The sequence below is a fragment of the Vigna unguiculata genome, chromosome 11 (assembly GCF_004118075.2).
Source record: "Vigna unguiculata cultivar IT97K-499-35 chromosome 11, ASM411807v1, whole genome shotgun sequence".
Taxonomy (NCBI): Eukaryota; Viridiplantae; Streptophyta; class Magnoliopsida; order Fabales; family Fabaceae; genus Vigna; species Vigna unguiculata.
In genome coordinates this window covers 40,991,239-41,063,327 of record NC_040289.1, presented here as the reverse complement: position 1 = coordinate 41,063,327, position 72,089 = coordinate 40,991,239, and the positions used below count along the sequence as shown (strand labels likewise).

The following is a 72,089-nucleotide window of genomic DNA, read 5'->3' as shown; positions in this document are numbered from 1 at the left end:
TTGAATGTACAAACTTTAAGTTGATCTCGTCATAGCAATAAGCATTAGCAAGCTCAGTTGCTTTAGCCAATTTTTCTATATTGCTCCCTCCAATTTGAAGCACAATGGGATGTTGGTCTGGAGAATATGCCAAGAATCTGTCCTGAGCAAAATACACAAAATAAAAAGAATAATAGGTTTTTCAATACCAAATTATCCAGAAACCATGGTGTTGAATAAGCAGCGTTATTTTGAGCTCTTGGGCACTGGCGTATGCACACTAAAATGAGATAAACAATTGGTTTTAATTGAATGATAACCAACCAATACAAATTACAATTTACTGTGTGAGGTATAGTAACACAGAAAACACTACAAAACTGCAATCATGATCTTAGTTATTCACACTTGCAGAATTATATATCTACCAGATTGTCCTTTTGATGAACAATTGTTTCAGCTGCAACCATCTCCGTGTATAGCCAAGCATGTTTTGATATGAGGCGTGCTAGAGTCCTATAGTGATTGTCCGTCCATTCCATCATTGGAGCAACACTAAAATTCAACCAGTAAAAAACAATATCAAATGACTGATATAATCAGCATACTTTATAACGCATACTAACAGATGACACAAAAAAAAAAAGTGCACAGATACCATTTCCAAGCACACACCTAAACCAAGGAGGAAGATAATATCTGGAACCCACTCCAGGCTTATCATGTAATTGTGCTTTCAGAGCACGAGTAGAAAATAACCCATAGCTGAACTTATTCCTACGAGATATAACTACTGGGAATCTGCCATTGTTTTTAAGGATATTGGAACCTGTGGGAGCAAATGAAACGGCCAGGGAATATCCTGCAAGCTTCGTCATCTCATCCCTCTTCAGCAAACAATGACCTATCCATCAAAAGAAACAAAACTTTCATGCTGTGACACTGATACACAACAACATGAGTTGTGTGCTGCCGATGTATGCGACCAATTACATGGAATGAGAATTTTCAATTGAAGGAAACAATTTGTAAAGTGAGCAAAATCATTTAAAAACAGGAGCAAATAATTCAGGGTGGCAGAGACAGAGAAGCATTTTATCGAGCAGAATATATGCAGAGTGATAAAATGGCCGACAGAATGTAACGTTTTGGTGAGCAGAGAAACTTATACCGGCGCCGGATTCTGGAATGGATTCGGTTGGTGAGGTTGGTCAGTGCGCGGCTTATCCAGATTCCAGACAAACAGTGGAAATGGTTCCAGCTTACTTGGTTTGGCTACATGACCATGAAGAACAAGAAGACTTAGCATATAAAATTACCAAACAAAAAATAAATATCGGAAAGTATGTATTCAATTGAAATTTCAAAATGTAACCAAAAAAATTATATATATATATATATATATATATATATATATATATATATATATAATTGATTATGGTCATCTATGTTTCTTCTTTAATATCAATTTAATCTTTATTTTATAAAAAACTAATGTAATTTGATTATTTTTCTTAAATCTTTTAAAATTATAAAGATTTTTCATTAATATTGATGGACTTAAATATGTTAATTATATTAACAAAATAAACAATATATATGTTAATATCTAATATTAGTTTCATACATTGCATCAAATTTTCATAAAATATAAAAAATTTTAACAACAATAATTAAGTTAAATTAGTTTTACACGAGTCGGATTAAATTGAAATTAAAAATACTAAAAGACATTATATTTTTAAATAAAAACAGAGACAAAATAATTAACTAAACCACTGATTAAATTATACAAATAAGTATTAATATTCGATCACAAATTTTTAAAAGGTTAACAGAATTCAGTAATATTGAATTAAATTTTCTTCCAATTCATAGAAACCTAATATTTAAAATTATTTTAATTTTAATTAATTGCTTTTTTAGGATCATTTTAATAGATTTTGCCTCACACGCAAATATCATGTTTTTTTTTTTAAATCTTCGATCGAGACTTTCCTAGATATTGGTATAAAATATATAGATTATATATTTAACACTTGATACTTTTCTTACAGATAGTTTTGTTATGAGCTTTCAATTAGGCAATCATGTTAATTAATTAGAAGTTTTGAGGGTAGCAGTGGAAAAACAAAAACAAAATAAAAATCAATTAACCACTAAAAATTGGAAAATAATTTATCTATTTTCTATTGTTTTATTCTTATTTTTTTCACCGACTCTTGTAAATTCAACATAGATTGGAAATTTATGAAATTATTTCGAATCTTATAGTTTTATAATACATTTAAAAAAATTTAACTAGAGATGGCAAATAAACCCGTGCCCGTGGGTATCACCCGAACCCGTCCCCGTTTTGACGGGGAATCCCCGCTTTGACTGGGTATGGGTATGGATATGGGTAATATCCGAAATTTTCAACTGGGGATGGAGATGGGGATATATATATACCCGCCCAAATACCCGTCCCCGCTTAAATTACTAAACTATTTATAGTTTATTAAATAATCTAAAAAATATATATAAATAAATAATATATTTACACATAAAATATAATATAATATAATATAATATAATATAGTATATATACATATAAATAAAATATACTTATATATATATATATATATATATATATATATATATATATATATATATATATATTTACACATATACATGTAATATAATATAATATAATATAATATACATATAATATATATACATAATAATATAATATAATATATATAATATATACGTATAAAACAAATTAATCATTTAACTAGTGAGATCTTTTATAAACAAATTTATAACATTACAAATTTATAAAAATTTAAAAGAAATATATATATATATATATATATATATATATATAAACATAAAATATCTACGCATATACATATAATATATATACATAATAATATAATATATATTATTATATTTATATTATTATATAATATAATATAATATATACTTAAAATAAATATATATATATATATATATATATATATATATATATATATATATAAACATAAGATATCCACACATATAATATATATACATAGTAATAATAATATAATATATAATATAATATAATATATATAAATAATTATATATATATATATATAAACATAAGATATCCACACATATAATATATATATACATAGTAATATAATATATAATATAATATAATATAATATATATATATATATATATATATATATATATATATAACATATTTCTCATTCTTTTTGTTTTTTGTTATATAACATATTCTAACAAGATGGACATGTTAGAATATTATTTTTATAAATTGTATGGTAATGATTTTGATCTGAAACTTAGTAGGATTCGTCAAATGTGCTATGATTTGGTTTTGGAATATCAATCAAAAAAAAATGAAACTTCTTCTTATAGAGCTACATCATTGGAGTTGGGAAAGGATGTTGATAATGATGCGAATGAATTTTTAGAGTTTATGGCAAAAAAGAAAAAATCTAGAACTACAGTTATGAAAACGGAGTTGGATTATTACTTGGAAGAAGATAATTTGCCGGTTACACAAGAATTTGATATCCTATCATGGTGAAAAACAAATGGGTTAAAGTTTCCAACCCTTCAAACAATTGCAAGGGATGTTTTAGCTATTCCAATAACAATTGTAGCTTCTGAATCTGCTTTTAGTACTGGTGGTCAGATATTAACTTCTCACCGTAGTCGACTTCATCATATTACTATAGAGGCTTTGATGTGTACAAGAAGTTGGATATGGAACTCAAACCATCTAGGTAAGTTACTCAAATTTATTAATATTTTTTGTTAGTATTTTTTGTGAATTCTCATCTAATATTCTACATTTGGTGTTTGTAGGTGTTAAAAAATTAAAAGGAAAAGATGTTCTCATGAGTGAAAATGAATCTGATGAAGAAGGTACATTATATTCTAGTAATTAAAATTTTCAATTTCAATTATTATATCATATCTAATTTTTCATTTTTTTTCTATGTGTAGGTGGATCGAATGCAAATGAAACCACTGATCATTTGTAAAATTAATAAATATTTTGGTTATTATAAAATTTTAGTAATGTGTAATTTTTTAGCTTTTATATAATTATTTGAATTTTATTTAGTTGTTATTTGATACTTTAATTTGAGATTTATACTATTATAATATTTTTCTTAATATTTGACATCATGAAAATCAAAAAGAGTATGTTATTTTAATATTGAATATTTTGATAGTATCATGATTCCGTTGGTGTGATTTTTAAATTTTTTTTATAAAAAATATTTAATTGATATATGGAACAATCAAAAAATGGGTATGAGTATGGGTATAAGAAAATACCCGTTACCCGATGGGGATGGGAATGGGTCAAAAGTTGTATACCCGTTGGGTTTGGGGATGGGGATGGAGATGAATTTTTATTATGGGGATGGGGATGGGATCATGATACCCGTACCCGCCCCGCCCCGTTGCCATCCCTAAACTTAACCATGAAAATCTTAAACAAAACTAATAATATTTCTAAAAAATCGTTTACTTTTTTTAACTTTGGCAATTCATGATAGACATGCGAAGACTAATTCTCTTTCTCATTTTCTACCTCTGTAATTTAAGTTAAATTACTTTAATTCTTCCATGCGGTTTTTATCAGAAAAATAAATACTTTTATAACTCAATTAAGACTATAATACTACTAATCTTGTCATGTCATATAAACAATCTTAAAGAGCATATAAATAATATGATATACATATACATAATGTGTATATAGCTATTCTTAGCATATATTTTTTTCAAAAAATGAAAAAAAGTTTAAAACTAATCACATCAAATATTCGTATATATTATTACGCACGTGGATGAATTTAAGAAAAATCCTAAGATTCTTCTCCGCTCGTAAATGAATAAATTAGGAGAAAAAATAAGTCATCACGTACGATTTTATACTTTTACCCATAATTGTTACAAAAGTGACTCCTAATTCATTTTTAAATATATTAATAATAATAATAGTAATATTAATGATAAATACTAATGTTAATTTAAAAATTAAAATTGTTAAAAAAAATTGTTATTATTATTATTATTATTATTATTATTATTATTATATTTTGCGGATAATTAATAATGATAATGACAATAATAACATTACTAATAATTATTATTATTAATTATTATTATTATTATTGTGATCATATTTATAATAATGATAACAATAATGTTAAAACTAATAATAATAACATTCATAATGATAATAACATTAACAATTTCATTTGATTTTATAATAATTTTAAATATAAGAATAAAATTGTAGTTTGAAATTTTTTGTTTATTAAAATATTTTGTATTTATCGCATTCATTAAATTATTCACAAATTTTATTGATATTATCTTAAAATCTTTTAATTTTCTTCGTATTCCTAATATTTTTCATTTCAATCTCTTAAAATAAGTAATTTCCTTTTCGTCTTTCTGTTCCTTTAAATTCATCTACTCATTCGTTCTCAAAATCATCCTTGAAAACAAATTATTTAAACACATTTCACCATTCGTTAAGACATTGATAAAAACATATTATAGTACAATTTTACAAGAGGCTCATGTCCATCTAAAATTCCCCTTTTACGCCTTCATTCAATTTTTTAAGTCACAATAATACTTTATATTGAACTCGCATATTAGGAAATCCTTCGACTCTCACCGCATAAATTTTATTCTTTATGACTTAAGAGTTTAACAAAATTATGATGACTTCATAATCAGGATTTTCACTAAATACATACACTAATATTTAACAAATAACAACATTCCTTTAAATTAGTCATGTTTCATGCATAGAATAAATAGTTCAACCCAATAGTTTCATTGTATCAACCCAATATCTACTTTGTTTAGCACTCACTTAACATTCCTGAGTCGATGCTCAATGATTTATCACGTTGTCCCTCAATCGAGACAAGGGGAGTTGTCGTCCCTACGGTAAGTGCCAATGTTCTGACTGGATCAAAGTTCGTCCGACAACATCGTTAGGAACAACGCGAGAGTAGAGGGAGGAACGAGTATTTAAATTGCGGTTGAGCTCAACTCTTAAACAATGTAAGACTTATTAGGTATACAAAAACATCACTCATATAACTAAGTAATCAAACATACAAAGTTACTCGACTCGATTAACAATATTATACTATTTAAGTCAAAATACACATATAACACAATTAGGAATTAACATTCTTATATGATGTAGGTCAACTCTTGACCCTAATACTCTTCTCAAATATCAAATATGTATCAGTTAAAGTTTACGACTAAAAGTATATATAATCCTTAAATTTTTATTATATAAGATAGAAACCTAATAAAAAGACATCAATAAAGAAAAAAAATGCTACTAAATAGTTTTTTATTTTGTGATTTCAAACATTGAAAAATGGAACAAAAATAGGATATTTAATGTATCATATATTTTCTAACTTTTAATTTAATTACTTAATTCAATAAAAATATTTTAATAAATAATTTAAGAAAAATACCAAAAAATTTATCCAATTATCCTATGAACATTAGATCAAGATTTGATAAAATTAATTATTTTTGACTGTCTCACTTAACAAAACCTAAATATAAAGAAGAAAAAAAAGAAACAAAAGAAAGAGCATAGGAGAACTGAAAAGAGGCAACGCCGTCGTTAGGGGTGGAACTGGTGCTAGCATACCCTTAATCGCATCATCCTCCACTAATAAATACAAAGCGCATACGCATTATACTTTCTTTCTTCCGTTCGCACCGCTCGCGCTCACGCAATCTTTGTCCCTGTGCTCTACCTACCCGACCCTTCCTTTTTCAAGTGACTCCTTCTTCCGTTTTCACTTTCATCTATCAAATAGCACGATCTCCTATAACTGTTTTTGTGCATTTTTTGGTTTCCGCGACAGGTTTCAGCTCCGTGGGGTTTTCATTTCCGAATCCAATCGACTTGCTAGAAATAATTCGGGTACGGAATATTTACCCAACGAAGGCTTCTAGGTTTTATTTATTTAATTGAATTCTTAGTTTAGAGCAGAATCTTGATGACCTTCCCCCTTGCGCTGGATTATGTATTATCTGCTTCCCAATCTCGTTTGCGTTCTTAATAATTTGCTAGATTCAACGCATACTGGATTAGTTTCGCTGTTTTTGTCAATATGCTAATGCATTGTACCGATTCCCTTTGCTTATCCTTTTACGTGTTTATCTGAATGTCTAACCATGTTTTTTCTTCATCTGTGATGTTTAACAGTGATAATAACGCCTTTTTTTTTGTTTTAACACACTCTCGCCCCCATTTCCTTCTGTGCATTGTTTGAAAAACTTGAAGAGTGTGGTGGAAGCTAAGAAGCATTTCTGAACAGTAGCAGTGTTGTGTAGTAATCTGCCACTTATCCGTGTTGAACATTGCGTGAACGGACACTTGGAATGTTTTTAGCTGTAATTTTATCGTTGTTTACTATATCTTTTTGAACTTTTATAGCCTACAGATTTGACGATTATAATAGACTCATACATTTTGCCATTTCGTGACACGAATTATAGTTTCATGATTTATAAGTTATATTTTATATTATTTTTAACTAGCTTTATAAACGTTGTATTTTAAGTGTGTCTAGTCCTCCTGTTTAACGTCATATCTCCATTTTTATGTCATATTGCATCCTTGCCTTGTGTTGTATCCATACTTCTTAAGTTGGAAGTATTAAAACACTGTATAACTATGTTTAGGTTTTATGCGGGCCTAGAGCTGAAGCCGTGAATATAGGTTAGCATGGGATTTGATAATGAGTGCATAGTGAACATTCAATCTCTTGCTGGAGAGTACTTCTGTCCTGTGTGTCGGCTGCTTGTATTTCCAAATGAAGCTTTGCAGTCACAATGTACTCATTTATACTGCAAGCCATGTTTGACATACGTTGTGAGCACTACAAAGGCTTGCCCATATGATGGTTACTTGGTCACTGAGGCAGATTCCAAGGTTCTTTTCCTATTCATTCCAAAGTGCTCAAGTTCAATAAATTTCTTCCTGTGCAAATATGAATGTGTATTTGTTTGCCTTAATTGCAGCCTCTGACAGAGTCAAATAAGACACTTGCTGAAACTATTGGAAAAATCACGGTTCACTGCCTTTACCATAGAAGTGGATGCACATGGCAGGGAAGTTTGTCTGAATGCACATCCCATTGTTCTGGATGTGCTTTTGGCAATTCCCCCGTAGTTTGCAATAGGTGTGGGATCCAAATAGTGCATCGCCAAGTACAAGAACATGCACAAAATTGCCCTGTATGTTCCATTTATTTACACTACAATAATTATTTCCGCTGTTTATTTCTGGCAGTATGGTGCTTATATTTGTTGATTGGCAGGGTGTGCAAGGTCAGGCACAACAGGTGACCACTACCCAGGATCCTTCAACTACTAGTGTCGTTGCTTCTACTGATCAGAACCAGAATGCTGCTCCTGTTGCAGCAACTGCTGCACAAGCTGCTGTTTCAACTACCATTCCTGGGCAGGTTTCTAATCAGCAACCCAATCTTACGCCCCAAACACAAGCTTTAGTTCAAACTACTGGGCAGCCAACGGCGGAGCAGTGGTATCAGCAGCAACAGTATCAACAATACTACCAACAATACCCTGGACAAGATCCATACCAACAGCAGTATCAACATTACTATCCCTATCAACAGTCCATGGTTCCACAGTACCAGCAGGCCTATAGTCAACCCCAACCTCAGTCTCAATCACAGCCCCAGGCCCAGCTTCAACCTCAGCCCCAGCCACAGGCCCAACACCAATCACAGCAGCCTCAACTCCAACAACAACCTCAGGCTCAATCTCAACCACTTTCACATATTCAGGCTCCGGTTGTCCCACCATCTCAGAATCAGATGCAAGTTCAACAACAACCCCAGCAACTTCAACCTGCTGTGCAGCCTCATGGACAGACGAGTCATGCACCTGGTCATTCCCTCCCTCAATCTCAGACTCAGCCCTATCCATATCCACAAGTTCAGCCTCATTCCGTCCAACCTCCACCTCAACCTCAACAGCCTATGCAAATTCCTCCATATCAGCAGCCTCTTCCTCAAATGCAGCATTCACAACCTCAAATTCAGCAACCAGTTCAGAAGTATCCTGTTCCTCAATCTCAAGCTCACGCACAACTGCAACCTAATGCTCCAGTTCAACATCCCTCTCAGCTCCCAATGCCTCCTCACCATCCTGTGACACCTAATGTCCAGCCTCAAGTGCAAAATGCAGCAACACCTTCAGTGACAGGACATCACTCTTATCCACAACCTCCGCCTCACCCAAATATGCAACCAGGAGTTCCTCAACATCCTATGCACGGGCATCCTCAAAGTGGGCACCAACCCCATGCTCAACACCCTGTCCAGATGCAAAATCAGTTTCCTCCACAAATTCCAACCATGCGTCCTAATCAATCTCATGCTATGTTTCCTAACCAGCAATCATCTGTTCAGGGACAAACTACCCCTCCTTTGCAACAACAGCCTGTGTATTCCCACAATCAACAACCTGGACAAATCAACCAACGTCCTACTCTGCAACCGGTTCAACAGATACCTCAACAGCAACCATTTGCACAGCACCAAATGCCTATGCCATCACATTTACGGCCACCGGGTCCAGCACATTCATTTCCCAAACAGGTGTATTCACAGCCACAGGGTAATATTGCACCATCAAATAGCATTCAGCAGAATCAATCTCAAAATACTGGAGGAAGGCCTTTAGTGCCTAACCATGCAGGACATCTACAGCCATTTGCTCAATCTGCCAATACTATTCCAGTTAGACATGGGCAAAATGGTGCTGGCTACTTGCTTGAAAATCAGAAATTGTTGGCTGGTACCAATAATCAAGTACAGTTGCCTTCTGAATTGCAGTCTAGGGCACCAGAAACAATTGAAAGACATGGTGATGTTGTCGAACAAACTGACTCTGCTGCTGCTAAACTGGGTAAAAATTTTAAAGATTTGGACACAGTGTCTGGATCAACAAATGAGTTGAAATCTGAAAAATTCGAAGCAAGTTTGAAACCAGTAGAGGTTGGGAACATGCAAAACAATGAAGATCCACACTCTATTAAGACTTCAGTCCCAAATGCCAATGCAGTGGAAAATGGTGATTCTGTGAATAAGAATCTTGGGATGGGGGCAGCTGCTGAAAGCAATTGGAAGCCTTCAGTTAGTACTAAATCTGGTGGTGCAATGCACGGGGTTCAAAATGACAGTAATGAGCATTCTGTCCAAGGCAATGAGTTTCAAGAAGGACATCCACTGAAGACAGAGACAAAACTAGCTGAGTCAGAAACTGATAAATTACAGAATGATGACAATTCTGCACCATCTAACTCTCAGAGCAACGGGGGGTTTGCTCAGCTGTCTCACTCGACCACTTTCACGGATCAAAGTAAGCATCAACAACAAATGACTAATTATGGGCCTTCTGTCCAGCAGAGATCTTCTGCAATATTAGGTTCACAATTGCCACATCCGACAATTCCAAACCAGTCACTCTCTTCATTGCACTCTTCAGCCCTTGTCAGGAATCATGGATCTGCCCATGATCCTCATACGGGACAGCCCTTAGCAGAGAGTTTTCCACCAACCATGTTTAAGCAACCACAAGATTCTGACATCACCCCTGGAAGGAGCTTTCAACCTCAGTCTCTTGGACCCCCGCAACCATTTAACCAAGTCCATGAGCCTCCTTTCCGCGCTGGAACTTCCAATTTGTCACGTCTTGGAGGGCCTCAATTTGGTGCACCACTTCCTGGAGATATGCATGGTCGAATGGCAGGCAACATACCACCACATGGTCCTGAAGGGTTTGGTTTGCATGATGATAGGTTCAAACCTTTCCTTGTTTCAAGTCAACAAAATATTGATAGAAGAGAGTATGATGACGATCTTAAGAAATTCTCTAGGTTGCCTTTGGATGCTGAGTCAATTTCTAAATTTGGAAATTACTCACTAAGTGCACATGAGTCTGGAAAGAGATCAGTTGGTATTCATGATGATGTCATTAAGAAATCAGGTTCTACGCTTCATCCTGGTTATCTTGGACCAGGTCCTGGATATGGGAGACATCATATGGATGGTATAACTCCTAGAAGTCCTGTTGGTGAATATGCTGAGATGTCTTCCCGGAGATTGGGGGCACACTCTGGTAGTCTTATTGGTAAGTCAGGTATAGATGATTTTGATGGCAGAGTTTCTCGTCATTTTGGTGGTGAGTTCCGTGATAGTCGGTTTCCTCATTTGCCTAGCCATTTGCATAGAGATGAATTTGATGGTTTTGGTAATTTCCGAATGGGTGAACATCCAAGAAGTGGTGATTTTATTGGTCAAGATGAGTTTGCTGGCCATTTTCGAAGGGGTGAACCTTTGGGTCCTCATAATTTTCCTAGACATTTGCAGCTTGGGGAGCCTGTTGGTTTTGGTGCCCATCCTGGTCATATGAGAGCAGTTGAACATGGCAGTTTTCGTAGTTTTGAATCTTTTGCTAAAGGCAACCGGCCAGGTCATCCCCAACTTGGTGAGCCTGGGTTCAGGAGCAGCTTTTCTCTTCCTGGATTTCCTAATGATGCTGGATTTTTAACAGTTAAGTTTTAATTACTTATATTCATTTTTTGTATTTATAATTATTATCATGCAACTGTTAAAAAATGAAAGTTGAGTAGGTAGAATGGAAAGTTTTGGGGGCAGTTGGCTTCAATATTCTATAAATTGTTTATTTTTTAATATTTTTGTTTTATTTATGTTACTGTTGTCTTCTCTTTTCAGGGAGATATCAGGTCGTTTGATAATTTGAGGAGAAGGAAGACTTCCAGCATGGGGTGGTGCCGGATATGTAAAGTTGACTGTGAAACAGTAGAAGGTCTGGACTTGCATTCACAAACAAAGGAGCACCAGAAGATGGCTATGGATATGGTTAAGACAATCAAGCAAAATGCGAAGAAACAGAAGTTGTAGGCTATTCTTTGGTTTGTTATTAATTCTGTTATGTATATCTGAAAAAAAAATTAACTTCCATATGGAAGATAAACCCTCTATTACTTTATGATGCAAGTTTCTTTTGTTTTTGTAGAATACCCAGTGAACAACCCACAGTTGATGACGGAAACAAGACACACAATACTGGTTTTGAGGGTCGTGGAAATAAGCATTGAGTAGTCGCAGTTTTGCTGTGATTTGATATTCTACCATGCATCAAAAAGATGTTACTATGGTATTGTTGCATCTAGCAATGTTTATCATTTAATTTAATGTCCTTTCCTATTTTAAAGGTTATTCATTATACTCATGTTATTTCAGGTTGTGCTGCCTTCATGGTTATGGGAATGATTTACAGAACTGGAGTACTGTGGCAGTTAAGTTTGTTGGCTTTTGAATTTGAAATCGATAATTACATAACTGGAATAGCTCTCAACCTTGGTGCTTTGTTAGCATTTTCTATCATTTCTTGTTGTTTATGTTTACATGTTATTGATAATTACAATTTCTCCGGATTGCAATCTTTTGACCATAGTTACTAATCCTAGATAGTGACTGACCCCGAAGTCGCTATAGTAGGATGTGTGCTATTTTATTTTTCTATACAGATATATAATCCATCTCTACTATATACATATTTAAATATATAATGCTAAAAAAATTTCAAAATTTTCTCTATTCATACTTTTCAATAAAAAGTAGGATGTCCTACGCAAAACATATGGTAAAAAATTACAAAAATGAAGGAAACAGTAACAGACTGAAAATGGTCTGAGAAGAGAGATGGCTGCAATGTTGCAGTTGCCAGAAAATGGCCGGAGAGGTGGTCATTGTCACCAGTCAAGGTCGGTACAAGAGAAGAGAACGGTGAGGGCTGTGTGTTTGGCTCCTTGCGGACATTGTTTCTGCTGAAAATTTAGATGGGAGGGGGAATGTGGTTTTTCAAATTGCCTGTGATTGAGCCTTGACTGCCATAACCTTGAAAATATCTTGTAAGAGATGCTCTATAGCTGCCAACTGCTACCATAGCTCTACAGCACTATAGCACACTAACAGTAGCCGTTTTGGGACTCATCATAGAAACCTCCTATTGATTTCTGTGGATTAGTGGTAGTTGAATATCCTGGGCCAGTTTGGTCTTTCTGTTTTTTATGTCTTGATTAACACTCAAATTTCCGTTAAACAAGCTTTTAAGCATATCTTAAGGAAGCTAATTGTTTGCTTTGTAGCTTAAAAAGGGATCAGAGTATCAAACTAACCCTTACCATTTATACTTTATGGAATTTATATTTTAATTATTTTTAATATTATATTTTAGAAGCCAAATTACATTTAGTTTTTATATTTAGAAAAATAGAAAAAGATCCTTGGCTACAAAACTATATTTTCTCCATACACAACCCTAGTGCCATAAGTATTACATATTGGTTCTGGTGTCCAAATGCCTTGAATCTTGGCCATCACTTGAAATGTTCAGGAGTTGTGCTGCTTTTGTGATTCCGATTCTTACTATTGAGCCAAAAAACTTGGTTGCAACTTACCTGGCCTGTTTGGGCATGGCATGAAATGAAAGATTGCTCAGGCCCTCCTATTTCCGCAGTTAGAAAAAATAGAAATAATGTAAACATGAAATAGCTCTTCTAAATCATTCCAGTGAAATCAGCATTAGTTACTCCCGTACCTATATAATTTAAGCTTGAAACGTATCAACATCCTTAGCCGTAGATCTTGATTAAGTCATTTTTTTTTGAGGAAAGAATCCAATGAGTTCATTGGGAAAATGGTCAAAAGGTTATGGAGAGAGATTAAATTTAGTGAGAATGATAAGAACGCTGTCTTTAGAAAAGAAAGAATAGAAATATGTAAATTAAAATAGAAAATAACTGATAAAGAAATAAGCTGTAGCAAAAAGAGATAGTGCATCATAAAAACTTGGAAAATTAATTTTGAAAATATATTCATTACCTTGCTGCCGCTATTTGGGTTGCCACATCCTTTTCTGATTGCTGAACTGAATGTACTTGTGACCTTTTGCTAAACTCCATCTCAAAATTTAACATTTTGTATAAAAAAATTAAGTAATTAATCACGTTAACTTTGAGGATCTGATGACTTTCAGCTTTCACTTCCTTGACCTTGATTGGGTTCTTGATTTCTTATATCAAAGGTATGTAATGTATAGCATATCTTTTATCTTTTATTCTTTAATTCCAACATAATTGTAAATTTTCACTGGGGTTATGTCTGCACTTCACTTGAACTTTCCCTATATAGGAATGCTGGGAGAATTACTTTAACGATATTTTCATCCGTATCCATACATATACTAAGATTCTTTTGTACTAGGTGGGATGATGTGGTTTGTTCTGTTAGATTGGAGTAACTAGTACATTGTAGTTTAATATGATGTACAGGAGCTACTTAGCTTTGTTTTCAGTCAACTGTCAATGTAGGGTAAATAATCAAAGAAAATGTGACTGACAATCCATTAAAACTTGCCCGCCTGACTTCTGTATATGAAGTAGAAAAGGATGTGTAGCATAGTTTTGGCATTACCTCTCACACTTGAGCACGAGTTTATGAGCTATATGTTCTTTATCACTTAATACATTTATACATCTATACAGTTCATCCTTGTGATGAGGATGTCATCATTTAGTTTAAGGCTTTTGATTTATTAGCACATACCCTTGTCATTAGTACACCAAATCCTTGTCGTGCTTCATGTCCTCGATTAATTATTGATTGGGAGTTGTAATTTTGTTGAGAGAAATTATGACTGGCATATCATTGCTGTAAATAATAGTAAAACTGGTAGAATTGGTAGGTAAAATTGGTGGACCAAGATTATTTTATACATCTTTTACTTCAAAATGACTAATAACTCTTGTATCATTGATCGATCCGTGTGACACACAACATCATTTAGGTCGGCTCTTGACCGAGAAAATTATTTAAAAGAGGAAATATAGTAGTATAATATTGTAGCTTCAACTCCTAAACCCATTCATGATGATTATGAGACCTAGTGAGGGATCAAAGACTAGGATTACATTAGGGTTAGGGTAAATATCCAAGAATTTGCCACCCCACTGACTTTATTGACTAACCTGCAGTCTATTTATTGGATTTAGATAATATGTAGTGGTAATAGTGACAATAATTTAAAAATTTTCTAATCTAGAGGTTGTTGGATTTTTTTATCATTTTCCTAGAACCGCTTCAACCTAGTTAAAGATTATACCATGTCTCTATTGGGAGCGCTCATTGAGGTGGGTGATAGACTTCTTGATGGGCGATTCTGGGCTTCCATCTCTACTTATCATTTGTCTTTTCAGGTTTGTGATTTCAGATCTTAATAATTTGTGATTTCAGATCTTAATAATTTATGTTAACACATTCCTTTTTCACCAAAAACAGTCTGCCCCTTAGGCGGACTGTTTTAAGGTATTTATCGAAGGGATAATATGTCTTTTTATTGATTTTTTCTTTTTGGTAAAATATTACTAGTTATTTTAATTTTCATAATGATACAGATATTTTATGATCTAGGACGACTAACCCCGTGTTATTTTACACAAATGTGAAATGTGAGAGGGTGAGTTTTGCTACAATAGTGGCATGGTGGACACATTAGGTGATTGCAATAATGATAATGCCTCACTTTGCTGATTGTATATACTTCCTTAATATATAGACAGACCGCATGGGAACCTAGTTGATTGTAATGGGAACAAAAACTTTAATTGGGAATTAAATACTTTGAAAAGAAGTTGAACGATGATAGTAGTTAACAAATAAGTTGAGGTTGGTAAGGGTTGTGACTTTAGAGAATTGCTGGGTCTAAATGGGGTTGAAACAATCGGTGAAAAACTCCAGACGTTGTAAAATACATTAGTGGTTGCAACGAGTTGCCATTGGGAAATAGTTGTGGAGAGAAAGTCATGGTTTTCCTCGCTTCTTTGAAGCTAACCATACAGTCATGAGTTGCCCAGGTTGGGGAAATATTTGTTCCTTGAAATATAAGTTATTCATAAAATAAGATGGATATCTTTGACTGTTTTGAATATGAAAAGTTATGATTTATATTTTATTTTTCAACAACTGTAATTCACTGTTGAAATAATTTAAGATTTACTCTCACCGAACACACCGAGTAAAAGACCATTAATATATCTGAAATCTGGTTTTCGTCATGCTGGTACAATAAAACTTCAGACTACATATAATATAAAATTTGTGTAGTTACGTAGTATCTATTTACTCTATATACAGGCATAATTTTATGTTTAATCCCTGTTTAGTCCCTGTATATAGACTAAATGGCTAATTAAATCTTTCAAATATATCAACCTGCATAGATTGCATTATGAAAATGATTATATAGATGAATAAGAAATAAGTCTACCATAATATGCAATAATATATAATGCGAAGTAGTAATTGTCAAAGATATTTACTTTACCAACTCATTGTTGAGTCAAGTTGGGGATCGTCTAGTCATTTTAGCTGGTTGATGGCTTTGTTTGATTCATCAACTTCATTATCTCCTTCTAGCAATGAAGTAAAAAAATGTGGGTCTTCTACCCCAGTTATCACTCATCACATACCTCGGGTGGGATAACATTTGATGATGAGCGAGGCATCTCCTACTTGTATCCAAACTCCAAAGTCCGTAACACCCTTTTAATAGCTGTGTAATTGAGGGACTAACTCTGAGGCAGTAAGAGAAAAAAATCATGTAAGGATGTTTGGGAGCTAAGGTAGAATGAATATAGATGTACCTATTAGTAACTTTATGGTGTGAACTCTCTAGTGGACTCTACAACCTCCAATTATTATTCATGGCAATCTTTTATACCTAAAGATTCATCAACATGCTAGTAGGATTAATAAAATTTTAGCAAAGTCCCACCATCACAAGCACAATATAAGCTGGACAAATACTAATTTTTGTCTTAAAAAAGTTCCTATACTAAACATCTAATTTAACCAAATGCCAAAAAATGAAGAATTGGAATAATGACTCCAAATAAGCAAAGATAAGATCAAAGTTATTTAAATTCACAGAAAATAAAACAACATAGAGGTAAAATAATCTCAAGGTAACTGATATTGGTCAATTACTATTACTGTTTTGGAGTTAGAATTCTCGATGATTACTTCAACTGAATAAATCTTTGTTATAGAGCAATGGAATCAGAATTTATGGGTTGATTATTTCATTAACTATTTCTATATTTTCTACTTTGGATACATATTATCTTGAAGAATCCAATAGTTGGCCTAAACCAGAGAAAAGTTTAATGCTCATGTTTATGTTGTATCACAAACAGAAAAGTATGCTTGAAATTCATCTGGTGATGCAGCTCTCGTGGCTACGAGGTTGGATGAAAATAGGTAATAAAAGTGAAAATATAAGAGAAATAAAGCAAAACTTAAATGTGTTTAGTTGAGGATAAATATAAGAGACAAAGGGAGGTAGAGATATTAGTAGAGATAAGAGATAAATAGTATACCAAAATTCACTATTTTTTTTTTTAAGTTATTCTCCTCTGTCTCTACCATCAAAGCGAAATATGTTGGTAGTAATATATATTTTTATTTAAATAAGTTTTTTAGAAAAAAAAAATAATTTTTTCTATAAACTAAATTAATGTATAATTAAGTTAAATATGGAATTTAGAAAAAGAAAATGAGAGAGAATTTATTCTCATGAATTTATGCATTAATTAATTTTAATTTATGAAAAGTTTATTTTCATTTGTGTTCTTTTTATTCAATTTTTTTAAATTATCTATGAAAAAATGGAAAAACATACATGAAATGTATCAACTTCACAGACTTTGGAAAAGAGGGTGAGAAGTAGAGAGCATAAATTATAAAAGAGAGATGAGAGAGGAGAATTTTGGCTTGGAGATGGAAAAGTTTAGGAATTTTGAATGTTTTTAAAAAAAAAGGGTGTGATAGAGTTAGAAAAAAGGGGCGTGGAGTGTTACAAGTGGCTGCAACTAATGAGGTTTTATGGTGAGCCTATGAACCTCTGAACCATTAAGAAGCAGTGGAAGTTCCAAGAGAAGACAACTACATCTTTATATGATTGTTCTCTGTTACTTGGTTATCCAGTTTTATATTTAGTGAACAAGAATTACATAAATAATTTGTGTATATGTAAATTCTAATGAATATTATCAAAGTGACTGCATATTTTAGTTTGTAAGAAAAGTTTAATGATATTATCAAGTCACGTGTAATCTTGTAAAGTTATTGAAATAAAATATTGTACACCAAATATCAGAGTCAAACATTAAATAATATAAACAGTAGAAGGAATTAAAAAATAGATATGCAAGTACTAATCTGTTTTGACTTATTATTCCTTAACTGCTTTCAGCTGTCTGCATTTTTTATTATACATCAAACAACTTGTTAACTTGTTGCATGATTTAATATTGGATTGTTTTTAATGGTCTTTACTCAATTTTTATTACAATGTACCAACTATTTCACTAATTCCTTAATTTTTATAAAATTAAAACTTATAATTAAATTATAAAAATAAATAATCTTTATAAGTTTATTTGTATATATTATTTTCTGTGTTATCCTTTTGAATTTAAAATTGGAAGAATTTATATATACTGAAAAAAAAAGAGTTAAAAAAGATATTCTTTTTATTAATATTGTAGATAATCTTATTCATTTAATTAAAGATTCAAACTACCATATGCAATATTTTATTGGACTGGATATGTAAACTAAGATAGCCAAAACAAACAAATTCAGTATTGTTTAAATTTATTCAATATTATTCAATTTTAAGGCGTGACGCCAAGTTCTAGTAGGAAATAAATGAAAAATGCTTTATGTTATTTTTCACAAGGTTGAATGTTTTCAAAGCTAAATAATATTGTGTTTAACTCTTTAGACTCACTACAGTAATTATTAACTTGCTGTATATTTAAATACTATTCTTATTTGAAAATAAATAAAAATTAAACGCGTATTACCTAAAAATTAGTTAAGATCATGTAATAAATTGTAATTCTGAGAATCTAATAAACTTATTTATATAAAAGGCAATGTTCATTGTAAGGAAAATAAAATAATTCTAAAAACATTTTCTATGTTGATTGTAATCACAATTATATATCAATTATAATTACGATGAAATTATAATCATCATAAAAGAAATTTATAACAATTATAATCACAACTGACATAAGAAAACTTGTTAAGATTGTATTTTTTTTCTTTTACTCTAAATGATGATTTGGATGAACCCAGACAGAAAATACAGAAAAAGTCTTTTTTAGAATTAAAGAAAACTCATTTCTCAAATAACTTAAACATGCATGTAAATTATTAGAAAAAAATAAATAAAGAAGTAAGAAGCTTAGTGGATGTTTTCAAATTCTAAAATTGTCATGATTATGTTGTTGTTATCCTCTGATTAATAAAATTATAAAGAATTGAGAATGAACAGAAGTTGACATTGTGAAAGAGGTGGAACAAGAGATTGAAAATAATATTTTTATTTAGTGGTTTCAAATAAGAGAAAAGGAGAAAGTGGATTTTATTTTCTTTCTAAAGTCACTTTTTATATGCTACTTCTATTACATAAAATACAATTTTGTTAATTGATTACTCAGTTATAGAAGAATTTTCACTCTAGTTAGTCTCTTTTACAATTTTTTCAGAACAAATGGAAGAACATTAAATATAATCAAACTTTTGAAATTTACTAACATAATGGTTTGGTTTGAAAAGTTCAAACTTTTATAGGATAATCAATACTTTTATTGTAAAAATAACTTTATATAAATAGACTCATTTGTCTCAAATTTTATATTATAAATAGTTTATCCATATTTTAAAACTTAACAATATTTATAATAACGCTTCTTAGTATCAATTTTGGAAATTTGTATATAATACATGTTTTTTAATATAGAAATACATAACTATTCAGTAGTTGTAAAGATTAGATAAGAAAATCTTGAATAAAGAACATTAAAATTAAAACACATATAGTTATTAGAAAATACATAACTATTCAGTAGTTGTAAAGATTAGATAAGAAAATCTTGAATAAAGAACATTAAAATTAAAACACATAGTTATAAGAAAATCTTGAATAAAGAACAAACACCTACTATTAATTATACTATTCTAAAAGTTATTAGAATTAATATATGAATTTTAATATAATATATGAAATGTATTTACAGATTAAAATGATAACAAAGTAATGAACTATAAAATTAAATTTTTTTAAAGGAATGTTATTTAGAAATGTGTTTCGCTAGGAAAATACATTTATTTGTAGTAAAACACATAGTTAACAATATATATATATATATATATATAAAGTAAGACTAGTTGTTAAATGATACATGAAAAATTATATAACGTAGTTTATCACTAAACTTTTTCATTAATTGTAAAAATTAAATTCATTTTGGAGTTTTATGTCCATGATAATAAATCAAAAATAATTTTTTTAGGATATTTATTGTTTCTGAAAAAATATTTGAGGATGTGTTTTCTTTTTTTTTTCTTTTTGCTGATTTGTAACAATTTGAGAGAGGAGAAAATGAAGAGAGTCGTTGTGAATACTACTTCTCTCAATATAAAAAACAAAAATTGGATAGAAAGTCAATTGTTAATATATGTAATTACTTTTCTATCCTTGTTTTAACTTGGATATTTTTTCACCATGAATTTTTTTTTTCATAACTTATTTCATTTTTTTGAAGCATACTCAAAATTTTATGCCCTGCTCTTTTGATTTATATTTGTAATACAAATATTAATCACAATAAAAATTAATTTATAATTTTTTATTTTATTACAATGTAATATTTAATTAAAATTGTTTTCAAACAATCATATATTAAATTCTTTTAATAATTTATTATACTAATTAATTTTTTAAAATTTAAAAATAATCACAAATTTTATTTTCACTAATTTTAACTAAATATGTTCTGTACGATGTTCATTTAATAATAAAGGCAACATTTTAATTTTATATTTTAATTTAAAATATTTTTTTTATATATCACCTTCATCAAATTATTCAAAGGTAATTATAAATTTTATTTTCAAATCTCTTCATTTTCATGTTCAAATCCATTAAAAGGAACAACATTAATTTATTCTCTATTCGTCCTCAATTTCATTTACTCATTTCTCTCTCATAAGGAACAAGTTCAAAACAAGATATTATCTTCTCACATTTAAAGTGAGTATTATACCTTTTAATAAAACCCATATAAGTATACTTGTAAATTTGCTTTTTTTTTTTTTTTTGAATCAAGTATCATTGATGCTATTTGTGGTTGGTTGATATATTTTGAAATTATTTAATATGATTTGATAGAGATATTTAGAGACGACTACAAAGGTAAGAGAAAAAAAATACTTGTACATTAATAATAAAAATAGTTAAAATGTGTTTGAAAACAATTCCAACTTAAATTTATTCCATTCCGATTTATTTGGTAAATATTTCACATTTTAATTAGAAACTTAGATTGTGCTATATTACTTGTGTAGTGTAGTAACTCTATAGGTAGTAGTGTCTTCTTTGTTGCACTTCAACTTTCATTTTATTAAGACTTGTTTAAGTTTTTCTTTTTTATTATTATTTTCATGCAACTTGTGTGGGTCTAACTATATTTTTGTTTCAAAGTGTGTACTTTTCACATAGATGGACAAGTCCTAGTCAATTCTCTCCTGATCAAAATATATTTTGGTGGTCAGAATTGGTTATCTTGATAATCAAAATATATTTTGAAGCAAAATCGCCTACTATAAATGAATTGTGTGATTCATTTATGACTTTGTAGTGTTGTTTTGAACATATGGATTGAATTTTGGTGAAAATTCTTGATTGAATTGTTATTGTGTTATATGTGACTTGGTGAAGGAATTTTCTAGTTTGGTGGTGTAGTGGTTTATACATGGTTGAGGTTACCTCATTCATGATCATTAACAAGCAAGTGTCAAATGCATATGTTATCCATGATCAAGGTGTTCATTAATTAGTGAAAAATTCAATTGATTATGTTTTAGTAAAAATCAAACATGAAACAATTAATAACTAGTTATGTTTTTAAAAAATATAAATAATGACACTTCAAATTAATTAAGTATAAGAGGTTAATATTTATAAATACTTCAACTTGGGTCACGTATCCATGTCTGACACGTGTATGTGTTTGATACTTGATGATACTTTAACGATACTTATCAGTGAAATAGCGAAGTGTCTAATTTATAAAGTTATAGTATAATACAATAAAATCTTTTAGTAATGACAAATTTTAGTGACAAAAAGTAATTAATAATTATGTAGTGACCAATTTAAATACCAATTTAAAAACTAAAAATTATTTGCAACTAAAATAGTTCAAAGAAATTATAATTGGTGTTTAAATTAATAATTAAAATAGTTTTTATTATGAATTAGTTTTTAAATTGGTCACTAACATTAATTACCAAAGTTTTTAACTACTAAAATAATTGGTCTTTAATTACGAAATTGGTTTCTAACATATTTTTTATTACTAAAATTAGTCTTATAGTAGTACTTTTATAATAAAAATAATTTATATTTTTATATTGACAAATTTAGTATATATAGTTTTAATTTTGGATTTACACAATAACAATCATATATTTATTATGTTTTTAAGAATTATTGTATATTTTTTAATATTCATATATCATGTATCTATCATATATCATATCCTATTATTTTCAAAATAAACACAATAAAGACGTAATAAAACAACTCAATCTCTTACGACTTAGGTATTATTCTATTCGATGTCATCTAATAACGACGAAACAAACTCAACACAGTTGTACTGTCATAAGTGTAAATATTCTGTAAATATTCTGAGCCAAAGGAGAAGAAGTTGCAATGCACATAGCAGGAAGGTGCCACGCTACTCACATTATGCACGGAGCCATGGTTGACGAGTTAATGCAAAAATTAAACCAGACCCTTCAACCCAACTCTTTATAAATTCTTCATTATTGCATTCACTTTTTATACTATACGCGACAATAAAGACAAATACGGTGCTTTCAAAGAAACCAATAATCAATCCGCAGCAGAAGAAGAGTAAGAGGAAAAAAGGGCGCAATCACAGCTAAAGAAGCTAAGAAGAAATGTGGAGGAAGAAGATGTGGTTGGGTTTGTGCAGTCTTTTGAAAGACTTGAAATTGGTTCGAGTGTTGGAGCTCGCACCAAAGAGCTGTGGAAAGATACCTTCTAACATCGGAAACTTGATGCACTTAAGGTACTTGAGAATAGACTCACAACATATAACGTTTGTTACGAGATGGTTGTTTAGGATCCGGTGAGAAGTACAAACCATCTCTCCCCTTGTACTCAATAAGCAAGCAACATCTCTGATAGAGAAAGGAACAAGTTAGTTATGATACAACCATAACAATGCATGAGGGTGTGGAAAGGAAGAACGGTTGCAAGCCGCAAGAACTTTTTCATCATGTTTACAAAATCAGGATCTCTCTATGTAACTCATTCAGACTATTAGGATAATATTTTAGTAGGAGCTAACTTTACATCGATTGTCTCAAAATTCAAGAAATAGTTTATTTAATTAATATGCAGGATATTAAATATATTAATATAAAATTAAAATATTGACGGTAATGAAAACTATTTCTTTCATATTAAAATATTTTTTAACTAGTTAACACAATAAAAATAGTATCCTCTTAAACATATGATATTTTTATTTTATTTTAAATTTGTTTGAAAATATTTTACAATATTACATCATATAAATAATGGAGTACATAATATAAAAAGTATAATTAAAATGATTCATCAATAAATAAAAATGATAAACAATGAAGTTCACGTTGTTACGGGGCATTATCCACCTTGGGATGATGAGAATGATTGGGGTATTTTAAATATTTACTTAGAAATTTGAGATCTATTGGTGTTTTATAAATAGTTAGTATTCATCTATTGAATATGATAACATATAATAATTTTAATTATGATTATTACTATTGTACTTATAAAATTTATTCTCTGAATTAATATTAAATATAATTAAAAAGTTATTAAATGTAATTAAAAAAAATACCAATTTGATTCAAGCAGAGGTTGGAGTGTTGCATTTACAATTTTAATTGGTTGGTCTTAGTAATCAAATATGTGTGTTAAAATTCATGTTTTCATTTTAGAATTTTGTATCTTGTGAAGTACAAGCAAGGTACATAAATAACCCGTGGAAGAGGAAAAACAGAGCATAATTAACAAAAATCAGTTACATAACCGTTACAACCAAGTTAAGTTTCCAAAGAAAATCTAATAAGAAAATAAATGCTAACTAAATTCAATTTTCAAAAATATGCTAACAGTTGGAAGGATGAAATTGATGTATAACATGTGACTACATAGATTATTCTATTGATGTATAACATTAACTAGTCACAAAATGTGGAAAAATAAATCAATATTACATATATATTATTCTATTGCATCTAATAACACGAGGCAACAAAGTGAACACGGTATCTTAAATATAAATATTCTAAGCCAAATGGGTACAAAGTGTAGTGCGTCTGAGCAATCTAAATGTTATACCGTGATAAATATTTCAATGATAACGAGAGGAAGATGCGATTATGAACTTACGGGGAAGGTTCAGTTGAACCCTGTTCATGGTTGATGCCAAGTCTTTGTAAATTCTTGATTGCAACCACTTTCCATAATATATATTATGATATTCTTTGGTACGTACTGCATTGGTTTTTCTGGTGCCTTAGTAAGTAACTCCCTCTTACTCTTCTTCCATCACCAACCACAAACACATAATCCAAGAACAGATCACTTAGCTCGCTGTAATGGCAGACAGTGTAGTTTCCTTTGTTTTGGATCATTTAGCCCAGCTTGTGGCACGCGAAGCTAACTTGTTGTATGGCGTGGAGGACAGGGTCCAGTCCCTCCAGTACGAACTTCAGAGGATGAAAGAGCTGCTCAGTAGCACAAAGAGCAAGAAGGGAATGGAACATACAGTGTTGAACCAAATCAGAGATGTGTCCCACTTAGCTGAGGATGTCATCGACACATTCGTGGCCAAAGTTTCCATTCACAAGAGGAGAACCATTATGGGGAGGATGCTCCTTGGCTTTGGCCAAGCAAAGTTGCTTCGCGATGTAGCAGAAAAAATAGACAAGATCAAAGCCACTCTCAAGGAAATACGCGACAACAAAAGCAAATATGATGCTTTCAAAGAAACCAATAATCAATCTGCAGCAGAAGAAGAGGAAGAGGAGGAGAAGGAAGGAGCAAAATCACTGCACAAGCTAAGAAGATATGTGGAGGAAGATGACGTGGTTGGCTTTGTTCATGACTCCAAGGATCTCATCAAGCGACTCCTGGAAGGTGGTTCAAATCGTAATGCTGTCTCGACCATTGGCATGGGGGGATTGGGGAAGACCACCCTTGCCCGAAAGGTCTATAACAGCACCCAGGTGAAGCAACACTTCAAGTGCCGTGCGTGGGTTTATGTGTCAAACGAGTGCAGAGTTAAGGAGCTTTTGCTTGGCCTTCTTAAAACCTAAAAGAAATAAACATAGCTCTTATTTTCAGATTTAACTTTAAAGTAATTTATACACCCAAAGAAAAACTGATCTAAACATAACCTATATGGTAACAAATGCAGAAATCAATATTAGCAGTTCTGAAGATAAATGCTCAATGTAATAATTCAGTAACTTTCTGAACTCCAACCTTCTCAAATTCAACATATCAGATCTTGCTATCAGTAACTTCCAAATACGAAATGAATGAATGTGGAAAATAAACATTTTTCAAACAATCCAGACTGCTCAGGGACGTAGAAACCACAACAGAAAAAGACAATAACAGTTTCTTTGCCTCCTCACCAAATCAAAATCTGACGGTACTAAGCATCACTAAATAAAAACTGCTACTACCCATAAATAAAGCAGTAATATGAAGTATTTTAAAAAGTAATATCGAATAAACAAAGAAGCCTATATCATTCAAAATGTGCAATAGAAGATATAAGACAAAAACTTTAACTAAGCATCCTATAAATAAAATTATAAAGGCAATAGAAGCACTAACAGTGTTTCAAACCACCATCACCACCTCTCTCTCGTTGTTCAAAGAATCAGAGCATGGAAGAAGGTACGAAGCAACACCAAAATCAAAATCAAGCATGGAGGGCAGCAACATGTCACTCCATCCATCGTCTCATCATTTATCTCCTTGATTGCCTCTTGCTAATGCAAAACAAATACACAATTACATCAATATATTTTATTCACGACACAAATTGCAACCAATTATTCCATATATTTCAAAATATCTAACTAGGAAGAAACTATTATGAGGTCCAAAACCATGAGGTTCCAATTCTAAAGTGAAGAATGCGTTTACATGTGTGTTGTATACTAAAGATCGGTTGGAATCTCATGTTTTTAAATCATTTAACAATTTCTCACTTAATAAAGCCAAGCATTTGAAAAGATAGAGTTAGATACTACCTCTGGATCTTTATTTTGTTTCACAACTACACACTTGGAAGCACTAATACTAGCACTTTTTAACAAGCTACGCGCACTGTAGTTTGATCTGGAGGTTCCATTTTGAGCACCTGTCGCATTAGACCCTGGAACATTTTCAATATCGTTCTGTTACTTACTTTCATCCTTGGGAGCACAAACTCTCTCTCTGTATAAAGTGAAATTGCATATAACTCCCACAGTACCATAGAAAAGGTTCACACACTTGTCTACCAATCTCATCTAAGAAAAGACACTAATAAACTGGACATAAGATTAAAATCCATGAGTAATAACAAATATGAAACCAACCAAATCTCCAAAAAACAAAAAAACAAGACAAATACTGTTTAATGTGTAAGTTGGTAATCCAGTATTTGAACATGTTGGACAAGTTTGAACCAAATGTTTAACCAAGACTTGCCTAGGTAAGGAGACATGTTGTCTCTGCAATGGAGTGCTTCGTTCACTGTTCCCATAATGCTCCTCAAGATGTGCAAACGGTCTCTTGAACCGATCAACCCCACTATGCAACAAGATAACATAGAATTACCAACTAATAACCAAAACAATGACAACTTAAATTTCAAAGAACCTCTGCACTCCTGGACAAACACAAATGAAAACAAAAACTATGAAGCAATTTATAGATTTGGATTGAATCTTTATTTCACTACCCAGCTGCTACTGTTATGCACCAGAAAAAAGAACCAATCAAAGCTTTAAAACTCCAAACATGTTGAATACAGGTCAAACATATCAACCAAGAAGTATTCATTCAAACATCAGTTTATAAATCAGCACAAAAAACCTCACAGTCAGTGTATAACTCATCCTCTCATGTGTTTCAGGCTAGTGTTTATCTCTCAGCAAAGCACATCACGAATTAGCTATAGCATAGGCTTGAAGAGCCTCTAACACACTACTCATCATCAATATAACTCAAGATCAATAGGACTTATTTTCAGCTTGTAATGTGGCAAAGGTAAAGGGTAAGATATGGAAAAGGATTCAAGGCTAAGCACTAAAGAGAAGTGAAGGAACAATGGGGAGAAATTTGAAAAAATCAAGTGTAAGGTCATGCTCCTCAAGACATCACACAGATTCAGACATCACTCTCTTACTTTCATTTTTTCCCTTCTCATTCTCTATTTTTTCTTTTTTTGTTTTTCTCTCTTTTCAGGTACAATCAAACAATTCATTTTTCTTTTTTTTTTTCTTTCTCAAGCCACTTTCAAACTTTTCAGCACATTACAAATGATCTCTGTAAGGCCCACTTACATTGTTGCCCTTATTTTAAAAGGCTACCCAAAATCAGTTGGGCCTAGGGCTAGCCCAAAGGGAAACTAGGCCCTAAGTCAGCCCTAACACACTCATTCTACTCACTTTCAGAAACAACCCCCTCTTCCTTAGAGTTGCAGTCGTCTCTCTCTGCTAGGGTTTGTTACGTCAAGCAAGTTCGAACTCAGTTCATTTTTTCCACATAAGTTGTTCCCTCATCCCGTGCTGGCATTTTTCCTGCTACTGTTACTTTGGGTAACTTATGTCCCTAATGTCCCTAACATACTACATTTGAGTAAGAAATGAAAACTTCACTTTAAACAACAAAAGAAATACTAAGCAAACTGTCTAGCAAGTTTAAAACATAAAAAATGAACCTAAAACCAGGATTACCTACTCAAAATACAATGGAAATCACAACATCATATATGCAAATAGGAAATCTCAATAAAAAGGAAAAGAGAACCATAATGTAACTCTACAAGGATCGTCTTCAAAAATTGGACTGCACTGTTATTAGTTACGTGAATCAACCTATAACTCCTGTATGATCAAACTTAAAACCAAATCAAACAAAAGTGAAGTATTAGTTTAGTTAGTAAATTGTAGAAAGTCAGTGAAAAGTTAATAAAAAGGAGACGTGCCAGTAAACATGTTAATAAAACTAAAACAACAAACTAAATCTAAATCTAAATTGAGAACACTTTTAGGATCAAAAAGTTGCTTTTAGAACCAACCACACCATCGGTCAAATCTAATTTAACCCTAACTGCAACACGAAGTGGAACAACACACCTAACTATACAAAAACCTGCTCTTGAACCTGTGACCGTTAATATTCCAAAAATTAACCATTACCCTCAAAAATTCACTCTGAAGGGAGGTCACGCCTAGCAACATTCGATGCAAATTAAGAAAGTAAAATATGAAAGCAACATACCACAACACAACACACAACTCAAAACTGAAAAACACACACCACAACACCCTAAGCACAACACTTCGTGTATCCTGAGCAAATTGTCGATAATCTCAACGTACAAAGACATGGACAGATAGAAGCCCTACACTCTTGTACTAGGTGCCATTATCCAAAACCCTGACCCCTAAAACATGACACAACGCACACAACAAAACAAAGGACACAACAAACAACTAAAAACACATGGCTAATAATACACAACACATAACTCAAAACACAAAAATACACACCACAACACCCCATGAACCATAAGCAAATTGTCCATCATCTCAATGTAAAAAAAATAAGTATGGACAGATAGATGCCCTATACTTTTGTATTAGGCGCGATTATCGAAAACCCTAACTCTTAAATCCCCCCTTACCCGTAACACCCCCTCCCCCCAAACCCCCATAACACATAACACAACTAATAACACATAACAATCAACACACAAGTAATAACACTCAACACAACACACAACACACGACACACAACTCAAAACACAAAATCACACACCATAACACCCCAAGCACACACCCCATGAACCCTAAGCAAATTGTCAGTTATCTCAACGTATAAAGACTGAGCATGGACAGATGCCCAATACTTTTATATTAGGCTTCTTTATCGTAATCCAACCACCTAAGCATAACATTACTCGTATAAGGTCAGACAATTATTAACTTGAAACAAATTGACATGAAAATAACATTAGATGACTAATCATTCATTGCTGCAATTGAAGAAATTGTTTGCCCTGGGGAGCCATGAGACATCAATGCCAATAAGGGTGGGTGCACATGAAAAAATAACGTTGGAAATACCCCGTTCAACGTATAATATGCATTAAGGCCACCAATCTACACCTTAAATAAAAAAACAACGATACGAGAAAGAAAGTTACATCATAAATAACATATACAACTAATTATATTTAAAGGAAACTTACAATTGCTTTCCTTTGACCACAGTTCAAAAGATATCTCACAAATCCTCAAACATCACATACGAACAAAAATTCAACCACTGGATAATGTTAGAGAATAAATCCAATCAATAAAAAAATCATATCTTTCAACTAAGTACTTAAAATTTTATATCGAAGGATGAATTAAACACCTTATTATTGAAGTTTCATCACTCATTTCTTGGATTGAAGCCTTCTCCCTCTCATATCTCCAACTGAAAATAATTTCAAATTGAACAAAACATTAATAACAACAAACGAAACTATGGCTCAAATTTCAATTTTCTTAAACAACGAAAAATTAATATAGTTAAGATTAGTGGTGCATGATAAATTTTACAGAATAGTCGAATACTTTAAAAACACTTTACTTTAGGAGCTTATAATACTTGACATTGTACTTCAGTAAAGTCAAAATGGATAGAAATAGAGTAATTACTAAGTAGAGGTTGAGAACCATAACTGCTTCGACTCAATGCCTGTAATAACAAAAACAATACAAATATGACAATAATGACTGTGGAAACACAGGAAAAAGTACAAAAAGTCGACGTTTGCCTTGTAGTGTTGAATTCAAGCCACCAAGCTACACCACATAAAAAATAATTGATTGATAAAAAAATCTCTATCATAAAGGACAAATAAAACATATACGACTGATAATATTACAAGAAATAGGTAATTGAATGTAACATAATACCTTAAGAATGATTTTCAACCAAAAGATTAGTAAAATATTGATTATTAACATTCAAGGGTGAGAAATGGATAGAAATAGAATAATTACTAAGTAAAGGTTGAGAACCATAACTGCTTCGACTCAATGCCTGCAATAACAAAAGCAATACAAACATGGCAATAATGATGGTGGAAACACAGGAAACAAGTACAGAAAGTCGACATTTACCTTGTAGTGTTGAATTCAAGCCACCAAGCTACACCACATAAGAAATAATGAAATGATAAGGAAATCTCTATCATAAAGGACAAATACAACATATACGATTGATAATATTACAAGAAATAGGTAATTTAATGTAACATAATACCTTAAGAATGATCTTCAACCAAAAGATTAGTAAAATATTGATTATTACCATTCAATAGTGAGAAATGGATAGAAATAGAATAATTACTAAGTAGAGGTTGAGAACCATAACTGCTTCGACTTAATGCCTGCAATAGCAAAAGAATTACAAACATGGCAATAATGATGGTGGAAACACAAGAAACAAGTACAGAAAGTCGACGTTTGTCTTGTAATGTTAAATTCAAGTCACCAAGCTACACCACATAAAAAATAATTGATTGATAAAAAAATCTCTATCATAAAAGACAAATACAACATATACGACTGATAATATTACAAGAAATAGGTAATTTAATGTAACATAATAACTTAAGAATGATCTTCAACCAAAAGATTAGTAAAATATTGATTATTACCATTCAATGGTGAGAAATGGATAGAAATAGAATAATTACTAAGTAGAGGTTGAGAACCATAACTGCTTCGACCCAATGCCTGCAATAGCAAAAGAATTACAAACATGGCAATAATGGTGGTGGAAACACAGGAAACAAGTACAGAAAGTCGACGTTTGCCTTGTAGGTGTTGAATTCAAGCCACAAAGCTACACCACATAAAAAATAATGAAATGATAAGGAAATCTCTATCATAAAGGACAAATACAACATATACGATTGATAATATTACAAGAAATAGGTAATTTAATGTAACATAATACCTTAAGAATGATCTTCAACCAAAAAATTAGTAAAATATTGATTAATACCATTCAATAGTGAGAAATGGATAGAAATAGAATAATTACTAAGGAGAGGTTGAGAACCATAACTGCTTCGACTTAATGCCTGCAATAGCAAAAGAATTACAAACATGGCAATAATGATGGTGGAAACACAAGAAACAAGTACAGAAAGTCGACGTTTGCCTGGTAATGTTGAATTGAAGCCACCAAGCTACACCACATAAAAAATAATGAAATGAGAAAAATTTCTCTATCATAAAGGACAAATACAACATATACGACTGATAATATTAGAAGAAATAGGTAATTTAATGTAACATAATACCTTAAGAATGATCTTCAACCAAAAGATTAGTAAAATATTAATTACTAACATTCAATGGTGAGAAATGGATAGAAATAGAATAATTACTAAGTAGAGGTTGAGAACCATAACTGCTTCGACTCAATGCCTGCAATAACAAAAGCAATATAAACATGACAATAATGATGGTGGAAACATAGGAAACAAGTACAGAAAGCCACCAAGCTACACCACATAAAAAATAATGAAATGATAAAAAAATCTCTATCATAAAAGACAAATACAACATATACGACTGATAATATTACAAGAAATAGGTAATTGAATGTAACATAATACCTTAAGAATGATCTTCAACCAAAAGATTAGTAAAATATTGATTATTATCATTCAATTGTGAGAAATGGATAGAAATAGAATAATTACTAAGTAGAGGTTGAGAACCATAACTGCTTCGACTTAATGCCTGCAATAGCAAAAGAATTACAAATATGGCAATAATGATGGTGGAAACACAGGAAACAATTACAGAAAGTCGACATTGACCTTGTAGTGTTGAATTCAAGCCACCAAGCTACACCACATAAAAAATAATGAAATGATAAGGAAATCTCTATCATAAAGGATAAATACAACATATACGATTGATAATATTACAAGAAATAGGTAATTTAATGTAACATAATACCTTAAGAATGTTCTTCAACCAAAAGATTAGTAAAATATTGATTATTACCATTCAATAGTGAGAAATGGATAGAAATAGAATAATTACTAAGTAGAGGTTGAGAACCATAAATGCTTCGACTTAATGCCTGCAATAGCAAAAGAATTACAAACATGGCAATAATGATGGTGCAAACACAAGAAACAAGTACAGAAAGTCGACGTTTGCCTTGTAATGTTGAATTCAAGCCACCAAGCTACACCACAAAAAAAATAATTGATTGATAAAAAAATCTCTATCATAAAGGACAAATACAACATATACGACTGATAATATTACAAGAAATAGGTAATTTAATGTAACATAATACCTTAAGAATGATCTTCAACCAAAAGATTAGTAAAATATTGATTATTATCATTCAATTGTGAGAAATGGATAGAAATAGAATAATTACTAAGTAAAGGTTGAGAACCATAACTGCTTCGACTTAATGCCTGCAATAGCAAAAGAATTACAAATATGGCAATAATGATGGTGGAAACACAGGAAACAATTACAGAAAGTCGACATTGACCTTGTAGTGTTGAATTCAAGCCACCAAGCTACACCACATAAAAAATAATGAAATGATAAGGAAATCTCTATCATAAAGGATAAATACAACATATACGATTGATAATATTACAAGAAATAGGTAATTTAATGTAACATAATACCTTAAGAATGTTCTTCAACCAAAAGATTAGTAAAATATTGATTATTACCATTCAATAGTGAGAAATGGATAGAAATAGAATAATTACTAAGTAGAGGTTGAGAACCATAACTGCTTCGACTTAATGCCTACAATAGCAAAAGAATTACAAACATGGCAATAATGATGGTGCAAACACAAGAAACAAGTACAGAAAGTCGACGTTTGCCTTGTAATGTTGAATTCAAGCCACCAAGCTACACCACATAAAAAATAACGAAATGAGAAAAAATTCTATATCATAAAGGACAAATACAACATATACGACTGACAATTTTACAAGAAATAGGTAATTGAATGTAACATAATACCTTAAGAATGATCTTCAACCAAAAGATTAGTAAAATATTGATTATTACCATTCAATGGGGAGAAATGGATACAAATAGAATAATTACTAAGTAGAGGTTGAGAACCATAACTGCTTCGACTTAATGCCTGCAATAGCAAAAGAATTACAAACATGGCAATAATGATGGTGGAAACACAGGAAACAAGTACAGAAAGTCGACGTTTGCCTTGTAGTGTTGAATTCAAGCCACCAAGCTACACCACAAAAAAATAATGAAATGATAAAAAAATATCTATCATAAAGGACAAATACAACATATACGACTGACAATATTACAAGAAACAGGTAATTGAATGTAACATAATACCTTAAGAATGATTTTCAACCAAAATATTAGTACAATATTGATTATTAACATTAAATGGTGAGAAATGAATAGAAATAGAATAATTGCAAAGTAGAGGTTAAGAACCATAACTGCTTTGACTCAATGCATGCAATAGCAAAATCAATACAAACATGGCAATAATGATGGTGGAAACACAGGTAACAAGTACAGAAAGTCGACGTCTGCCTTGTAGTGTTGAATTCAAGCCACCAAGCTACACCACATAAAAAATAATTGATTGATAAAAAAATCTCTATCATAAAGGACAAATACAACATATACGACTGATAATATTACAAGAAATAGATAATTGAATGTAACATAATACTTTAAGAATGATCTTCAACTAAAAGATTAGTAAAATATTGATTATTAACATTCAATGGTGAGAAATGGATAGAAATAGAATAATTACTAAGTAGCGGTTAAGAACCATAACTGCTTCGACTCAATGCCTGCAATAACAAAAGCAATACAAACATGAACCCTAAGCAAATTGTCAGTTATCTCAACGTATAAAGACTGAGCATGGACAGATGCCCAATACTTTTATATTAGGCTTCTTTATCGTAATCCAACCACCTAAGCATAACATTACTCGTATAAGGTCAGACAATTATTAACTTGAAACAAATTGACATGAAAATAACATTAGATGACTAATCATTCATTGCTGCAATTGAAGAAATTGTTTGCCCTGGGGAGCCATGAGACATCAATGCCAATAAGGGTGGGTGCACATGAAAAAATAACGTTGGAAATACCCCGTTCAACGTATAATATGCATTAAGGCCACCAATCTACACCTTAAATAAAAAAACAACGATACGAGAAAGAAAGTTACATCATAAATAACATATACAACTAATTATATTTAAAGGAAACTTACAATTGCTTTCCTTTGACCACAGTTCAAAAGATATCTCACAAATCCTCAAACATCACATACGAACAAAAATTCAACCACTGGATAATGTTAGAGAATAAATCCAATCAATAAAAAAATCATATCTTTCAACTAAGTACTTAAAATTTTATATCGAAGGATGAATTAAACACCTTATTATTGAAGTTTCATCACTCATTTCTTGGATTGAAGCCTTCTCCCTCTCATATCTCCAACTGAAAATAATTTCAAATTGAACAAAACATTAATAACAACAAACGAAACTATGGCTCAAATTTCAATTTTCTTAAACAACGAAAAATTAATATAGTTAAGATTAGTGGTGCATGATAAATTTTACAGAATAGTCGAATACTTTAAAAACACTTTACTTTAGGAGCTTATAATACTTGACATTGTACTTCAGTAAAGTCAAAATGGATAGAAATAGAGTAATTACTAAGTAGAGGTTGAGAACCATAACTGCTTCGACTCAATGCCTGTAATAACAAAAACAATACAAATATGACAATAATGACTGTGGAAACACAAGAAAAAAGTACAAAAAGTCGACGTTTGCCTTGTAGTGTTGAATTCAAGCCACCAAGCTACACCACATAAAAAATAATTGATTGATAAAAAAATCTCTATCATAAAGGACAAATAAAACATATACGACTGATAATATTACAAGAAATAGGTAATTGAATGTAACATAATACCTTAAGAATGATTTTCAACCAAAAGATTAGTAAAATATTGATTATTAACATTCAAGGGTGAGAAATGGATAGAAATAGAATAATTACTAAGTAAAGGTTGAGAACCATAACTGCTTCGACTCAATGCCTGCAATAACAAAAGCAATACAAACATGGCAATAATGATGGTGGAAACACAGGAAACAAGTACAGAAAGTCGACATTTACCTTGTAGTGTTGAATTCAAGCCACCAAGCTACACCACATAAGAAATAATGAAATGATAAGGAAATCTCTATCATAAAGGACAAATACAACATATACGATTGATAATATTACAAGAAATAGGTAATTTAATGTAACATAATACCTTAAGAATGATCTTCAACCAAAAGATTAGTAAAATATTGATTATTACCATTCAATAGTGAGAAATGGATAGAAATAGAATAATTACTAAGTAGAGGTTGAGAACCATAACTGCTTCGACTTAATGCCTGCAATAGCAAAAGAATTACAAACATGGCAATAATGATGGTGGAAACACAAGAAACAAGTACAGAAAGTCGACGTTTGTCTTGTAATGTTAAATTCAAGTCACCAAGCTACACCACATAAAAAATAATTGATTGATAAAAAAATCTCTATCATAAAAGACAAATACAACATATACGACTGATAATATTACAAGAAATAGGTAATTTAATGTAACATAATAACTTAAGAATGATCTTCAACCAAAAGATTAGTAAAATATTGATTATTACCATTCAATGGTGAGAAATGGATAGAAATAGAATAATTACTAAGTAGAGGTTGAGAACCATAACTGCTTCGACCCAATGCCTGCAATAGCAAAAGAATTACAAACATGGCAATAATGGTGGTGGAAACACAGGAAACAAGTACAGAAAGTCGACGTTTGCCTTGTAGGTGTTGAATTCAAGCCACAAAGCTACACCACATAAAAAATAATGAAATGATAAGGAAATCTCTATCATAAAGGACAAATACAACATATACGATTGATAATATTACAAGAAATAGGTAATTTAATGTAACATAATACCTTAAGAATGATCTTCAACCAAAAAATTAGTAAAATATTGATTAATACCATTCAATAGTGAGAAATGGATAGAAATAGAATAATTACTAAGGAGAGGTTGAGAACCATAACTGCTTCGACTTAATGCCTGCAATAGCAAAAGAATTACAAACATGGCAATAATGATGGTGGAAACACAAGAAACAAGTACAGAAAGTCGACGTTTGCCTGGTAATGTTGAATTGAAGCCACCAAGCTACACCACATAAAAAATAATGAAATGAGAAAAATTTCTCTATCATAAAGGACAAATACAACATATACGACTGATAATATTAGAAGAAATAGGTAATTTAATGTAACATAATACCTTAAGAATGATCTTCAACCAAAAGATTAGTAAAATATTAATTACTAACATTCAATGGTGAGAAATGGATAGAAATAGAATAATTACTAAGTAGAGGTTGAGAACCATAACTGCTTCGACTCAATGCCTGCAATAACAAAAGCAATATAAACATGACAATAATGATGGTGGAAACATAGGAAACAAGTACAGAAAGCCACCAAGCTACACCACATAAAAAATAATGAAATGATAAAAAAATCTCTATCATAAAAGACAAATACAACATATACGACTGATAATATTACAAGAAATAGGTAATTGAATGTAACATAATACCTTAAGAATGATCTTCAACCAAAAGATTAGTAAAATATTGATTATTATCATTCAATTGTGAGAAATGGATAGAAATAGAATAATTACTAAGTAGAGGTTGAGAACCATAACTGCTTCGACTTAATGCCTGCAATAGCAAAAGAATTACAAATATGGCAATAATGATGGTGGAAACACAGGAAACAATTACAGAAAGTCGACATTGACCTTGTAGTGTTGAATTCAAGCCACCAAGCTACACCACATAAAAAATAATGAAATGATAAGGAAATCTCTATCATAAAGGATAAATACAACATATACGATTGATAATATTACAAGAAATAGGTAATTTAATGTAACATAATACCTTAAGAATGTTCTTCAACCAAAAGATTAGTAAAATATTGATTATTACCATTCAATAGTGAGAAATGGATAGAAATAGAATAATTACTAAGTAGAGGTTGAGAACCATAAATGCTTCGACTTAATGCCTGCAATAGCAAAAGAATTACAAACATGGCAATAATGATGGTGCAAACACAAGAAACAAGTACAGAAAGTCGACGTTTGCCTTGTAATGTTGAATTCAAGCCACCAAGCTACACCACATAAAAAATAACAAAATGAGAAAAAATTCTATATCATAAAGGACAAATACAACATATACGACTGATAATATTACAAGAAAAAGGTAATTAAATGTAACATAATACCTTAAGAATGATCTTCAACCAAAAGATTAGTAAAATATTGATTATTACCATTCAATTGGGAGAAATGGATACAAATAGAATAATTACTAAGTAGAGGTTGAGAACCATAACTGCTTCGACTTAATGCCTGCAATAGCAAAAGAATTACAAACATGGCAATAATGATGGTGGAAAAAAAGGAAACAAGTACAGAAAGTCGACGTTTGCCTTGTAGTGTTGAATTCAAGCCACCAAGCTACACCACAAAAAAATAATGAAATGATAAAAAAATATCTATCATAAAGGACAAATACAACATATACGACTGACAATATTACAAGAAACAGGTAATTGAATGTAACATAATACCTTAAGAATGATTTTCAACCAAAATATTAGTACAATATTGATTATTAACATTAAATGGTGAGAAATGAATAGAAATAGAATAATTACTAAGTAGAGGTTGAGAACCATAACTGCTTCGACTCAATGCCTGCAATAACAAAAGCAATATAAACATGACAATAATGATGGTGGAAACATAGGAAACAAGTACAGAAAGCCACCAAGCTACACCACATAAAAAATAATGAAATGATAAAAAAATCTCTATCATAAAAGACAAATACAACATATACGACTGATAATATTACAAGAAATAGGTAATTGAATGTAACATAATACCTTAAGAATGATCTTCAACCAAAAGATTAGTAAAATATTGATTATTATCATTCAATTGTGAGAAATGGATAGAAATAGAATAATTACTAAGTAGAGGTTGAGAACCATAACTGCTTCGACTTAATGCCTGCAATAGCAAAAGAATTACAAATATGGCAATAATGATGGTGGAAACACAGGAAACAATTACAGAAAGTCGACATTGACCTTGTAGTGTTGAATTCAAGCCACCAAGCTACACCACATAAAAAATAATGAAATGATAAGGAAATCTCTATCATAAAGGATAAATACAACATATACGATTGATAATATTACAAGAAATAGGTAATTTAATGTAACATAATACCTTAAGAATGTTCTTCAACCAAAAGATTAGTAAAATATTGATTATTACCATTCAATAGTGAGAAATGGATAGAAATAGAATAATTACTAAGTAGAGGTTGAGAACCATAACTGCTTCGACTTAATGCCTGCAATAGCAAAAGAATTACAAACATGGCAATAATGATGGTGGAAACACAGGAAACAAGTACAGAAAGTCGACGTTTGCCTTGTAGTGTTGAATTCAAGCCACCAAGCTACACCACAAAAAAATAATGAAATGATAAAAAAATATCTATCATAAAGGACAAATACAACATATACGACTGACAATATTACAAGAAACAGGTAATTGAATGTAACATAATACCTTAAGAATGATTTTCAACCAAAATATTAGTACAATATTGATTATTAACATTAAATGGTGAGAAATGAATAGAAATAGAATAATTGCAAAGTAGAGGTTAAGAACCATAACTGCTTTGACTCAATGCCTGCAATAGCAAAATCAATACAAACATGGCAATAATGATGGTGGAAACACAGGTAACAAGTACAGAAAGTCGACGTCTGCCTTGTAGTGTTGAATTCAAGCCACCAAGCTACACCACATAAAAAATAATTGATTGATAAAAAAATCTCTATCATAAAGGACAAATACAACATATACGACTGATAATATTACAAGAAATAGATAATTGAATGTAACATAATACTTTAAGAATGATCTTCAACCAAAAGATTAGTAAAATATTGATTATTAACATTCAATGGTGAGAAATGGATAGAAATAGAATAATTACTAAGTAGCGGTTAAGAACCATAACTGTTTCGACTCAATGCCTGCAATAACAAAAGCAATACAAACATGACAATAATGATGGTGGAAACACAGGAACCCAGTACCAAAAGTCGACGATTGCCTTGTAGTGTTGAATTAAAGCCACCAAGCTACAACACATAAAAAATAATGAAATGATAAAGAAATATCTATCACAAAGGACAACACAAACGACTAATAACACATAGATAATAATACACAACACACGACACACAATTCAAAACACAAAATTACACACCACAACATCCCATGAACCATAAGCAAATTGTCAATCATCTAAATGTAAAAAGAATAAGTATGGACAGATAGATGCCATATACTTTTGTATTAGGCGCCATTATCGAAAACAACACACATCACAACAGCACAGCAGCACACAACAACACACAACACACAACAACAAGCAGCACAACAAAAGAGCAGCACAACAACACAGCACAACACAGCACATCAGCACACAACAGCACAACAACACAACACATCAACAAACAACTAATAACACATAACACAACTAATAACACATAACAATCAACACACAAGTAATAACACTCAACACAACACACAACTCAAAACACAAAATCACACACCATAACACCCCAAGCACACACCCCATGAACCCTAAGCAAATTGTCAGTTATCTCAACGTATAAAGACTGAGCATGGACAGATGCCCAATACTTTTATATTAGGCTTCTTTATCGTAATCCAACCACCTAAGCATAACATTACTCGTATAAGGTCAGACAATTATTAACTTGAAACAAATTGACATGAAAATAACATTAGATGACTAATCATTCATTGCTGCAATTGAAGAAATTGTTTGCCCTGGGGAGCCATGAGACATCAATGCCAATAAGGGTGGGTGCACATGAAAAAATAACGTTGGAAATACCCCGTTCAACGTATAATATGCATTAAGGCCACCAATCTACACCTTAAATAAAAAAACAACGATACGAGAAAGAAAGTTACATCATAAATAACATATACAACTAATTATATTTAAAGGAAACTTACAATTGCTTTCCTTTGACCACAGTTCAAAAGATATCTCACAAATCCTCAAACATCACATACGAACAAAAATTCAACCACTGGATAATGTTAGAGAATAAATCCAATCAATAAAAAAATCATATCTTTCAACTAAGTACTTAAAATTTTATATCGAAGGATGAATTAAACACCTTATTATTGAAGTTTCATCACTCATTTCTTGGATTGAAGCCTTCTCCCTCTCATATCTCCAACTGAAAATAATTTCAAATTGAACAAAACATTAATAACAACAAACGAAACTATGGCTCAAATTTCAATTTTTCTTAAACAACGAAAAATTAATATAGTTAAGATTAGTGGTGCATGATAAATTTTACAGAATAGTCGAATACTTTAAAAACACTTTACTTTAGGAGCTTATAATACTTGACATTGTACTTCAGTAAAGTCAAAATGGATAGAAATAGAGTAATTACTAAGTAGAGGTTGAGAACCATAACTGCTTCGACTCAATGCCTGTAATAACAAAAACAATACAAATATGACAATAATGACTGTGGAAACACAGGAAAAAAGTACAAAAAGTCGACGTTTGCCTTGTAGTGTTGAATTCAAGCCACCAAGCTACACCACATAAAAAATAATTGATTGATAAAAAAATCTCTATCATAAAGGACAAATAAAACATATACGACTGATAATATTACAAGAAATAGGTAATTGAATGTAACATAATACCTTAAGAATGATCTTCAACCAAAAGATTAGTAAAATATTGATTATTAACATTCAAGGGTGAGAAATGGATAGAAATAGAATAATTACTAAGTAAAGGTTGAGAACCATAACTGCTTCGACTCAATGCCTGCAATAACAAAAGCAATACAAACATGGCAATAATGATGGTGGAAACACAGGAAACAAGTACAGAAAGTCGACATTTACCTTGTAGTGTTGAATTCAAGCCACCAAGCTACACCACATAAAAAATAATGAAATGATAAAGAAATCTCTATCATAAAGGACAAATACAACATATACGACTGATAATATTACAAGAAATAGGTAATTGAATGTAACATAATACCTTAAGAATGATCTTCAACCAAAAGATTAGTAAAATATTGATTATTACCATTCAATGATGAGAAATGGATAGAAATAGAATAATTACTAAGTAGAGGTTGAGAACCATAACTGCTTCGACTTAATGCCTGCAATAGCAAAAGAATTACAAACATGGCAATAATGATGGTGGAAACACAAGAAACAAGTACAGAAAGTCGACGTTTGCCTTGTAATGTTGAATTCAAGCCACCAAGCTACACCACATAAAAAATAATGAAATGATAAAGAAATCTCTATCATAAAGGACAAATAGAACATATACGACTGACAATATTACAAGAAATAGGTAATTGAATGTAACATAATACCTTAAGAATGATTTTCAACCAAAATATTAGTAAAATATTGATTATTAACATTAAATGGTGAGAAATGAATAGAAATAGAATAATTTCAAAGTAGAGGTTAAGAACCATAACTGCTTTGACTCAATGCCTGCAATAGCAAAAGCAATAGCAAAATCAATACAAACATGGCAATAATGATGGTGGAAACACAGGTAACAAGTACAGAAAGTCGACGTTTGCCTTGTAGTGTTGAATTCAAGCCACCAAGCTACACCACATAAAAAATAATGAAATGATAAAAAAATATCTATCATAAAGGACAAATACAACATATACGACTGATAATATTACAAGAAATAGGTAATTGAATGTAACATAATACCTTAAGAATGATTTTCAACCAAAATATTAGTAAAATATTGATTATTAACATTAAATGGTGAGAAATGGATAGAAATAGAATAATTACAAAGTAGAGGTTGAGAACCATAACTGCTTCGACTCAATGCCTGCAATAGCAAAAGCAATAGCAAAATCAATACAAACATGGCAATAATGATGGTGGAAACACAGGTAACAAGTACAGAAAGTCGACGTCTGCCTAGTAGTGTTGAATTCAAGCCACCAAGCTACACCACATAAAAAATAATTGATTGATAAAAAAATCTCTATCATAAAGGACAAATACAACATATACGACTGATAATATTACAAGAAATAGGTAATTGAATGTAACATAATACTTTAAGAATGATCTTCAACCAAAAGATTAGTAAAATATTGATTATTAACAATCAATGGTGAGAAATGGATAGAAATAGAATAATTACTAAGTAGAGGTTAAGAACCATAACTGCATCGACTCAATGCCTGCAATAACAAAAGCAATATAAACATGGCAATAATGATGGTAGAAACAGAGGAAACAAGTACAGAAAGTCACCAAGCTACACCACATAAAAAATAATGAAATGATAAAAAAATCTCTATCATAAAAGACAAATACAACATATACGACTGATAATATTACAAGAAATAGGTAATTTAATGTAACATAATACCTTAAGAATGATCTTCATCCAAAAGATTAGTAAAATATTGATTATTACCATTCAATTGTGAGAAATGGATAGAAATAGAATAATTACTAAGTTAAGGTTGAGAACCATAACTGCTTCGACTCAATGCCTGCAATAACAAAAGCAATACAAACATGGCAATAATGATGGTGGAAACACAGAAAAATAGTACAGAAAGTCGACATTTACTTTGTAGTGTTGAATTCAAGCCACCAAGCTACACCACATAAAAATTAATGAAATGATAAAGAAATCTCAATCAAAAAGGACAAATACAACATATACGATTGATAATATTACAAGAAAAAGGTAATTGAATGTAACATAATACCCTAAGAATGATCTTCAATCAAAAGATTAGTAAAATATTGATTATTCACATTCAATGGTGAGAAATGAATAAAAATAGAATAATTACTAAGTAGAGGTTGAGAACCATAACTGCTTCGACTTAATGTCTGCAATAACAAAACCAATACAAACATGGCAATAATAATGGTGGAAACACAGGAAACAAGTACAGATAGTCGACATTTACTTTGTTGTGTTGAATTCAAGCCACCAAGCTACACCACATAAAAAATAATGAAATGATAAAGAAATCTCTATCATAAAGGACAAATACAACATATACGACTGACAATATTACAAGAAATAGGTAATTGAATGTAACATAATACTTTAAGAATGATCTTCAACCAAAAGATTAGTAAAATATTGATTATTAACATTCAACGGTTAAAAATGGATAGAAATAGAATAATTACAAAGTAGAGGTTGAGAACCATAACTGCTTCGACTCAATGCCTGCAATAACAAAACCAATACAAACATGGCAATAATGATGGTGGAAACACAGGAAACAAGTACAGAAAGTCGACATTTACCTTGTAGTGTTGAATTCAAGCCACCAAGCTACACCACATAAGAAATAATGAAATGATAAGGAAATCTCTATCATAAAGGACAAATACAACATATACGACTGATAATATTACAAGAAATAGGTAATTTAAGGTAACATAATACCTTAAGAATGATCTTCAACCAAAAGATTAGTAAAATATTGATTATTACCATTCAACAGTGAGAAATGGATAGAAATAGAATAATTACTAAGTAGAGGTTGAGAACCATAACTGCTTCGACTTAATGCCTGCAATAGCCAAAGAATTACAAACATGGCAATAATGATGGTGGAAACACAATAAACAAGTACAGAAAGTCGACGTTTGCCTTGTAATTTTGAATTCAAGCCACCAAGCTACACCACATAAAAAATATTTGATTGATAAAAAAGTCTCTATCATAAAAGACAAATACAACATATACGACTGATAATATTACAAGAAATAGGTAATTTAATGTAACATAATACCTTAAGAATGATCTTCAACCAAAAGATTAGTAAAATATTCATTATTACCATTCAATGGTGAGAAATGGATAGAAATAGAATAATTACTAAGTAGAGGATGAGAACCATAACTGCTTCGACTTAATGCCTGCAATAGTAAAAGAATTACAAACATGGCAATAATGATGGTGGAAACACAGGAAACAAGTACAGAAAGTCGACGTTTGCCTTGTAATGTTGAATTCAAGCCACCAAGCTACACCACATAAAAAATAATTGATTGATTAAAAAATCTCTATCATAAAAGGCAAATACAACATATAGGACTGATAATATTACAAGAAATAGGTAATTTAATGTAACATAAAACCTTAAGAATGATCTTCAACCAAAAGATTAGTAAAATATTGATTATTAACATTAAATGGTTAGAAATGAATAGAAATAGAATAATTACTAAGTAGAGGTTGAGAACCATAACTGCTTGGACTTAATGCCTGCAATAGCAAAAGAATTACAAACATGGCAATAATGATGGTGGAAACACAGGAAACAAGTACAGAAAGCCACCAAGCTACACCACATAAAAAATAATGAAATGATAAAGAAATCTCTATCATAAAGGACAAATACAACATATACGACTGATAATATTACAAGAAATAGGTAATTGAATGTAACATAATACCTTAAGAATGATCTTCAACCAAAAGATTAGTAAAATATTGATTATTACCATTCAATGGTGAGAAATGGATAGAAATAGAATAATTACTAAGTAGAGGTTGAGAACCATAACTGCTTCGACTTAATGCCTACAATAGCAAAAGAATTACAAACATGGCAATAATGATGGTGGAAACACAAGAAACAAGTACAGAAAGTCGACGTTTGCCTTGTAATGTTGAATTCAAGCCACCAAGCTACACCACATAAAAAATAATTGATTGATAAAAAAATCCCTATCATAAAAGACAAATACAACATATACGACTGATAATATTACAAGAAATAGGTAATTTAATGTAACATAAAACCTTAAGAATGATCTTCAACCAAAAGATTAGTAAAATATTGATTATTAACATTAAATGGTTAGAAATGAATAGAAATTGAATAATTACTAAGTAGAGGTTGAGAACCATAACTGCTTGGACTTAATGCCTGCAATAGCAAAAGAATTACAAACATGGCAATAATGATGGTGGAAACACAGGAAACAAGTACAGAAAGCCACCAAGCTACACCACATAAAAAATAATGAAATGATAAAAAAATCTCTATCATAAAAGACAAATACAACATATACGACTGATAATGTTACAAGAAATAGGTAATTGAATGTAACATAATACCTTAAGAATGATCTTCAACTAAAAGATTAGTAAAATATTGATTATTACCATTCAATTGTGAGAAATGGATAGAAATAGAATAATTACTAAGTTGAGGTTGAGAACCATAACTGCTTCGACTCAATGCCTGCAATAACAAAAGCAATACAAACATGGCAATAATGATGGTGGAAACACAGGAAAATAGTACAGAAAGTCGACATTTACCTTGTAGTGTTGAATTCAAGCCACCAAGCTACACCACATAAAAATTAATGAAATGATAAAGAAATCTCAATCAAAAAGGACAAATACAACATATACGATTGATAATATTACTAGAAATAGGTAATTGAATGTAACATAATACCCTAAGAATGATCTTCAACCAAAAGATTAGTAAAATATTGATTATTCACATTCAATGGTGAGAAATGAATGGAAATAGAATAATTACTAAGTAGAGGTTGAGAACCATAACTGCTTCGACTTAATGCCTGCAATAACAAAAGCAATACAAACATGACAATAATAATGGTGGAAACACAAGAAACAAGTACAGAAAGTCGACATTTACCTTGTAGTGTTGAATTCAAGCCACCAAGCTACACTACATAAAAAATAATGAAATGATAAAGAAATCTCTATCATAAAGGACAAATACAACATATACGACTGATAATATTACAAGAAATAGGTAATTGAATGTAACATAATACCTTAAGAATGATCTTTAACCAAAAGATTAGTAAAATATTGATTATTAACATTCAATGGTGAAAAATGGATAGAAATAGAATAATTACTAAGTAGAGGTTGAGAACCATAACTACTTCGACTCAATGCCTGCAATAGCAAAAGCAATACAAACATGGCAATAATGATGGTGGAAACACAGGAAACAAGTACAGAAAGTCGACGTTTGCCTTGTAGTGTTGAATTCAAGCCACCAAGCTACACCACATAAAAAATAATGAAATGATAAAAAAATTTCTATCATAAAAGACAAATACAACATATACGACTGATAATATTACAAAAAATAGGTAATTGAATGTAACATAATACCTTAAGAGTGATCTTTAACCAAAAGATTAGTAAAATATTTATTATTACCATTCAATGGTGAGAAATGGATAGAAATAGAATAATTACAAAGTAGAGGTTGAGAACCATAACTGCTTCGACTCAATGCCTGCAATAGCAAAAGCAATACAAACATGGCAATAATGATGGTGGAAACACAGGAACCAAGTACCAAAAGTCGACGTTTGCCTTGTAATGTTGAATTAAAGCCACCAAGCTACACCACATAAAAAATAATGAAATGATAAAGAAATATCTATTATAAAGGACAAATACAACATATATGACTGATAATATTACAAGAAATACGTAATTGAATGTAACATAATACCTTAAGAATGATCTTCAACCAAAAGATTAGTAAAATATTGATTATTAACATTCAATGGTGGAGCCAAACACTAGGTTACAATTCCCACTTCTGCAAGTATCTGATTCTTCACTGATCTTATCAGTTCAATTAATTCTCAGCAATAATGAACTGGAACAATTCCACAATGAAAATAAAATAAACTCACAATAAAGACCAAAATTTCTTGTATCATGAATTAGGAAACAAAATGCAAAATCCAAGGAAGTTCAGAGTCCATGAATTTAACTTTCACCATTCTAACCTGAAGTGTGAAAACTTTTTTTACACAGATCTTCTTCAATTATATTGCAAGATGGTTCGATCACCTATAACAATGAAGAAATGAAAAATGTAGTAAGATCATAATAACTTAAGTCAGCATGTAATTTTGGAACTTACAATTCATTTCCTTCGACCACAGTTCGAAAGATCTCTTACAGATCCTTGAAAAATGCTAATCACAACCCACTTTTAATGTTTGCTTGATTAGAATAATGGCCAGAGAAAGAGTTCGAAAATAAAAATCATAATCTTTAACAAGGAACACAAAATTTTGGATCAGAAGTTGTATGAAACACCTTATTATTGAAAATCCAACTTCCATTGCTTGGATCTACACATCCTCCCCTTCTCCAACTGAATGCAATTTCAAATTCAACAAAACTCTAATAAGAACAACAAACGAAACTACATGTCAAATTACAATTTATAGTAAGAAAATAATACCCTAAGTCAGCATGTAATTCTGGATCTTACAATTCCTTTCCTTCGACCACTCTTCAGAAGATCTACAAATCCTCGAACACCACATCCTTTAAAAATGTTAATCACAAACCATTGTTCATGTTTTGTTAGCTAGAATAATGCCTAGAGAAAGAGTTCAGTAAAAAAAATCATAATATTGAACAAAGGACATAAAAAGTTGGATCAAAAGTTGAATTAAACCTCTTATTATTGAAAATTCAACTCCCATTTCTCGGATTGAAGTCCTCCCCATCTCGAATCTGCAACTAAACGCAATTTCAAATTCAACACGATGTTGATAACAGCAACAAGCAAACTACATCTCAAATTACAGTTTTTGTAAGACAAAGAAATATACAAATAAATAAGAATGATAGTTCATGACAAAAACTACATAGTTCTCACATAAGAAAAAAATAATTTACCTTACGAACTCGTAAAACTTGATCTTCTACTCCAGTAAAGCAAAAATGATATAATTATGCTTGTACATAATACTCAAACAATTAAAAGATAATGTATCTTAAGAACCTATAATATTTAACATTTTACGTCAATAAAGCAAAAATAAATATAAAAGCAGAATTACGAAGTCTAGGTTTAAAACCACAATTATTTCGAGTAAATGTCGGAAACAACAAAAATAATGAAAACATGACAATGAAAACCTATAACGCTAATTACTAACCCGTAACCCCTAAATCCCTAACCCCTAACACCTAACCCCTATATCATAAATTATAGGCTCTGTGCACAACACACCAAACATAACATAACACAAGAAAGTAGACAACACACAACTAACAATAAAGAACACACAACACACGACAAAGCACACAACACATAACACAATTAATAACACATAACACATGATACACAACGCAAAAAAGAAAAACACACACCACCACACCCCATGAACCATAAGCAAATTATCAATCATCTCAATGTACAAAGATTGAGTATGTACACATAGATGTCCTATACTTTTGTATTAGGCACCATTATTGAAAGCCATAACCCCCTAAATACCCCTAACTCCTAAATTTCTAAACCATAAATCCTCCTAACTTATAAATCCTTCTAATCCCTAAATGCCCCAACCCCTAAATAACGATAACTCATAAATCATAGATGATACACTCTACGCATAAAACACAAAAGTTGAAACAACGAAAAAAACACAGCAGACGGCACATGCAGCACACGTCAGCCTGCAACCAACAGACATCACAACACACAACATAGAACAAACAACACACAGCAAATAACACGCAACATGCAAAACACAACACACAATACACAATACACAATTAATAACAAACAACACATAACCCAAAACTTAAAACTGAAAAACACACACCACAACGAAACAAAACATAAGACACACAAAACATAACACAACTCAACAAAACAAACAACATAGAACTAATAACAAAGAACACACAACACACGACAAAGCACACAACACACAACACAAAGCACACAACTAATAACACATATCACACAATACACAATGTAAAATAGAGAAACGCACATCATAACACCACAAAAACAACAACTCATGAACCCCAAGCAAATTGTCAATCATCTCAATGTACAACGACTGAGTATGGACACATAGGCTTTGTGCACAACACACAAAACATAACAATAACACAACAAAGAAGACAACACAACACTAATAATAAAGAACGCACAACACACGACAAAACACACAATACACAACACAATTAGTAACACATAACACACAATACACATCGCAAAAAAGAAAAACACACACCACCACACCCCCATGAAACTTAAGCAAATTGTCAATCATCTCAATGTACAAAGACTGAGTATGTAAACATAGATGTCTTATACTTTTGTATTAGGCGCCATTATTGAAAGCCCTAACCCCTTAAATCCTGCTAACTCCTAAATGTCTAAACCATAAATCCTCCTAATTCCTAATCCCTCAACCCCTAAATAACCATAACTCATAAATCATAAATAATACGCTCTGCGCATAACACACAAAAGTCGACATAACGAAAAAAACACAACAGACGGCACATGCGACACACCTCAGCTTACAGCCAACAGACAACACAACACACAATGTACAACACACAACACAGCTAATAACACAACACACAAAACACAACACACAACCCACAAGTAATAACAAACAACACAAAACTCAAAACTGAAAAACACACACCACAACGCAACAAAACATAACACAACTCAACAAAGCAGACAACACAGAACTAATAACAAAGAACACACAACACATAGCACACAACACAATTAATAACACACAAGTAATAACAAACAACACAACCCAAAACTCAAAACTGAAAAAGTCACACCACAACGCAACAAAACATAACACACACAAAACATAACACAACTCAACAAAGCAAACAATTAATAACAAAAAACACACAACACACGACAAAGCACACAACATAGAGCACACAACTATTAACACATAACACACAATGCACAACGTAAAATAGAAAAACGCACACCATAACACCACAAACACAACAACTCATGAACCCAAAGCAAATTGTCAACCATATCAATGAACATAGACTAAGTATGGACACTTAGGCTCTGTGCACAACACACAAAACATAACATAACACAACAAAGTAGACAACACACAACTAATAATAAAGAACGCACAACATACGACAAAGCACACAGCACACAACACAATTAATAACACATAACACACAATACACAACGCAAAAAAGAAAAACACACACCACCACACCTCATGAACCCTAAGCAAATTGTCAATCATCTTAATGTACAAAGACTGAGTATGTACACATAGATGTCATATACTTTTGTATTAGGCACCATTATCGAAAACCCTAACCCCTAAAACATAGATGATAGGCTCTGTTCACAACGCACAAAACACGGCGCACAGCGCACAACACACAACACCTCATGATACCTAAACAAATTGTCAATCATCTCAATATACGGAGACTGAGAATGGACAAATGCGCTAGTCTTTCATTAGGGGTCATTATCGATAACCAACCACCTAAGCATAACAACATTACTCATATAAGGTTAGACAATTATTGGTTCGAAACAAATAAACATAAAAACAACATAAGACCAATAATCAATCACCGTCGCTATAATTGATGGAATTTTTTGCCCTGAGAAGCCATGAGACATCATGCCTATAAGGGTGGGAGCACACGAACAGGGATGGACAAATCATGTTCAAAGTATAAAATTGCATTCAGACCACCCATCTGTACCATAAATAAAAAGTGCATAAAATGTAATAATAAAAGTAAATTCATACAGTAATTACAACAGTGGCCAGCTTTATTGCCATAATTCCTTTACTGCATCTAAATAATTATCTTTTATGGAGAAAATTAGGTTTTTTAGTGTTTCATGTGTGCAAGGACATTTTTTTATAGTGAATATAAAGTTGTGGTCCGAAACTTAAACTTGTATTTCTTACATAAATCTTATCTCAATTCTATTGCATCCTTGTGATTTCCTCGTTTGCTTAATTTCATAATCAATTCTCGATGTCAACAATTCTTTTTCCTATTATTTCATATTAAATTATGATAATTACAAAACTAAACACAAGTTCCCCGTTAATTTGATATTATTACTTGACATCAATTTTGTACTTCCGATTTTTATGCATCATTATCAAAACATGAATTTTGATCAAACTCAACATCCAAATCTCAAAGTTGCGGAATTAAAACAAAATGCAACACATTTAATCAAATTAACATCTACTATATTTGTTTTTCTCAAAAACAAATATTAATTCAGTTGTTTAAAAAAAGAAAAATGACCTACCTCCCTGGGCAATATAATTAGAGAGGACATAAGTTCTGCTGGATGATCTTCTCCATCTCCACCCGCTCGAACTTTTCCGGGAGTTGCATCCAGAACCCAAGTCTTCAAATAGCAAAGTAACAAGAATGAAATAGTTCAAAAGATTAATAGATAACAAAGATTCAAATTAAACTAAATAAACACACCATCAACAAGTACTTAATCTACAACCATCACTTGAGTATACAATAAATAAAAATCTATTTAAACTAATTTCTACAACTTTAAAGAAGTAAAAAAAAAAAACTAAACCTGAGATTAACCGCTGCAAACTATAAAGGAACCAAAATCTAGCATGTGCAAAAACTAAACTAAAAACTAGTTGTCAAAATTGAATCTTACAACTTTCTGGACAATTAAAGCGGCAAAATTCAACTTTAAAGGTAGCTTTGGTGTTCATTTTTTATCGTTGTAGCATAGTGTTAACATTACAGGTAGTTTTGCACATATGTTGATAATATATATACATGACTGAATCTCATTCATAATTTAGATGACTTATCTTTCCAACATAGTCACCTTATTATTCTTAATGAATTAATTTATGCCTACAATATAATCTAGGGCATACGTTGTTCTAGTCCACAGGGCAATCTTGAATCATCAAATTATTAAACAAGTTGAATATGAATTCATATAATATAAAATACTCAGGCTGGTGAAATCCAAAAAATACACAAATACATTATGCAAGTGGAACTAAAATTGTACCTCACCAGTTCTCTTCTTGTGGAAGATTACGACTGTAGAATGGAAACTCTAAGAGAAAGGCTGTTTTGAACCATGCCGGTAAGTTCCCATAGACTGATGGTGGCAATGGAATTAAAGGGCTGAAAATGATTTAGCTTAGTCACTTTTTTCTAAACGACAAAGCAACAAAAACCTCATGCCATTCTCCTTACTAAAACAGAAAATAAATAATAAAATGGAGGTAAACTAACCTTGTTCTTTCTTGTATATGCTATACCCATCTACGTTACCAAACTTCTTATCTGCCAAATCTTGTCTCCATCATGCAATTCATCATCAAGAAAGCCAAGAAATTATACCATACTTTTGATAAAATAATAGGTAAGAAGCAAACCTCGAGCAGCGGAATGCCACTGACAAAAAGAAGCAAGAATGTGAGAAAGATCAGTCCAATGATTACCAGCCATTCAGCACCCTCCAGTATAGGTGTAGATGCCAGAAAAATCCCCCACCAAAGCAATATCTAAGTTAAGCATTCATGACCCATCAAGGTTTTACGTTAGTTTTCTAACAAAATAAGAAATATTGTCAGAACATTGAAACCCCTATAAATACCAAAATGACCCAGTAGCCAAGCAGCAAAAGAAAAGAGAGAAATTATCAATTTAGTTTATCTTATATAGAAGAGCCAGATAGCGGGAAGAAAAGATAAGTTCCAATGGATATTACCCAGAACTGGTTAGTCCTTACCAACTGAAAGAACTAGTCTTGATGCCGAAAATCCCATTTTTTTGTAATTAAAGTGAAGCTATAACTTTCTACCTTAGTGCCGGTATTGGAACTGCAGATTCTTTATGACTGGACGGGTTCGACCTCTTGCTTCTCAATGTCATGGAATGGATAGGTGATGTTTCCAACCGGGAAAGACGAAAAAGAAAAAAGAAATAAAATAAGAGCGGGTGAAGGAGCTCTATGCACATTTTCATGGAAATAGCTATATCTTGAGAAGAAAGAAATAGAGTTTAAGATTAATAGAGAAAGGCAATATTAAAAAGAAGAAAGAAAATAGAGTTTGAGATTAATAGAGAAAGATAATATTAAAAAGAGTAAATAGAGTAAATAAAAAATATTGTTTGATATTGTGATTAACAATATCTAACAATATCTTAATAATATCAAATAATATCTAAAAAATATATAATATCCCAAGTCACAATTTATCATTGGTTGAAATTTATTTGAAATCATCAAATTTTGTCTGTCTCATTTCTAATATTATAAGCTTTACTTTTGATTTTGTAGTTTCCAACAAATTTTGACCAATAGTAGAGTGATTCAGAAAGTGTGGCTAGCAGTCTCTGTATAATAAAAAAAGTTATACTCATATATTGATATTATTTATTTCAAAATATAATTTAATTTAAAATTTATATTTATTTTATCCTACAATACAATTAATCGATAAGTTTATCAAATGAGAGCTCACATATTATATCATAAGCTAGACTTGAACCTTACTCAATGAGTTGAAAAAGAAAAACCTATTTCAAAAAGCTACACAGTAAAAGTTGTTGAAATAAGCTAAAAGAGCTTATTAGAATAATCCTAGCTGAATTCAAAAATTCAATAAAACTTACTGTACATTCTTCCATATACAACCCTGCAATACCAAAATATTTTCGTTTGAAAGCAATACTAGCACTTACCTCATAAAAATAGTTAGGATGACGAGAATATTTTGAGACTCCAACATTACACTACCTCCCTCTATTTTCTGATGATCTTTTGAAATTCAGCTTTTGTTGATCTGCTGTACCTTCCACAATAAAACCGACAGCCCACAAAATCCAACCTATTATATCCACAACATGTAGAAAGGGATTTTTGTCGCTTGCATTAACCAATGTGACCAGTAAACTCACAGTCCACACCTATAATCACAAATTGGTCATTGAACAACTATGTCGCTTGCATTAACCAATGTGACCAGTAAACTCACAGTCCACACCTATAATCACAAATTGGTCATTGAACAACTATGCAAGTTACACGCCAAACAGTGCAGTATAATATAAAAGAGCTCCAATTAAAAGGGAATTTTACAAAAATAAACAACAGCAATACAATATGGTAGTCATATCATACGTTCATGTTCTGGCAAACTAAAGAGAAAAGAACCCATTCAATTCAAGAATATAAAGTTAAAGATGAAATGGAACATTCTTCATCTGACAATGTAAAAGGTGATAGATGAAAAGAAAAAGAATTTGGAATGAAAGTTGTCCAAATGGTATGAGATATATGGGACAAACCACATATAATTCAATAAAGTTATACTACTCAATGCTCTACAGAAGTACCTACAATGCTACCACCACAAATTTATCAAGATGCATTGCAAGAAAAGCACACAAGACATCATTCAATCGTATTACATAGACTTATACATATACATACCTGAATAACAGGAAAAGCGCCAGGCGAATTCCCCATATCCCAACAAACAACATCAGGATTATCTGAAAAGAGTGAGTTTATTCAAGATCGATAGGAACTCAGGTAGGAGAATAAAGATTGTTTTGTAATTGTCAATTATAATTTGTTTTAGCCTGATAATTCAAAATACACAAAAAGAGAAGGATACATTAGATTACCTGTCGAAAATACCACGATCCTTTGATCACCAGTGTCAATACAGCAATTGTAATGAAATTCGTGCTTCCTTCAAAGAGAAATTGATGGCAGAACGATTTGAACAACCACTTTGTTTTATTCATTAAAAAAACAATAAAATATACTAGCCACTTCTTTGTTTATTACCAGAACAGACTAGAATAGTAGTTACCTTTTGAAATCAAGGAAAAGGTCAAAGTGCAGTAAAGAATAAGGATGCCGGAAAAATCAGTGACTTTGTCGAATTTGAGGAGCGCGGTGATGTCGAAAACAGAAACTGATAATCAATCTGAAAAATTAAACAAAAGTAAGTAAATGTTTGTGATGAACAACGGAAAATATATGAAAATGAAAAAAAAAAAAAAGAGATTGGAAATGCTTATAGTGACAAGTGCGGTGAATGCTAAGAAATGAGAGTCAATGAGAGTAGCCATTGTCTTTGTTTCTTCTTGAAAACCTAGAAGAAGAAGAAGAAGAAATGTTTGAAATCTCAAGAACACGTGTAACCAATGGTTTTATAGGTGAAGAGTTAAATAACTTGTGGTCCTGACTTAAAGGACCAGCTCCATGACGCATAACCAAGAAACTGTCAAACCCTAGTGCAGCAGTAATGGTAATCTGCAAATTGATGAATAAAAAGATACATAAGCATATTAGTTAAGGATACCCAATCAAAGAATAGATTGGATAACAATCACAACATATGCTTCATTTTGAAATGTGAATCACGTGTTAAATCCATCCCCTTAATGAGAATAAACTGATCCAACCTTGATAGTATTGGCACAGAGAAGTGTTGGCAGCCATCGACTTTCCCTTGTATCGGTTAACAAAAAAACTGAATCGTGAGCTTCAATTAAATCATGCAACCTTTTACAATCATCAAGCACACTATCGTGTTCCTGGCTTTGTATGGGATGTCCAGGCATTGGTATAGCCATAACAATACCTTCTGCATCCTGAAAATGAAAAAAAATGCATGTAGTTTATGTGAAAAATACGATGATCAGATCTACCAATTTAGCATCAAGTGAAGTCTTACGGATTAATAATTTACCACTGCTGGAAATATCCGTTTGAGACTTTCAACTGCTGCAGTAGCTTTAAATTCACCACCATTAAGACAGTTATCCAAAGTATAAAGAGACTGCCTCAATGGGTTAGACATAGCCACCCTACCATTGTCAACTAGAGTAATTTTTCGAACACCCCATGCCTGCAAGAGAACGATTCTTCCATTATCACAAATTGAAGGATAAGAATGACAATATGATTTTCTCAACACTCACCATAAGCATGCGTGCGACCTGGCATCCAAGCGTGCCAGCTCCAAGGAGAAGACACTTCATGGAAGATAAGGCATCCAAGTTTAGAGATGGCAAAGCACGCCACCTCATAAGCTTTAAATTCAAATCTGCAGCAGATATGGCCAATCTGATAAGAGACAATAATACAAAACTATAGATTTACTGAAAAAATAAGAAGGCATTTTATGAATGGAAAGAAGGAACAAGTAGGAGGGCGGGCAAGAGATATCAGGGAGAAAATAACCTGGTTGGATCCATGGACTGTGCAAGGCTTATACACCTAGAAGCTTTTCTACCCTTATTAAGTTCCCATCCAACTGCACTAGGCACTGTGTCTTTCCACCCTATAAAGTTACTCCTTCCAAGTTAGAAATAAAATGAAAAATATACAAAGGCATATCAATAACCAATAAGTGGTTACACAATACACAGTGAAACTTTACCTTGTGGAACTGTTATCAATGCTTCACCAACAAGAGACAACTTCATATCTGCAAAACCACGGTTCTCTCTATAGCAGAAAAATTGAATTGAGTTGAGATTCCACCTCACAGAAATAAGTGCTAAGAAGTTGCGAAGAGGCCATCCAGGATTCTTTGGGAGATGACATGGATCATAAAATCCAAAGAAGATCTGCCAATAGAATCTGGTAAATTTCATCAAAGGACATCTACAGTTTCACATTCAAAAAGCAATTTTACAAAGATTACATTCAACTGTCTTCATTACCCTTCGGTCCTTCTAGTTTGGCTTCTGTGCAATTTTCATGCTAATGTACTCCCTCTATTTATAAAACTAAGAAAATTTGGTCAAAGTGCAGTAAAGAATAAGGATGCCGGAAAAATCAGTGACTTTGTCGAATTTGAGGAGCGCGGTGATGTCGAAAACAGAAACTGATAATCAATCTGAAAAATTAAACAAAAGTAAGTAAATGTTTGTGATGAACAACGGAAAATATATGAAATTGAAAAAAAAAAAAGAAATTGGGAATGCTTACAGTGACAAGTGCGGTGAACGCTAAGAAATGAGAGTCGATGAGAGTAGCCAATGTCTTTGTTTCTTCTTGGAAACCAAGAAGAAAGAAGAAGAAATGTTTGAAATCTCAAGAACGCGTGTAACCAATGGTTTTATAGGTGAAGAGTGAAATAACGCGCGCGCTAAAGTTTTTGTAATAAAGATATTGGGAAAGGTAAAAAAAAATAATTTGGATTCAAGAAAAAAAAAAAGGAAAGTTTTTACTTTATTTTATTCATATAACAAAGTAAATTTTTTAAAGTAGAAAAATTGGAGTTAAAATGAATTTTAAATTGAAACAATAAGTATTATAAACTTTTAATAAATAAAAAATGTATATTCTAAATAATATTGTATTAAAATTAATTAAAAAATATTATAAATTAATAATTTGTTAATATAATAATTATATTAATAAATATATCATTTATGTATAATTGATTATAGAGAATATATATATATATATATATATATATATATATATATATATATATATATTATAGAGAAAAAATATTCTTAATTGTGGTGATTACGGATGATGATGAGTCTTATGAATCATGGCAGTCCTTGCATACAATATCACTAAATATCGATATTAAAGACATGATAAACATATTTGAATCATAAATATTTTACAAAGAGTTAATACTGTGTTTTTCTTTAAAAAAAATATATATTAAAGATGTTTAGTAATTGATTTAATGTTATACTCTAAATTACTGATTTACTCCTATGGATTTAAAATAATTATCATTTTTTATTTTTTATAGGCTTGGCTGAATGATAGATTTAGTATGAATGATATTAAATTCGTTTTTATGATTGTATTATGAGTAAAATATGTTATGTTTTTCTCTTTAAGTTTTGAATTAATTTAGATAAATTTGTTATGAATTTATTTATTTACTTCAATTAGTTTAGACCAACTTGTTATGACTTACTTTAATTAGTTTAGAAAAATAAAACTTATTATAACTTGACTAATTAACTTAAAATCCTAAATTAATTTTTGTAAAAATTGTCATATTTTACTCTAATTAGATTGATACGGAAGTAATAATTGTGACTGAAAAAATAAACTTTCAAAATTTTAACGTAATTGACCCTAAGTTGAATCTGTAATAACTAAAAAAACTAAACCCAATCAAATATGTAGTCGATGAAAAAAAAAACTAAGTAAATGCATAATCAATTATGTTATTAATCAATATGGACAAAAAGATTATAAATAATTGGCTCACATTATACGTAATTTGGAATTGAACAATTGAATTCAACTCGTCATAGAGGATGATCTTGATACAATTTATAGTTATGAAAATCTCTTTTGGATAAATCTTTTAGATAGAACATTGTAATTTATTTTATTCAATGCATTGTAACATTTATATCAGAATTTCAAATATTAATAATGTCTTAACTTTAATTTCTTAAATTTGAATAACAGTTTAATTTTAGATAAACGATATCTTATAAAGGTTGAATGATTTTTTCTAAATCTAGTTTAAATAAAAGACAATAAACAAATATTTTCACGCGAGCCTATAAATTGGAGAACCTCTTGTTCCTAAAATATTCTTTGTTTATTGTTTTTTTTTCTATAAGGATCAGATAGTTTTATTATATTTTGCTGATCACTCTTTTTGCCTTTAAATGTGTTATTAGGGATAGATTTTGGTTTCTTCTGCATTTGATGCGTGAAAAGTGGGTTACATCGTCTTCTTCCACATAAAAAAAAAATGTGAGTTAATTTCTTTGACCTGTTTTGGATAATGTTTTATTAATGAGTTTGCAGGCTGATCAACGGTTTACATAAAATTTTTTATAAACTCTATATTTATATAATTAAATTAGTAAAATAATTTTTTTTATAAGCCCATTTTTTAAAATAAATTATATTCATAATTTTATAATTTATAATTTTTATGTACAAATCTATTAAAAATATAAATGACTTTGAATTTGATTAAACCATGAAAGAGAGAGTTACTTTTAGATGAGATGGACGTAAGTGAACGAGTCACTTTTGAATGGATTGGAGAAAAATCGTTAATGAACAAATGACTTAAAAAAACACACAATGGGATTGTGTTGGTGCAGTTACAATTTAGGAATTTAAGTCAATGCAGGTCAACTGCGGGTCAGTCCGACCCACACAAATTGTGATTTCTGCGATACACGTCTAAACGAATCTGCGAACTAAAATACTCATCTTCCCTCACACTTATTCTAACATACCACGTTGTTATCCCATCTGTTATAGATTGATTTATACAATTATTTTTTCTATTTTCGGTTCCAACTATTTTGTGTAACTAGATTTACCCTTTCATTACATAAAATATCATAGTATATAATATACTTTGTTTCCTAGTTAATATTTTTATATCGCATTACTTGTTTTATAATTATTACACTATTCACAATATTTATTTTATTAGTTTAATAATAAATTTTAAAATATTGACACTGAAATCAATGATATTGATTAATATTAAAATATTTGTTAAGTAAGCAATATGATGAAAATATTATGTCTCCTTAAAAATACAATATTTTTATTTTCTTTTAAATTTATTTCAAAATATTTTATGATATTAGGCCATATGATTTACGGAATATACAATATAAAAATATAATTAAAATGATTGATCTATAAATAAAAATTATAAAAGTTTAAGGTTAATTAAACATTAAAAGAATAAATGTTCGGAAATATACTTCTATCAATAAAATAAAATAAAACATTAATTAGTGTTACATTAAAGATGGATCTGTTTTATATGGTATTTATTTTAAAGATAGTACGTGATATAACCTCAATTCACATACGTAATTTATATTATTTTTAATCTAAAATGGTTGTGTTTTTGTTTTTATCTATTTCCTTAAATTGTCGTTGTCTTCTTTCTTATGTAAACAAAAAATTATGCAAATTTTATAAAAATTCAATAAACAAAACAAATTTAGTAAAATTTGTATTTATTCATCGTTTAAACCTTTTATTGAATTTAGTTTGACCTTAAGAAGTAAGCAAAATAAATTACTATAGTAATAAGTGTAACGTCCCATTTAATTTATAAACATAATTAAAGGAAACGTCACACATAAGATAGTAAAATTACGCAGTCCTGGGGTTCCCAACATCACCCGTACAAAACCAGGCACACCACGATGCCAACAAAGCAGGATAACAGTTTGACTAAGAGTTTACAATCCAAAAACAACGAATACAGGGGCCATGGCCCTAAAGAAGACATCAAGAAGAGAAGTGTAAGATCCAGCCCAGACGGCTAAGCGGTGGAATCACCATTCCCCTGTTGACCACGAGAACTTCGCCCATCTGCTCCCATCAACCAAGTCGATGATCATCGCAAGAAAGAATAGCCACATACAACACAACCATGCAACGAAACGGGTAAGCTAGAGCCAACAACATATGTATCATAAAATCAAAAGCATTTTCATCATCTCACATCCAAATAATCAACCAAACATGTTATGACTCTCAATCAATACACTACGACTCGACTCGACTCATCCGGATACGTATAACTTGGTCAGATTCAGCGGATGCTTGCACTTGTGGTGGATACCTCTGCTCGACCCTGAGCTGCTCACCCCCGAGCTATATGTTACAAGTGTTACGATGAATCAAATCTCCCTCACCACAAGGTTAGCCCTTAATGAATTTCAGGCCTCCTGCTACTCTCACCACAGGGATCAGTCCGCTCTAAGTGAGACTAACTGGCCCCTTAGAGTGTCAGGATGCAGTCCTTACCTTGAATCCTTACCTAGTTATACAAATGGGGCACCACCATGGAAACCCACTAACAGGGGCCATGGGATTACGTCCCGACCACTGAAGCGCAACCCTGAAAGTCTCACCTAGAGACCCCAATGTATTATGCACTGACACGGACCAGCATACATATACAACCAGGGATTTATACATACATTGTACACAAGGTTTCAACCCAAAACCCACAACAAAACTCCATTGCTCATATGTTGAATCATTACCAACTTGTTATTCTCGATCAGGAGTAAGGTGTTTCTCCTCATGCCAACCATACCAAAGCTTTACCAACCACCAAGATTCATTATTGCTCATACCAAGTTTGTGACCCCACACACACACATATGTAACCAACTCATCATATACAAGTCATGTAGAGATCATGCCAACTTTCATGCCAACCCATCATTTGTAATTCAGGAATTATACCACGTATACCTCATACTCCATTATATACATATCACTCATCATGCATTCATACCCAACCAAAACAGACCATTCAAGAATAAACAAGTATTCAATCACAGCACTGCCTCGCCCAGCACCTCGCTCAGGCTGAGGGATCTCGCTCAGACGAGACAGTCTCGCTCAGACGAGTCCCCTTCCACCTAGGCGAGGGCTCAACAGGAACAAGAAGGCAACGCGGGATCTCGCTTAAGCGAGATCCCTCTCGCCTGGGCGAGTTGTGTGCTCGCTCAAAACACACCCAGGTCGCCTGAGCGACCACTCGCGCAGGAAGCTCTAGGCGAGTCTCTGCACATCTCGCCTGGGCGAGTCGAGCTCGCCTGGGCGAGTCTAACAGTGTCTGCCACTGTTCGCACCTGCAACGCGCATGTTTTATAGACCAACCAACCATACAGATTACTTTCACGCATCAAAATGAAGAATTTAACCATACAATTAGTAACCAACCCACAAACAAGTCGAAACAACACAGGACTGGAAACCCTAACTTCCCGTACCTGGAGGAAGGGTTAACGGAAGTCTTGGCAGCACGATAGCTAGTACTGTTGTCCCGAGAACGGCTAAAGAGCTGGAAAACAGTGGAGGAACAGAACCAAGGGAAATTTGTTACAAAGACCTGACTGGACTTAATGCCAAGGAAAAATACATACAAGCTAGGAGGGTACTTACGCGGAGTATGAACTGGTCTGAGCTAGCTCGAAAGGGACCTCAGGCAAGCCCTAGCAGAGCGTTCTGTAAGGGTAAAGAGAGTGACGACTGCTGGATTTTTCTGCAAGAGTGCAAAGTGGGGGGTTAGGGCATCCTGAAAGGGGTTTTATCAATTGGGCCAACCCTAGGCCCAAACACAAGAGGGCAGCCCTTAACTTTAGGGCAGAAAATTAATAAGCCAAATTTAATGGGCCTTACAATAAGTCTTTCTGTTTGTTAGGATATATTATGAAGTCAATTTGAACCAAACAGCAGAGTACTCTGGTTGCGGTTTGAATACGATTGCGGTTTGAATACGTTGGGTGATAAAGTTGATAAATATGGGGTGGCAATTAGGGTTTGGTGCATCGGGCCGGCTCTAGGCCGCAGAAAAAACGCGGGACAGATCAGGGTAGTGAATCCGAAGGTCCGGTCCATATAGGTTCGTGGTCTACGCGGGTCGGTCTACAAGTTCGCATAAAATAAAATAAAAATTGCACTTATGTATATTAATTACTTTTTTTATGATCTCTTATATTAACGTTTCAAATTTTTGTATAACTGGAAAAGACAAGTATTATGTAATTTTATGTAATTTTTAATGTGCTAAAATTTAAAGAATACACTGTGTATGTCATAGTATGAAAATGATGAAAATGTTGAATTATCAATTTATCATCTAATTTTCCAAAGTTTTTACTTAATTTTGTAAATTTCTTAAAATTTCTCAATTTTTAAACATTGAAAATCTTATCATAAAAAAAAATTAATTTAAAAAAAAAAGAAAAGCGGGCCAGTCCATGGACTCGTGAGCCAAAAAAAATGCGGAACGGATCCGTGTTTTCAGCCCACATAAAATATGCGGGACGGGACGGACCAACCCGTATTGTGCGGGCCTTAAAACATTTTATTGATTCTTTCTCTATTTTAAATAACAACTTACATTTTATTTTAATATAACTAATTGTATTTTTAAATTACTTTAAATCACAATTGTAAAATTATAATATTATAATTTGATCAATTAATTTTTTTTATTTATCATATTCATTAAATTCGTTAATTTTTCGTGTAATTTTTATTTTGATTCACTCAAATAATTTGGTAACTTATTTATGCTGATAATTATCACTTAATCACATTGATTATCATTTAAAAAAACACGTTATACAGTTTTCTTTAATAAAAAAATATCAATTAATCAATTTATTCACAGAAACTAATAAAAAATATTTTATGATACCATAGTCAAATTGTGTATGCTAAATATATACATTGATCACATCTAATAAAAAAAAATAACACTGATAAAGGATTATACAATTCCCTTTTATTAAAAAAAATGGCATTTAATCGATTTGTAGACAAAAACTATTAAAAAAGAACGTTTTACGGTACCATAGACAAATATACGATAGACAGATCGTGTATGGTGCTAGATATAAACACTAACTTTAGAAATTAACAATACTAAAAAATTTAATATAATATTAATTATATATTTTATGTAATTACTATAATGAAGCTGTAGCTAATTTGATTAATTGACCAATATTTTTTTCATTTAGAAATATTTGGTTTCCTACAAAATAAAATATTTTCAATTTTACAGGATGTATTTGTACGTACGTGCTTATACGTGCTCCATATCACTATTAAGATTATAGAGTATTTTTTTAATTTTAATTCATAGAAACTATTTTTCTTTTTTACATTATAAATGTCATAAAAAACGATTGAGACAAAAACTGTGTCAAAAAATACAAGAAAAACAGTTTTTTTGTTTATTTAGTTATTTAATTGGGGGAAGCATGATGGGCCTAGGTTATTTAAAGGCTTAAAAAAGAGCGGAAGAGTTTATACTCTCACAAGGCCCGGGTCGGCGCATCGCATCTCAATTCAATTGAATTGATTTTCTCTCTCCTCCGATTCCTCCTTCCTCGTCTCAGCACCACGCTAGTTACAGCATTCTCTCTCAAATCTCACCCTTTTTTTATTTATTTATTTTTTATTTTTCACACATTTAAAATTGCAATTCTCCAATTTTTATTTATATAAAAAAAAGGAGAAGTAATTTTAGGAGGGGGAGCGATCCCCTAAACACGAAAATTGAAATCTAAATCTACAACACCTCAACACAAAATGGCATTTCACGTAGCTTGTCCAATTACATGGTAATGCTCTATGCTATGCTAATGCTAAGCTATCTTTCTCCAATTCTTTTTATTTTTTTCCTCTCTTCTCTTCTCCTCTTTTCGATTACAATAACCGGTCTCTATTATATATAGAGTTTCGCTTTACACTCTTTTCCCTTTCGTTTCATTTCGTTCTGCTGTGGTTTGTTTTTGTGTTTTGCAGTCGCCGAATCTGTTTCTGCGCGCTAGGGTTTCCTCGCGGCCTTCACGCTTCCGACGACGGTTCCGCTGCCAATGGCTTTGCTCAGGACGTCGGCGCGCTCCGTGACTTTCTTGCCGACACATGCAGGGACGATGCCACCGTTCAGGTTCCTGTCCCCAAGGTTCTGCCGCCGCCTCCGCCGCCGCCGGACGGGATTCCTCTCAACGCCGACGCGCTGGATGAGTCTGCCTCCATGAAGGCCAAGCGCATCGCGCTACAGCGCAAGGGCGCCGCCGCCATGATCGCCGCCGAGGAGTACGCCCGCCGCTTTGAGTCCGGCGACGTTGTGGTGAGCCTTGACTATGAGTGTTTGGCGTTGGTGCTCTCTGTTTGGTGGAATTTAATTTCGTTGTTTCGTGTTAAATGTTGATTTTAGCTCACTGCTGTCGGAGTTTTGATGTTGAATGCATGGTTTGATAGATGAGCAGGATTTATCACTGTAGGGATTGTTGTGGTTTTGGTACCAACGTTATATTGGACTGAGTGTTATTGTCGTTGTTCTGAATATGTAGTTGGGTGTAGAAGTGGTTTTGATTGTGGGGTATTTTGTTATACTGGGTCTTAATAATGTGATATGATTCTGCGGTTTGATTTTGCAGAATACTCCAGGAAATGTTACCGGAGAGGAGCAGGGGCAAGCTAATAGGAGCTATTGTCGAATTTGCAAGTGCGGAGAGAATGAAGGAAGTGAGAAAGCTCAGAAGATGCTGTCGTGCAAAAGTTGTAGTAAAAAGTACCACAGGAACTGCTTGAGAAGTTGGGGTCGAAATAGAGGTAAGGTGGCTCATGTGTATGTCAGTGTGGTCTATGTGCTGTATATTCTCACGTTGTGGGTTCCTTTTTGGCAGATTTATTTCATTGGAGTTCATGGACCTGTCCTCTTTGCCGAATTTGTGAGGTAAGGAGTGGAGTGTGATGCTAATGGGGTTGTACTTTTTCATGTATTGTTTGTTGGAAGGTTCACGTTATTTGTGAAAATGGTTGCTGGCTTGGTAATTGATCACACTCTCATCTAGCCATCTATTTTGCGAAGTATGTTTGTATTGCCCTCCCTAGAATGAAAGCAGCAATGCTTTAACACCAGTGGTGGTTCATGTTATTTCCTTGAATTTTTGGTTTGCATATCATATAGTTCTGATATCGTAGCTTGACCTGAAAATTGATATTTATTTATTTTTTGGCAATATTTGGTGGAGTCTAAGATTTGCGTCTTTAATTGAATGAAATAGGACATTCCCTTTATCCGTACAGAATGGGAACGTGTCTATATGTATACCTTTGTTTTTTAATTACAATAAAGTCTTCTTTATACCAGGTACAATCATTGTCTTTGGGATGTCTGCTGTTATTTTGTTTCCTGTGTATATGTTTATATAAAAACAGTTGAGTTTGGATATTATGTCATCATGTGGCCATATGACTGAATCATGTTTCTTAGCATTCACCGTGAACCTAATAATAGTCTACTTTGTGTATGATCATATGCTGGTTGATTTTAAATATCCCTGAAATTCAGCTTTTATTTCAATGTGGAGTGTTTAAAATAGCTGGTTTCTTGTGTACTTCACCTGCTTGTTCGATTGACTGATGAATTTGACTAGTACCCAAGCACAGGGAACCCACCCTCTAAATCCAGCTATTAAGGGGGAAGAATCGTACACTTAAATACGACTACACTGGAGTATCCCATAGTACTTACTGTGGGACTTAGGCAACCTATAATACTTAAGCTCCTATCAAAATTGAACGTCTTCATAGAAAATTTCCATGTACCAGCTAATATTTAATTGGATCTCTGGTGGTCTTATGCTTAATTTCTTTCATCCAGGCTTGCAGAAGGACTGGTGATCCAAGTAAGTTCATGTTTTGCAAAAGGTGCGATGGTGCTTATCATTGTTACTGTCTGCAACCTCCTCATAAGGTAGAGTCTGTAACCTTTCTAGTAAGCTTAATATTGATTTTATACATGTCATTTCATTCATTATTATGCATAATGCAGAGTGTTTGTAATGGGCCCTATTTGTGCACAAAACATGCAAGGTGTCACAGTTGTGGGTCAAATGTCCCTGGAAATGGATTAAGTGTGAGGTATGAATTCTGAATAGTTTAGCTTTTGCTTTGATTCTTACTGTTTTTTGATGATTTATTGTGATGTTGCCCTTCTATAATGACTCTATTAATGCCCCGATGAAAGTTGTAAGATGAAAGATAAGTTAGTTTTGTCGTCAAAGTCAATCTTCCTGGTTGAAACAAAGGAAAATTTTGATGTTTTTTTCTTCCAGTTACTACTCTCTATTTTATTTATTAACCTTTTGCTCTAGGAGTTTCAGAAATGATAAATGGTGCTTTGTTTTTATTTTTAACTCATGAATTTAAACACTTTATCTTCCTCATATTTGAAGTGTGTGCTTGCATTTTCTTTTTATAATTTTAGACATGCGCAAGTCTAGTGGAATATTTGAAGTAGTTTAACGTTTTCTTTGCCTTTATAGTTTTACATGGCTCCATGGCAGTTAATTCCTCCCTTTCCGTGCTGATTCATCATATTATCATTATAGGATGGACTTACCATTCTTTTTTTGTTTCCTAAAAAATGTATAGGTGGTTTATGGCATACACAAACTGTGATGCATGTGGAAGATTGTTTACAAAAGGGAACTACTGTCCCGTTTGCTTGAAGGTTAGCATCTCTACCAATCTTCCTTTCTTGAATGGTTCACGGAATAGAATACAACCCTGCATCATTGGGGGAAGTTCTCATAACAGTCTTAGAAGCAATTTCTTTCTATCTTTGCGTGTGTATTTGTTTTTCTCACAGAACTTATCTGCAGCTTATCTTATTTCATCTGTGATATTTTGAACCATGAATGGTTTGCGGAATAGGATACAACCCTGCATCATTGGGGGAACTTCCTAGAACAGTCTTAGAAGCAATTTCTTTCTATCTTTGTGTGTGTACTCGTTTTTTCATGGAATCTGCAGTTTTTTATATTTCGTTTATGATATTTGGAACCATGAATAAAATTGTGCACTCACCCATGCATGCACTCTGGATTTTCAAATATTGTCTTGAAGTGTGATATAGGTTTGTACAAGGTCTCTTGTCCATCTTTGATATTATGCTGTACATGTATGAATATAAGTTAATTTCATCTTGGCCTCTCTTCCTTAACTCTTTTTGTACCCACCCTGAATACTAGATTATATTTGAAAAAATTAAACAATGAGGGCAGAGCAGGAGTTCTTAATGCTCACTGTATGTTTTTGACTAATTTTGTAGGTCTACAGAGATTCAGAATCAACACCTATGGTTTGCTGTGATACTTGCCAGCTTTGGGTACATTGTCAGTGTGATAATATCAGGTTAGTTTACCCGTCACATTTGTGAAGTTGGACTGCTTTTAGCTTTCATGTCATATATGGACTGTTTTTATGTGCAATTTTGGAATACGTGTTTAGGAACATTCTTCGGTTTTATTATGCTGTAGACAATGATTACATTCTAGTTTTGCTTCTTGATCCTAACATTTTAGTGCCGGGCGGATTAGTATTTGGGTGTTAATCATGCATCATTTTATCTGGAATAGAAGTTATTGTATGGTTAACTTGTTGTGCAACACACTTAAAGTGAAATTGACACTTAAATAAAGTAAATTGCACTCAATCTTTTCGAGATACATACTTTGTTAACCCTTTTACCTATTAGTTTCTATGAAATTTGTCTGTTTCTAGTTATTTATTCAACATTTTTGTTTGAATGGTGTGCTTGTTGATGTGCCCCGACCTGCTTTATAAATCACGACTTCATTGGACCTGCCTGTTTTGAAATGACATTAATAGAATCTTGCTTTTGAAATAAATGTTTTGCAGTGATGAAAAATATCACCAGTTTCAAGTGGATGGGAATTTACAGTATAAGTGTCCCACTTGTCGTGGGGAATGTTATCAGGTATGTGGTATATGCCTTCAATATATAATTACTTTTTATCTCCCATGGAAAAACTCTTTGAGATAAGTAAACCGTGATCTTTTACTCTCTCCATCCATCTTATGAGGATTTGTGTGCTTCAGGTCAAGAATCCTGAAGATGCTGCACAAGAGATTTGGAGGAGAAGGAATGTTGCTGAGAGAGATTTGATTGCTAGCTTGAGGGCTGCAGCTGGTTTGCCCACTCAAGATGAGATATTTTCCATTTCACCATTTTCAGATGATGAGGATAGTGGGCCTTTAAAATTAAAGAGTGAATATACCCGTTCCTTTAAGTTCTCTCTGAAGAATTTGGCAAATGACTCACCAAAGAAGAAATCTTCAAGCAAAAAAACTGCCAAGAAAAAAGACTCTGAGTCATTTATGACTAATAAAGTTGACACACATAATAGTTTTGATGGACACAGTGATATTAAATCTGTGCATAGCTTAGACGACGACAAGAATGATGATATACAATCCCAGAGAAATGATGGTCCAGATGTTTACTCATCACCTGCTACTGGAAGTTTGAGTCAAACTGAAGCATCTTTCCCTATTAGTCAACCAGGAGTTTTGAAGCATAAGTTTGTTGATGAGGTGATGGTCAGTGATGAAGAGAGGAAACCTAGAGTTGTTCGAATTAAAAGCAACAAGCCAAATATTCTGGATAGTGAAGAGGAAAGTGGAAAGCAGAGTGTTAAAACTCAGAATGTGAAAGGGAAGAAGCTGGTCATAAATTTGGGAGCACGGAAAATTAATGTGGCCAGTTCCCCACGGTCTGATACGTCAAGCTGCCAAAAAGATCAAGATCTGGTCACTGTTAATGGTATACATCTATATATCATTATTCTGTTCCCCTTGTTGCTTGAGAAATAGTGATTGCGTGGTTTGATTTTTGTAGAAAGTGGTATATGGCTTATTTTTCCGTCAGTTCTTTCTCCCTATTAAATCATTGACCCATTTTAGACATTATCCGGGAGAAAACTTTTAATCATCCTGTCAAATAATTACGAATATGCCACAATTGTATCTGCATTTTGTGTATATATGCATGCATTCTTGTATGATTTGATTGCCCTCTCCGGTTCTGTTTCTTTCCTCTTTCATTTTTTTTTGATTTTTTCCGTTCATATTTTCTTTCAGGTAATGAAGATATAAGCCAATCCAAGAAGGGAGACAGATTTGCATTAGATAAACAAGACGGCACTGCTAGGCATATTGATGGAAAAGGTACACCCCCACACCACAAACTTTGATTATTGCCTTCCATTATTGGCTGAAAATTTATTTTATGCTGACGTGAGCTGTCTTGAATTAAATCTTGCCCAATTTTCTTGTGATCTTCAGGAAATAGAGTTGACTCTGGACAATCAAAACTTTTTACCGTTTCGGGAAGAGAAGGAAATTTGATTAAGCTGGGAAAAGTTAAGCCAGATGTTTCTGAATTCAACCCAACTGCCGGTAGAGGCAATATGTCTGATGGGCGTATAAAACATAGTATTGATGGGATGATTGGTCAGGTTGGAATCAAAGCCACATCAAGAGGTGAAAGGACGAATTTGGGAAAGCAATCAGAAGGTAGCTCTGATGCAAATGATGAGGTAGATGACAATAATAATCGTACACCTTCGCATTCTTTGCCAAAAGATTCTAAACCTTTACTAAGATTTAAATTCAAGAAACCTAGCATTGAAACTCAAAATTCCCCTCATCGGGAGGAGGAGAAGACAACAATCAAGGGCCAGAGGTCAAAAAGGAAGAGACCTTCACCTTTTAAAACATCATTTAATGAGTCTGAAGGCGTAAGTCAATCACATCAAGACAATGCAATGGATGAGATCATGGATGCAAACTGGATTTTAATGAAATTGGGAAATGATGCAATTGGAAAGAGAGTTGAAGTTCATCAGACATCTGACAATTCTTGGTTAGTGCCTTCTATGACTTTTTGTTTATTGACGGGGAAAACCGAGTATTAAATAAAATAGCACACAAGTGGGGTGAGGCATCGTAGAAATTAGTTTTTTTATCAAAGGAAGTTTGTTCCAATATTATGTATTTTTTCCCCAAAATTCCACTTCGCAGTATATTACAGTTTATGCTTCCTGACCTTCCATTTTTGTTCAGGCACAAGGGAGTGGTTACTGACGTAGTTGAAGGCACTTCAAAGTTGTATGTTGCGTTAGACGATGGGAAAGTGAAGACCTTGGAACTCAGGAAACAGGGGGTCCGTTTTGTTCCTCAAAAGCAGAAGAGATCCAAGACATGAACTACACCTGTCCACCACCCTTAGTGACCATTTAATGTGGAGACCTTTTTTAATTGACTTTGAAGATTTTTCATCTTTAAGGTCTCTTGCTGAATTTATATTCGTAGCTGCTCACATTGCCGCTGATTTTTGGGTGAAGCATTCTCAATTGGAGCAAACTTCAGTTTTCTTGAAAGAATTAACCATTTACTCAGTCCTCTTTCTGGGCTTTAGGTTCTCTCGATTGCTAGTTAGATTTTTGTTGCTTTTCTACATGTATCTGATTTCAAAGTAGATTCTACCTATGGTGTATAGGTCATCATTTCTGTAGAATAGATAAGTAAAGGCGAAGCTGTTAGCTGTATGATTAGTGTTGCTAGTTGTTTTTGTGAGGTCAAGGCTTCATGAATTGAGATATTTGTCTTGAAAGATGAAACTGTTGTCATTTTGTTAAATTAGATGGTAGTTTACTTCTGCCTTTTCGCCCTTCATATTTGCACTTGCATCCACTAAGATTGTCCTTTAAAACAAATAGAAATATGTGCGTGGGCAGGAACAAAACACGAAAATGTGTAAAAATAAATCGTTAAACAAGCATAGGTGAAGACGATTCTGCAAATTTCAGTACACAAGTATTGGGAACAAATTTGTATTAGTTATAAAAGTTAAATTACTTTAATAATTATTTACTACTATTTATTATAGAAAGTGGTTTTGA

General features: G+C 32.1%; 7 protein-coding genes and 1 long non-coding RNA gene across 24 annotated transcripts in view; 3 read left to right on the top strand and 5 right to left on the bottom strand.

The window, feature by feature from the left end:
* The window catches only part of LOC114170052 (tRNA-dihydrouridine(20/20a) synthase-like), a 5,212-nt gene extending 3,907 nt beyond the window's left edge, over positions 1–1,305 (bottom strand). The window contains exons 1-4 of the mRNA XM_028055531.1: positions 1,151–1,305; positions 655–883; positions 408–534; positions 15–142 (exon numbers count right to left, since the gene is read on the bottom strand). Of these exons, the coding sequence (XP_027911332.1) occupies positions 15–142; positions 408–534; positions 655–857 (458 nt within the window). The 5' untranslated portion in view covers positions 858–883; positions 1,151–1,305. The remainder of the gene's footprint in view (positions 1–14; positions 143–407; positions 535–654; positions 884–1,150) is intronic.
* Positions 1,306–6,637: 5,332 nt separating this feature from the next.
* Positions 6,638–12,635, top strand: LOC114169350. 4 transcript variants are annotated; one of them, XM_028054478.1, is made up of 8 exons: positions 6,638–6,826; positions 6,915–6,973; positions 7,755–7,987; positions 8,077–8,292; positions 8,376–11,639; positions 11,823–12,007; positions 12,127–12,267; positions 12,354–12,635. In XM_028054478.1, the coding sequence occupies exons 3-7, from the start codon at positions 7,781–7,783 to the stop codon at positions 12,206–12,208; spliced, it is 3,954 nt and encodes a 1,317-aa protein (XP_027910279.1). In that variant the 5' UTR covers positions 6,638–6,826; positions 6,915–6,973; positions 7,755–7,780; the 3' UTR covers positions 12,209–12,267; positions 12,354–12,635. The 4 variants fall into 4 exon arrangements, with proteins under 4 accessions (XP_027910279.1, XP_027910280.1, XP_027910278.1 ...); XM_028054479.1 differs by having other exon boundaries at positions 7,738–7,987; positions 11,823–12,004; XM_028054477.1 differs by having other exon boundaries at positions 7,738–7,987.
* Positions 12,636–24,785: 12,150 nt separating this feature from the next.
* On the top strand, positions 24,786–25,686 carry LOC114169323 (putative disease resistance protein At1g50180). The gene has a single exon (XM_028054432.1). It carries the CDS (start codon positions 24,933–24,935, stop codon positions 25,650–25,652), a length of 720 nt encoding a protein of 239 aa, XP_027910233.1. The 5' UTR covers positions 24,786–24,932; the 3' UTR covers positions 25,653–25,686.
* On the bottom strand, positions 25,538–31,918 carry LOC114169324 (mitogen-activated protein kinase 9-like). Of its 5 annotated transcripts, none has more exons than XM_028054436.1 (8): positions 30,970–31,918; positions 30,621–30,768; positions 30,273–30,312; positions 29,986–30,048; positions 27,046–27,147; positions 26,604–26,790; positions 26,182–26,339; positions 25,538–25,648 (listed from the first exon to the last, which is right to left on the bottom strand). In XM_028054436.1, exons 1-6 carry the CDS (start codon positions 30,988–30,990, stop codon positions 26,754–26,756), a joined length of 411 nt encoding a protein of 136 aa, XP_027910237.1. In that variant the 5' UTR covers positions 30,991–31,918; the 3' UTR covers positions 25,538–25,648; positions 26,182–26,339; positions 26,604–26,753. The 5 variants fall into 5 exon arrangements, with proteins under 5 accessions (XP_027910237.1, XP_027910234.1, XP_027910235.1 ...); XM_028054433.1 differs by lacking the exon at positions 30,970–31,918 and adding an exon at positions 30,883–30,961; XM_028054434.1 differs by lacking the exon at positions 30,970–31,918 and adding an exon at positions 30,883–30,961 and having other exon boundaries at positions 26,182–26,335.
* Positions 31,919–34,408: 2,490 nt separating this feature from the next.
* On the bottom strand, positions 34,409–37,003 carry LOC114169325. 3 transcript variants are annotated; one of them, XR_003600899.1, is made up of 6 exons: positions 35,971–37,001; positions 35,829–35,856; positions 35,709–35,748; positions 35,360–35,399; positions 35,073–35,135; positions 34,409–34,979 (listed from the first exon to the last, which is right to left on the bottom strand). XR_003600899.1 is itself a non-coding variant. In XM_028054438.1 (5 exons), exons 1-5 carry the CDS (start codon positions 36,019–36,021, stop codon positions 34,973–34,975), a joined length of 309 nt encoding a protein of 102 aa, XP_027910239.1. In that variant the 5' UTR covers positions 36,022–37,003; the 3' UTR covers positions 34,409–34,972. The 3 variants fall into 3 exon arrangements, 1 of the variants encoding a protein (XP_027910239.1); XR_003600898.1 differs by lacking the exon at positions 35,971–37,001 and having other exon boundaries at positions 35,829–35,954; XM_028054438.1 differs by having other exon boundaries at positions 35,709–35,856; positions 35,971–37,003.
* Positions 37,004–40,435: 3,432 nt separating this feature from the next.
* On the bottom strand, positions 40,436–48,764 carry LOC114169327. Of its 7 annotated transcripts, none has more exons than XR_003600902.1 (11): positions 48,666–48,764; positions 48,442–48,556; positions 48,223–48,308; positions 48,075–48,132; positions 47,759–47,822; positions 47,476–47,625; positions 46,636–47,361; positions 44,255–46,555; positions 41,350–44,174; positions 41,062–41,124; positions 40,436–40,968 (listed from the first exon to the last, which is right to left on the bottom strand). It is a non-coding gene; the product is annotated as an uncharacterized LOC114169327 (long non-coding RNA). The 7 variants fall into 7 exon arrangements; XR_003600903.1 differs by having other exon boundaries at positions 48,442–48,506; positions 48,666–48,763; XR_003600905.1 differs by having other exon boundaries at positions 48,223–48,284; positions 48,442–48,506; positions 48,666–48,763.
* A 5,515-nt stretch (positions 48,765–54,279) lies between these two features.
* LOC114169322 (ubiquitin-like modifier-activating enzyme atg7) lies at positions 54,280–57,855 on the bottom strand. Of its 2 annotated transcripts, XR_003600897.1 has the most exons (12): positions 57,790–57,855; positions 57,522–57,685; positions 57,236–57,425; positions 57,037–57,136; positions 56,775–56,919; positions 56,543–56,701; positions 56,256–56,444; positions 56,037–56,103; positions 55,658–55,942; positions 55,467–55,534; positions 55,270–55,331; positions 54,280–54,820 (listed from the first exon to the last, which is right to left on the bottom strand). XR_003600897.1 is itself a non-coding variant. In XM_028054431.1 (8 exons), the coding sequence occupies exons 3-8, from the start codon at positions 57,279–57,281 to the stop codon at positions 55,903–55,905; spliced, it is 840 nt and encodes a 279-aa protein (XP_027910232.1). In that variant the 5' UTR covers positions 57,282–57,425; positions 57,522–57,685; positions 57,790–57,855; the 3' UTR covers positions 55,888–55,902. The 2 variants fall into 2 exon arrangements, 1 of the variants encoding a protein (XP_027910232.1); XM_028054431.1 differs by lacking the exons at positions 54,280–54,820; positions 55,270–55,331; positions 55,467–55,534 and having other exon boundaries at positions 55,888–56,103.
* A 6,772-nt stretch (positions 57,856–64,627) lies between these two features.
* On the top strand, positions 64,628–71,848 carry LOC114169396. Its single transcript, XM_028054538.1, has 13 exons — positions 64,628–64,931; positions 65,116–65,443; positions 65,754–65,928; positions 66,003–66,052; positions 66,983–67,075; positions 67,154–67,242; positions 67,756–67,834; positions 68,435–68,517; positions 69,025–69,103; positions 69,226–69,949; positions 70,267–70,353; positions 70,471–71,050; positions 71,251–71,848. Exons 1-13 carry the CDS (start codon positions 64,900–64,902, stop codon positions 71,390–71,392), a joined length of 2,541 nt encoding a protein of 846 aa, XP_027910339.1. The 5' UTR covers positions 64,628–64,899; the 3' UTR covers positions 71,393–71,848.
* The last annotated feature ends 241 nt before the right edge of the window (positions 71,849–72,089 follow it).

What these genes read in the sequence shown, in the direction of transcription:
- LOC114169324 (XM_028054433.1), bottom strand. Translation starts at nt 30,933, where the DNA reads ATGGTAATAATCAATATTTTACTAATCTTTTGGTTGAAGATCATTCTT. An exon ending in TGGTTCTCAACCTTTACTTA is followed by an intron (nt 30,313 to 30,620) that starts GTAATTATTCTA and finishes TTGTTATTACAG; the next exon opens with GCATTGAGTCGAAGCAGTTA. An exon ending in TGGTTCTCAACCTCTACTTA is followed by an intron (nt 30,049 to 30,272) that starts GTAATTACTCTA and finishes AATTATTTTCAG; the next exon opens with TTGGAGATATGAGAGGGAGA.
- LOC114169322 (XM_028054431.1), bottom strand. Translation starts at nt 57,281, where the DNA reads ATGAAGTTGTCTCTTGTTGGTGAAGCATTGATAACAGTTCCACAAG. An exon ending in ATTGATAACAGTTCCACAAG is followed by an intron (nt 57,137 to 57,235) that starts GTAAAGTTTCAC and finishes GTAACTTTATAG; the next exon opens with GGTGGAAAGACACAGTGCCT. An exon ending in AACGGATATTTCCAGCAGTG is followed by an intron (nt 56,445 to 56,542) that starts GTAAATTATTAA and finishes TTTCATTTTCAG; the next exon opens with GATGCAGAAGGTATTGTTAT.
- LOC114169323 (XM_028054432.1), top strand. Translation starts at nt 24,933, where the DNA reads ATGGCAGACAGTGTAGTTTCCTTTGTTTTGGATCATTTAGCCCAGCTT.
- LOC114169350 (XM_028054478.1), top strand. Translation starts at nt 7,781, where the DNA reads ATGGGATTTGATAATGAGTGCATAGTGAACATTCAATCTCTTGCTGGA. An exon ending in TCACTGAGGCAGATTCCAAG is followed by an intron (nt 7,988 to 8,076) that starts GTTCTTTTCCTA and finishes CCTTAATTGCAG; the next exon opens with CCTCTGACAGAGTCAAATAA. An exon ending in AACATGCACAAAATTGCCCT is followed by an intron (nt 8,293 to 8,375) that starts GTATGTTCCATT and finishes GTTGATTGGCAG; the next exon opens with GGTGTGCAAGGTCAGGCACA.
- LOC114169325 (XM_028054438.1), bottom strand. Translation starts at nt 36,021, where the DNA reads ATGGTAATAATCAATATTTTACTAATCTTTTGGTTGAAGATCATTCTT. An exon ending in TGGTTCTCAACCTTTACTTA is followed by an intron (nt 35,400 to 35,708) that starts GTAATTATTCTA and finishes TTGTTATTACAG; the next exon opens with GCATTGAGTCGAAGCAGTTA. An exon ending in TGGTTCTCAACCTCTACTTA is followed by an intron (nt 35,136 to 35,359) that starts GTAATTACTCTA and finishes AATTATTTTCAG; the next exon opens with TTGGAGATATGAGAGGGAGA.
- LOC114169396 (XM_028054538.1), top strand. Translation starts at nt 64,900, where the DNA reads ATGGCATTTCACGTAGCTTGTCCAATTACATG. An exon ending in TGTCAGTGTGATAATATCAG is followed by an intron (nt 68,518 to 69,024) that starts GTTAGTTTACCC and finishes AATGTTTTGCAG; the next exon opens with TGATGAAAAATATCACCAGT. An exon ending in AGATCTGGTCACTGTTAATG is followed by an intron (nt 69,950 to 70,266) that starts GTATACATCTAT and finishes ATTTTCTTTCAG; the next exon opens with GTAATGAAGATATAAGCCAA.